This window comes from Scylla paramamosain, unplaced genomic scaffold (assembly GCF_035594125.1).
Source record: "Scylla paramamosain isolate STU-SP2022 unplaced genomic scaffold, ASM3559412v1 Contig42, whole genome shotgun sequence".
NCBI lineage: Eukaryota > Metazoa > Arthropoda > Malacostraca > Decapoda > Portunidae > Scylla > Scylla paramamosain.
The window spans coordinates 610,086-682,174 of NW_026973707.1; the positions used below are offsets into that span (position 1 = coordinate 610,086).

General features: G+C 42.1%; 1 protein-coding gene and 4 long non-coding RNA genes across 9 annotated transcripts; 3 read left to right on the forward strand and 2 right to left on the reverse strand.

Moving 5' to 3' along the window:
* Nucleotides 1–2,955: 2,955 nt before the first annotated feature.
* Nucleotides 2,956–8,698, forward strand: LOC135098052 (uncharacterized). The gene is made up of 4 exons (XR_010266516.1): nucleotides 2,956–3,367; nucleotides 3,914–4,024; nucleotides 6,068–6,521; nucleotides 6,761–8,698. It is a non-coding gene; the product is annotated as an uncharacterized LOC135098052 (long non-coding RNA).
* An 8,394-nt stretch (nucleotides 8,699–17,092) lies between these two features.
* LOC135098048 (uncharacterized) lies at nucleotides 17,093–37,788 on the forward strand. Its single transcript, XR_010266511.1, has 3 exons — nucleotides 17,093–18,190; nucleotides 36,532–36,745; nucleotides 37,667–37,788. It is a non-coding gene; the product is annotated as an uncharacterized LOC135098048 (long non-coding RNA).
* LOC135098046 (uncharacterized) lies at nucleotides 21,204–29,811 on the reverse strand. 5 transcript variants are annotated; one of them, XM_064000255.1, is made up of 12 exons: nucleotides 29,686–29,710; nucleotides 29,321–29,357; nucleotides 28,819–28,871; nucleotides 28,005–28,098; nucleotides 27,668–27,827; nucleotides 26,774–27,082; nucleotides 24,870–25,036; nucleotides 24,152–24,348; nucleotides 23,508–23,715; nucleotides 22,644–22,758; nucleotides 22,170–22,331; nucleotides 21,204–21,671 (listed from the first exon to the last, which is right to left on the reverse strand). In XM_064000255.1, the coding sequence occupies exons 5-11, from the start codon at nucleotides 27,753–27,755 to the stop codon at nucleotides 22,270–22,272; spliced, it is 1,146 nt and encodes a 381-aa protein (XP_063856325.1). In that variant the 5' UTR covers nucleotides 27,756–27,827; nucleotides 28,005–28,098; nucleotides 28,819–28,871; nucleotides 29,321–29,357; nucleotides 29,686–29,710; the 3' UTR covers nucleotides 21,204–21,671; nucleotides 22,170–22,269. The 5 variants fall into 5 exon arrangements, with proteins under 5 accessions (XP_063856325.1, XP_063856324.1, XP_063856327.1 ...); XM_064000254.1 differs by lacking the exon at nucleotides 28,005–28,098 and having other exon boundaries at nucleotides 29,686–29,811; XM_064000257.1 differs by lacking the exons at nucleotides 26,774–27,082; nucleotides 28,005–28,098 and having other exon boundaries at nucleotides 29,686–29,810.
* LOC135098047 (uncharacterized) lies at nucleotides 37,623–50,651 on the reverse strand. The gene is made up of 4 exons (XR_010266510.1): nucleotides 50,149–50,651; nucleotides 44,870–45,022; nucleotides 43,783–43,901; nucleotides 37,623–38,046 (listed from the first exon to the last, which is right to left on the reverse strand). It is a non-coding gene; the product is annotated as an uncharacterized LOC135098047 (long non-coding RNA).
* LOC135098049 (uncharacterized) lies at nucleotides 45,700–46,336 on the forward strand. The gene is made up of 2 exons (XR_010266512.1): nucleotides 45,700–45,836; nucleotides 46,119–46,336. It is a non-coding gene; the product is annotated as an uncharacterized LOC135098049 (long non-coding RNA).
* Nucleotides 50,652–72,089: the final 21,438 nt, after the last annotated feature.

Below are 72,089 nucleotides of genomic sequence, written 5' to 3' on the forward strand. Positions count from 1 at the left end.
TTACATGTTGATGATTTGGAAAATATGCCATATATACCAATTTTAGACGATCCTTTTTCTATGACTGAACTTGACGATGCACTGAATGTTACGAAGAACAAAAGTTATATAGGATTATGCCCGGCCATGATTAAGGTGTTTGATGTAACATGGAAGTTATTTATCTTGAATGTGTTTAATGTAGTGTTCACTCAAATATGTTACCCCCTGTTATGGTGTTACAACAAGCTAATTGTATTATTTAAGTCAGGTAATCGTATGATTTGTGGTAATTATAGAGGAATCACTATAATGGATACTCTAGCTAAAGTTTATGACACTATGATATTGAATAGATTGAAATTATGGTGGAACATCGACAAGTGTCAAGCGGGAGCACAAAAACAGAGAGGCTGTGTTGAACAGATTACTGCTTTGAGGTTACTCTGTGACTATGTTATGTACAAGAAGAGAAAACTGTATGTCCTGTTTATAGATTTTAGTAAGGCATACGATCGGGTCCCCAGAGGAAAACTTATAGATGCTTTAAAGGAGCGTGGATGTGGTAAGGTAATGATTAGAGCCATTAAAGCTATGTATACCTGTACTAGAAATATTATGAAATCTGCAATCATTGAATCATCTGTTGGTGTTCGTCAAGGGGCCCCGACCAGTTGTCTGCTTTTTACTTTGTATATTGACCATATGGTAAAGATGCTGAAAAACGAAATAGCAGCAGACGATTTCTTAGGAAGTTTACATACAATGCTGTTAATGGATGACGCAGTGATCGTTGCAACAAGTAGAGAAATGTGTGAAAAGAAAATGAACATCGTGTTACGTTATTGTAGTGAATACGGAATGATTATCAATGAGAAGAAAACAAAATTTTTTGTGGTAAACGGTGATGATAGAGACAAACATGACTTAAAGGTGGGTGAGGTGGTAGTGAACTATGCTGCCAGGTACTTGTACCTCGGTGCCTGGTTCACAGACACTGCCGGAATGGACGATGTACTTAACATGCACCAAACAATGAGTGAAGCGACACTAAACAAATTTTCTATTTTTTGTGCAGCAAATACATTAATGCCATTTATATTGAAGAAAAAGGTTTTTGATGCTGCCGTGACGTCAGCCTTACTGTACAGTTGTGAGTCGTGGCTGACAAACAAGACTAAGAACTTAGAAAGACAATACAACAGTTTAGTAAAGTGTTTATTAGGTGTGAGAAAAAATACCAGCATAAATTTATGTATGGTTGAAAGCGGCATTTTACCTGTAATAGAATTAGTAAAGCGAAGGAGGAAAAACTTCTTAAAATCTAAGTTGGAGGTCATAGATATGGAACAACCTTTTTATATTGTGTATGACCTTTGCAGGAGAGAAAACACACCTGGATATAGATTCCTTAATAGAGAAATATCCCTGATATCAGATAATGACCCCATGGAAAAATTGAGAAATATTTTGAGGAACACACCGAACAGTGCCACTAAGATCCGGACATATGTGAATGACTTTAATCCGACACTGACAGTTCACAATATTTATAAGACTGATAAGTATGTGCCCGATTACCAGCGAGAGGCATTCACAAGACTGAGATTAATGTCACACAATCTAAGAATTGAAACAGGCAGGTGGAGTCGAACGCCAACTGAGCAGAGAGTATGTTTATGCGACGGTGTTCATGTTCAAACCGAAAAACATGTGTTGTTAGAGTGCACAATGACTGCTGATCTACGTAATAGTTATCAAATGCTCAGATTTGGCGAGATAAATGACATAATGGAAGAGAATATCTATATACAGGAAGTGTGTAGCTATATTTTTGAAGTACTGAGTACATACGTATAATATGTAAGAATCACCTCTACATCAAATGCATGTTTGTTACTTTTCATGGACAAAAGTACTTGTACAATTATTTGTTCTTCGTTTATTTTGTAAAAGGATTCTTTTGTCAATAAACAACTAACTAACTAACTATGCTCAGGGAGATCAGTAACTTCTCGCTCATTAATTAATTTTCACTGCAACATGCAACAATTCACAGCACTAGAAACAATGTATGAAATATCTGTGAGCGTGTACAAGAAACGAGAGAATTAAAGAGTATGTTCTGTAATTTCTACCCAGTATAATGTTTGGAGGCGGCTGTCAAACAAGAAGAGATGTCTCAGTGTGCCAAATAGCAGTGAAAAAGTTAAGAATCCTTGGCATCGGAGTGCAAAGCGAAAATTGGCTTGTCAGGCGATAGCTAGGGACGATACCTCACATACTACTTCCTCATTCTTTTTCTTTTACTACTTCATCATTCCTTTCTCTTTTGTCTTGGTGGTCCTTGTCCTGCTCCTCGTCACTCGCTGCCACCTCTCCCCGTCAGCTTTACTCGTATTTATTGGTGAGTTTCAAGACATGCATTCCAAATTTTTTTTCTCTCTCTCTCTCTCTCTCTCTCTCTCTCTCTCTCTCTCTCTCTCTCTCTCTCTCTCTCTCTCTCTCTCTCTCTCTCTCTCTCTCTCTCTCTCTCTCTCTCTCTCTCTCTCTCTCTCTCTCTCATTCATCGTTGCATGGACGTCTTCAGTTCCTTTTCCGCTCCAGCCATGTTCGTCCCGTTGTCTGTACTAACAAGTCAATGGTAAATAATGGCAAATCTAGTCGAGCTCCGTTCGCGTAGCCATGCGCTTGGAGGCATCCCCAACACTTCACTCTGCTTCTTTCCACTTTGACCAAGAACGGTCTGAAGTAATCCACTCCAGTTGACGAGAATGGTGCCAGCAGGGGGGTTACTCGGTCCTTAGGCAGGTGTGTTTGTCGGTGTAGTTGAGGAGTCCTGTTGTTGCGACAGTTTGGAGGAATCCAATAATTGTGACGTAACATGCTCCCATCCTATTGTGTCAACTGTCAAGTTCTCATGCACTCTTGTAGAATGTTTTGTAATATGATCTCTCCGTAAGTTTTTTTTTTTGTTTTTTTTGTTTTTTTGTGAATCAGATTCTGATGAAACTTTTCTCTCACATTCTTTCTCTCCATTTTTTTTCTCCATTTTCTTTCTCGGTTTTCGTTTTTGCTGATTAATCTTTTAAAGGTTTGAAGCGAGAGAGCAGGATACCGAGAGAACAATATTTAATTAAGAAAGGATAGTTAGTGTACATGCGTGCCTGTGGGTGGTATAGTCCTGTAGCAGTCTGAAGGTCATCCTGTCATCCACATCCTCCTTTTTACTGTCCTCCTTTAGGGATTCTTGCTTCTTGCACGTAAACGTATTGTCTTCACTTACTTCCTCATTCTTTCTTCGTCTTGACGGTACTTGTCTTGCTCTCCGTCACACGCCGCCTCCTCGCCACCACGGCTGCTGTTGGTGCTGCCGGCAACTTCATTGGTGAGTTTCAAGGCAAAGCTTTCTCTTTTTCCCGTATTCTTCACCGCTCTTTTAGGCTGCCATCTTCCCCCCCCCCCCTCTCTCTCTCTCTCTCTCTCTCTCTCTCTCTCTCTCTCTCTCTCTCTCTCTCTCTCTCTCTCTCTCTCTCTCTCTCTCTCTCCTCTCTCTCACTTTTCTTTTGAGTTACTGTAACTTTACAAAGATTTAAAAGCCTTCATATTTATGCATTTTATGATTGTGTAAATTTCTTGTACATTTTTTGTTCGGTTTCAGATTCCAACCAGATTTTCATGTTTTTTTTTCAACCTTTTTCTCCATTTTCCCTTCTCTTTTCACTCCAGGTTGTTTTAATTTTTAAGGCTTTGAAGAGAGAACAAGATGCTGATAGAATAATGTGTGTGTGTGTGTGTGTGTGTGTGTGTGTGTGTGTGTGTGTTTGTGTGTGTTTGACGAGTATTGTGTGTTTGACGAGTATTGTGTATTTGCTTATTGTTTTCTACTATTTTTGGTTTTCTCTTTTGACGTTCCATTTTTTTTTTTTTTCAGTTACCTGTCGAACTTCATTGCAGTCCTCGCCGTTGCATTCCCACATGCATCGCTGTCATGGCACCCTGGCACCTACAGCCACAACTGCTGCTGTCTTTTATCCTGTAACAGGTGATGTGTACCAGTTCATTCGTTATTCCGCAAGCGATGTTTTTTTTTTAAATAATCGCAATTTTCCGAAAGAATGACTATTTTCAGCAAAACCGTGGACATTATATATAATCTTTCCCTATTCCTGTGCCTAGATTTATTATTCTCTCCCCTTGCAAGTCTACCACCCCCCATCTCCATCCTTGCCGTGGTATCTTTCAGTTAACTTTCACCTGTGTACTGTGTTTTACTTTTTTTTTTTACCTTTTTCATTGACTTATTGCTGTCTTCTTTTTCTCTCCGTTTTTTTTTTTTTTTTCGCTCCGATAATCATGTTAATTTCCTCACACACTACGGCTCTTTTCTAGCAGCTGTCATTTAGGATTAGGAATATCTACTGGATGGTGTTCTGTCCCTTGGTAGTAAGGAGAGCTGAGTATTATTAACCTACAGTTTTAGCCACAAATATTGCTGATCATTAGTTATATTATGGTGTGGTGTGGTAGTGATGTCAGGCTGCAGTGGTGAAATGTTTTCTTGATGTGGTGGTGGTTACACAAAGGTAGTGAGAGATAATGAATGGTACAGTGATACACACAAGGTACAGTCGGCTTTAAAATGAAACGCACTTTCTTTACCTCTATTTCCACCAATATTTCTAGCCTCTTACCATGTCAACTCCAAGTTTATTAGGAGGCGTAAATATGATTGGTTGGAAGTCTGAAGCTTCCTGTACATGCGGTAAAGGTAATAATGTGAATGACTGGTGATGATGAGTGGAGAAAGGTGGCGATAGATGAGGATGGTGGTGATATTATTCAGTGAGTGAAGAAAAGGTTGACGCATGGTGCTGGAGGTGGCGGGGGGTGTGAGAGTGACAGTGGTGGAGGAGCAGAGGTGATGTGATTGTCAATGATGGGTGCTGGAGTGATGGAGGTCACGGGAGGTTGGATAATGGCGTGATGATTAGTGATGGGAGTAATGGATATGACGTGTTGTGAGGGAATGATGATTAATGATGGGAAGTGATGTGTACTGACAGCCTATTTTTCTTTAGGGCAATATGGGCTTCGGTTCCCTCCCATTGCTTCCTTGCAACCCTGTCTCCTTTCTCATTTACTGAGTTTCACATATTACCGTTACTGGTAATTTAAATTTTCTTTACTCTGAGTTGTGACCTTCGTTCTTTCACTCAATTCAGAGTATCGAATGATAATTTTTACGTAATGAAAAAACAAATTTTCAAGATTCTTATCACTGCAGTCTCTCTCTCTCTCTCTCTCTCTCTCTCTCTCTCTCTCTTCTCTCTCTCTCTCTCTCTCTCTCTCTCGGTATTGTCGATTAAATAAGTCATTGGTAAGCGGCTGTGGTTCGTAAACACTGTTTGAGAGGACAGACTAGGTCCCAGGGGAGGAGAAGAGGGAGAGAGAAAAGAAGGACGGTGTAAGTGCTCTGTACAGAGGATGGAAGGTGAAGCAGAGAATCGACAATACTGAGAGAGAGAGAGAGAGAGAGAGGAGAGAGAGAGAGAGAGAGAGAGAGAGAGAGAGAGAGAGAGAGAGAGAGAGAGAGAACACGTTTCCTGCTTTTCGTTCTTCCTTTGTGTTCCCAGCCAGTCATTACTAGCATCACAGCAACACAACCGGCGGCGTGGTCGTGCTGCTTTTAAATTCCACCGAAAATGCACCGAGGAGACGCGGGAATGTAGGGAAATTGTTTATTTTTGTTAATATTCTCTCTCTCTCTCTCTCTCTCTCTCTCTCTCTCTCTCTCTCTCTCTCTCTCTCTCTCTCTCTCTCTCTCTCTCTCTCTCTCTCTCTCTCTCTCTCTCAGTATTGTCGATTCTCTGCTTCACCTTCCATCCTCTGTACAGAGCACTTACACCGTCATTCTTTTCTCTCTCCCTCTTCTCCTCCCCCGGGACCTAGTCTGTCCTCTCAAACAGTGTTTACGAACCACAGCCACTTGCTTACCAAAGACTTATTTAAAATCGAATTTCTTTCCCCACCTCTTTCCCTATCATTGCTAGTTTTCTTAGCCTAACATGACTTGTTACCCAGCCAGGCGTGTGAGCGGTGTTGTGATCGTCGCCTGGAGGTGTCCATGTTCCGGGAGTCGCTGCCCTTCCAGTCCCCCTCCGCTGTCTGTCTGAGCAACCTGGGTGAAGAGCGGCGGACGCCGCGTTCCATGTTAATGTTTGCTGACCAGCCGTCCTCTCTTATTTTCTCGGTCCTAGCGAGGTGAAGGAGAGACGCTTGCTTCTGCGGCAAACAGAAGCAATCCGCGAGGACGACAGGAAGGTGCGAACGTTTGAGGTGGATGAAAATAATTAATTAATTGCTCAATATGTTGCTGACGAGCAGTCTTCAACGTTCGCACCGTGTCGTCCTCGTGGGTTGCCATCTTAAACGTTTAACCTTCACCACTTTATCAGAAGCCGCCTCCTTTACTAACTAGTAGGGACTGGAGAGGCAAAGAGGACGGGGCTGATCAGCAAACGGATGGAGAAACCAAGAGTGTATGTATGGATAAGTAGTATGGGTTTGTTAGTTCAGCTTGAAAACTTTGTAGTATGCAACGTAATATAGCAGGGTAATAGGCAGGGGGAACAGGTTAAGTTCAAGTTGCCTTTAATGTGAAAACCATAATATGAAGTGAGGTGGAGTTTTATTTCCTGCGTAATTTACAGTAGTAATTAATTATTCACAAAATTCTCCTCGCGAATTCTCAGTTATTCGCTGCTCTCTCGCTTCCCAGATGCCATCTCGTGTCTCCAACCCTACGGGGTAGTTGTAAGCACCGAGCAGAATCAGGGAGCCAAGACGCAAGTATGGGGATAGCCCGCGAATGCCCGGCGATGTCTTTAGTACGAAAACTCTGGGAGGGTGAAGAGGCACGTGGCATTCAGCGGGTGAGAACTCGCATGTTGCTGGAAGACAAGTAAGTGTTGCAACTATGGACATCTACCACCAGAGCGGTAGCCGGCCATTACGAATTACCCACACCATTTTGAGATGAAGAACCGGATCTGCCAAACAACAACAACGAGATGGCGCAGAAACGCTTAAAGGGACAGACGACGCCTCGCTAGGGATTCGGACTTCAGACGACGATATGCAGGAGAGAGAGAACAATTGCTGTTAAAGAGCGATGCCAGCGTCTGAACGTGAAGGACCACGAGGAGTAACCTGGTGCCTGCCTCACCATCCACTCATGAACCCAAACAAACCTGAGAAAGTGAAGGCTTTGTTTGCGCAGCGAAGTACAACAACGTTTCCCTCAAAGACTGAGTGATGCAGGTTCCTGACCTAAAGAGCAAACTGGTGGGTGCCCTTCTGCGTTTCCGAAGTGAACGGATTGCCGAGATGGCTGATGTGAAGGCAATGTTTCTCATCAAGCTGGCGTGACCCCTCTTCACCGAGACTCCTTAAGAGATTCCTTTGGTGGAAAGATGGGAACCTAAGGAGGGTACGGCCTACCGAATGACGGGTAGGTCTTTTTGGGTGTGTATGGAATCCCTCCTGTGCTGCTTACTCATTGCAACGAACTTTGACCGACTGTGAGGAAGAATATGGCATAGCTAGTAGTTACTGAACATGGAGGGGCTTGTACGTGGACAACTTACTTCTTTCAGTACCCTCCACCGAAAAGGCATCCAGATTTACTCGCGATCTTTGGCTCACAAAGAGAGGATTTCTGCTAAGTGGGTTAGTAGTAACCTTAAGGAGACATAGTACAGTACTGTGTCCTACAGAGAGAGACAGGAATAAGAATAGATCTGAGTAAGGACGCACTGGCTACAAAACGGGATCTGGAAAGGGATCAATCAATCAACTAGCTGTGAGGGGAGTACTGAGGGTGAGCAGCTCCGTTCATGACCCTCTTGGACTGGTCAGTCCTGTAATGATTAAGGCGAAGGCGATGATCAATTAAGGCGAAGGCGAAGATCTTTCAGGACGAGTGCAGCCGATAAGGAAGGATGGATGACCCCCTCCTAAATCACCACAGGTCCTAGTTGGTTGGCTTGGCTGGAGGAGTTACCAGGACTGACGGTCTTTCAAGTTCCCTGTTGCTACAGGCGGGAGGACATGGGAGATGTTTTATCACTTACCAACTGCATCATTTCAGATCAAACAGGCTGAGATGGTGATATTAAGAGTTGTTCAAACCACAACGTCCAAAGAGGAGATGAACATCCTAAAGTCAAAGTCAAAGAAAAAAAACTACAGAGGAAACATTCGATCTGTCGAGTGGAACCCTTCATGGGTGAGGGTGGATTTTATACTCCATGTGGACGGCTGGACCATGCACCAATGCCTGCTACAAGTCGGTATCCCATTTCCATGCTCATACGGAGAGAGATCATCATATCACAAAATTGATTCTACAAGAGTGCATGAGGACTTACTTGACAGTTCACGCAGGATGGGAGCATGTTACGTCACACTTACTGGATTCCACACACACCACCTGCCTGAGGACCGAGAGTAACCCCCATGCTGGCACCATTCTCGTCAGCTGGAGTGGATTGCTTCAGACCGTTCTTGGTCAAAGTGGAAAGAAGCAGAGTGAGTGAGTGGGGATGCCTCCACGTGCATGACTACACACATAAGAACATAAGAAATAAGGGAAGCTGCAAGAAGCGACCAGGCTTACACGTGGCAGTCCCTATATGAAATATACCTACCTATTTTCTATTTATTATCCCTATCCATCCATAAACCTGTCTAATCTTCTCTTAAAGCTCTCTAGTGTCCTAGCACTAACGTTGTTAAACTTGATTTACCGAGTCCGTTCCACTCATCTACCACTCTGAGAACCAAACCTAAACCTAAATTTTTCAAGCTTGAACCCATTATTTCTTGTTCTCTACCCTGGTTGCTGATCCTAACAATTTTGCTTATACCACTTAAAAAGACTTACTTTTTAATAAAAGTATCAGGTCCCCTCTTAAAATAAAATCTTTCTAAAGAATGTAAATTTAACAGCTTCAATCTCGCCCCGTAAGGAATACTCCTCATCCCCTGTATCCTTTTAGTCATTCTCCTCTGCACTGATCTATATAAAATACATCTTTCTAAAGAATGTAAATTTAACACAGCTTCAATCTCGCCCCGTAAGGAATACTCCTCATCCCCTGTATCCTTTTAGTCATTCTCCTCTGTACTGATCTATATATATCTAATAGAGACCTATATCACAGTGTAGTCTACATGAGGTCTGACCAGCGAGCGCCAAGTATAAAACTTTAATATCACTTCCGGCCTTCTACTTTTAACACTCCTAAAAATGAATCCTAGTACCCTATTTCACCTGTTTCTCAAGACGGAGTTCAGAGCTATATAACTCCTAAATCTTATCTAAATCTGCCTGCAAGGCGATGGCATCCGATTCTGACCTAATCTTACCTATCTGTGTCAACCGCAAATTTACTAACATCACTACTAATTCCACTATCCAAGTCGTTGATGTATACTATATTAAAAACAACAATGTCCCTAATACTGATGATCCCTGTGGCACCCCACTCGGATTTAGAGCCGTTTATTACAAACAGCTCTCTGTCGCCTGTCGCTTAGCCATGACCTTATCCAGCCTATCACCCTCCCATCTATCCCGTGTGCACTAACCTTTCTCAGGAGCCTCTGATGGGGTACCTTGTCAAAGGCTTTACTAAAGACCAGATATAAGATGTCATAACTATTACCATTATCTGCTGCCTCCTATACTTTACTGTAAAAACTTGACAAGTTTGTCAGGTAAGACTTCCCCCTTCGTGAAGCCATGCTGTGACTGATTTATCAAGTCATGTTTGTCTAAATGTTCCCTAATGTTCCTTGCTATTATTGACTCTAATATTGTACCTACAACTGAAGTTAAGGTTTTATCTCCTTCCTTAGAGATGGGTACTACATTAGCCTGCCTTCACATTACTGGTACCTCACCCGACTCAAGTGATTTCCTAAAGGCAGAAACTAACGGCTCACTAATAAAGTAATCTCTTTGCATTCCTTAAGTACTCTGGGATATATTTCATCAGGTCCTGGTGACTTGAACTTTTTTAGCCTATCTATCTCCTGTTCCACTATCTCCTCAGTTATGGAAATATGTCAGCTTCTCATTCTCGTCTGCTCTAAACACCTGTTCACTATCTGGCATATCCTGCATGTTTTCCTGCGTGAAGACAGTTAAAAAATACTCATTCAGAATCTTACTAATCTCCTCCCCAGAACTAACCAGCTCCCCATCTGCTGCCTTTAATGGACCTATAGTATCCTTATTCTTCGTCCTGGTCCGTCTTCGCCTGGCTACCTTTAATTCATAATTGCCCTTTGCTTTCCTCGTTAACTTCCTGACTGTTCTAACTAATCCATTATATTGTGACCTTAAAACTTCATCACCTGACCTTAATTTCTTATATATATATATATATATATATATATATACTTCTCTTCCGCCCTATATAATGTTTTACCCAGCAGTCATCCATTTAGGGTAATTTTTCTGTGATCTTACTGCTCAATACGAGATATTTGCTAACTGACCTGTATGAACTTTACGAAATGTTTATACAATTCATCTACATTTACTTCACCTAATCCCCTCATCTCGGCCCCTACCATCCTCTCCACTCCCTCCTCTACTCGCCTTGACCTCACCTCTCTCATTTCAGCATGACCTGACATTCCAACACACTCACACTCCCCCCTTCCTCTTTGCTCCGCCCCTTCCGGACACATCTTCCCTCCTCTTGTCCTACACCCTCACGCCTCACCTCACCTCTCTCATCCTGCCTTATCTCTCTGAACTCCGTCCCTGACCTGACCTCACCCTGCATCCTTTGCCAGTCCACTCCTTGGAGGTACCTTTTTAATTCTTCAAAATCTGCTCTCCTAAAGTCAGGTATTTTACTAGTGTTTTTGCTTCTAAAAGTTTCTTCCCATTCTAAATTGTACCTAATTTCCCTATGGTCACTGTTACCTAGCTGTCCTCCAACCTCTACCTGCGTGACTGCTTCCTCCCTGTTAGTAAGAATTAAATCTTGAATATTATTCCCCCTTGTGTGTTCTACGACTACCTTTTTTAAAAAATTATACTGAATTACCTTAACTTAGTAGTATTATTAATTATTATTAATATTATTATTATTATTATTATTATTATCATTATTATTGTTATTATTATTATTATTATTATCGTTATTATTGTTGTCATTTCGTTAGTAATTGGTATGTAATTATATAATTGTGTTTTGGTCTTTAGGTTTTCCTCTATTCTCTCTCTCTCTCTCTCTCTCTCTCTCTCTCTCTCTCTCTCTCTCTCTCTCTCTCTCTCTCTCTCTCTCTCTCTCTCTCTCTGTTTTTTCGTAATTAATGATATTTTTCAGCTACCATATTTTAACGAACACCCAGAATATAAAAAGATTACTGAACTCAGTAATAATAATGAAAACTCCAGAAAACTTCCACGAAATTTTACAAACGGGGCCAAAAAAAAAATCATTATATCGAAATGGAAAACACAGCCAGACTAGATTATATTACATATTCTGAATACAAAAGTTTATTTTACTTTACAGATAAGTAAAGAAAACACACATTCCTCACCCTATAAAAGAAATATTTTTTTTTAAATCCGCCAGCTGATCCACATCAAATTTGAAAATACGAGCTGTTAGACAAGGTTTTATTGGATATCATTACTGGTGATATATTTCTTATATTTTTTTAAGTCTTAAATTAGATACTAAATCAATCCTAGGCGTGCCAAAAAGAAAAATGAAAAATAATACAATACCGAGTGTTATGTTTATCCACAAACAACAACAACGGCTACTGCAGATTTTGTTGCAAATTGTAACTTGTTATAGTATTATAATACTAAATCAAATATCAAAACAATGCCAACTCTATTAATAAAAAAGAAAAGGATGTCGATTTTGGGCCGAATTTTTTTTTTTTTTTTTTTCTTTCGTCTCTCCTCCGTACCTCTCCACCTCTTTCCTCCCTCTCGCACTCTTCCTCTTCCCCCTCCATCTCCTCCTCCTCTCATACTCCTGTACACCCGAGTCTAAATATCACCTGGAAACATCTGTAAAACCCTGCAGATTATGCTTAATGTTGATGGGGAGAGACGGGAAATTCTTACCTTGTCAGCGGCGAGGTGGGGCAGGGCTTCGCGTGGCACGGCAGGGCGAAACACTGAGCCAAGGATATCATGGTGTGGTATTATGATAGTGTAGTGTGGTGGTGATAACAATGCACTCCCACTCACTTCACTGCCCTGTGTGTGTGTGTGTGTGTGTGTGTGGCGCCGATGAGAGACGAGTAATGTAAATTGTATAACAGGTGTTTAGGCCTTTGACTGCCACTTGGTACAATTTTCCCGAATTATCAATCAAACTGAGACATCTTTACTTGATCTCCAGCAACATCTAAACTTTAAACTGGGTAGAAATGGGATGATGAGTGGATGAGTGTGGGTAAGTGTCAAGTGGGTTAGTGGGTACCAGACGGATAGGTAGATGGGTGGGTGAGCCTGTAGGTAGTGTGTGGGGGGTAATAAAAAGATTATAATGATAAACGGCTTATTGGTATGGCAGTTGTTACACTGAAAACATGCAGTGGGTTTGGGGAGGCTTAAACCTAAACGTAAGAGAGAGGAACTAACTGTTAGTGACTCACAGCGTGGTGGGCATCGCGCTGAGGCGGTATCGCTCTTTGTGCGGCGCCTTCAGGTGCGTCTTCTGGTTGTGGTTTCGTGTGGCACGGACCTGGCGAGGCGCGTCGGGCGGCAGCATCTGGCGTAGGCGTGGGTGGGGCAGCAGGCCCTTCCCAAACTTCTCCGGGTCTCTCGGTGTCTGGCCGACAAGCTGGGCAGACTCAGGGTGGTCAGGGCGTCCTGGATATGGTTGAGTGGGTGGCTGGATGGTGAGGTAATGGAAGTGGATGTGTGTGTGTGTGTGAGCGTCAGTCGGTGGATAGATGGAGTTACGCCTGTGGGTATGTGGATGTGAGTTGGTGGATATGGGTGAATGACTGAGTGGATGGGTGGATGTGATTGAGTAAGTAGTGGATGGGTTAGTGGGTAGGAGACGGGTGGGCCTGTAGGTGGTGTGCGGTGGGTGATAAACAAAATAGTAAAGCACAGTTTAATGATATGGTAGTTGTTACTCTGAAAATATACAGAGGGATTGGGGGAGGCTTAAACCTAAGCGTAAGGTTAATCTTAAGAGGGGAGCTAACTGTTAGTCCCTCGCACCACGCTGGGAATCCTGCTGAGGTTGTATCGCTCTGTGTGCCGCGCTTTCAGGTGCGTCATCTTTGTGGTGTCCTTGTTATAGTTTTATAATACTAAATCAAATATCAAAACAATGCCAACTCTATTAATAAAAAAGAAAAGGATGTCGATTTTGGGCCGAAATGTTTTTTTCTTTCGTCTCTCCTCCGTACCTCTCCACCTCTTCCCTCCCTCTCACACTGTTCCTCTCTGCCCTCCATCTCCTCCTCCTCCATTACTCCTGTACACCCTAGTCCAAATATCACCTGGAAACATCTGTAAAACCATGGAAATTATGGTTAATGTTGACGGTGATAGACGGGAAATTCTTACCTTAGCAGCGGCGGGGCGGGGCAGGGCTTGGCGGGGCTCGGCAGGGCGACACGGGGAGCCAAGGATATAATGGTGTGGTATTATGGTAGTGTGGTGTGGTGGTGATAACAATGCACTCCCACTCACTTCACTGCCCTGTGTGTGTGTGTGTGTGTCTGTGGCGCCGATCAGAGACGAGTCACAAAGCTGTATAACTAACTGGTGTTTAGGCCTTTGATTGCCACTTGGTACACCTTTCCCTAATTACTGACCACTTTGACATCTTTACTTGATCTTCATCCACACCCAATCTTTTAACTGGGTAGAAGTGGGATGAGGAGTGGGTGAGTGTGGGTGGGTGCCGGGTCAGTTAGTGGGTAGGGGACTGGTGGATGGCTGGGCGGGTGTGCCTGTAGGTGGTGTGCGGTGGGTAATAAAAATGTTACAGTAATAAACGGGTTATTGATATTGCAGTTGTTACACTGAAAATATACAGTGGGATTTGGGAGGCTTAAACCTAAACGTAAGGTTAATGTAGAGAGAGGAACTCACTGTTAGTGGCTCGCACCACTGTGGAAATCGCGCTGAGGCGGTATCGCTCCGTGCGCAGCGCCTTCAGGGGTGTCATCTGCTTGTGATGTCCTATGGCACGGATCTGGCGAAGCGCGTCCTGCGGCAGCGTGTGGCGTAGGCGTGGGTGACGCAGCAGGCCCTTCCCAACCTTCTACAGGCTCTTTTGCTATCTGGCCGACAGACTGGGCAGACTCGGGGTGGTCAGGGCGTCCTGGATGAGTGGACATGGTTAAGTGGGTGGCTGGATGGGTGAGGTAATAGAAGTGGATGGGTGTGTGAGTGTCAGTCGGTAGATAGATGGTTGGAGTTAGGGCTGTGGGTAGGTGGATGTGAGTTGGTGAATATTGCTGAATGACTGAGTGGATGGGTGGATGTGTTTGAGTAAGTAGTGGATGGATGGATTAGTGGGTAGGAGACGGGTGGATGGATGGGCGGGCGGGCCTGTAGGTGGTGTGCGGTGGGTAACAAACAAGTGGAGAGCCAAGGGTATCGTGGTGTGGTATTATGGTGGTGGTGTGTGGTGGTGACAACAATGCACTGCCACTCACTTCACTGCCCCGTGTGTGTGTGTGTGTGTGTGTGCCGATCAGAGACAAGTCACAAAATTCTATAACTGGTATATGTGTGTGTGTGTGTGTGTGTGTGTGTGTGTGTGTACATTACTTACTCGTGACTCATTAAGCTTCAGTATAGATGCTGTAATCTAAAACGCTTTGCTCTCATCACGATTATTTTCCAAGGCCACAAAGATGATTAGCTGGGTTCTCAAGAGTGTTTCTCCGGTAAAAATGTAGAAATCTTGCTAATCTATCATTAGAACCGTAAAAAAGAACCCTCAAAGACCAGTAGTTTCAACTAAAGCCTTTGAAAGCAGTCGGAGTGCAGCGCAAAGGCATTTCAGGGTTAGAGAAACATTAGTGTCCTTATAATTCACGTTGGACTGTAGTACGTTCACTAATATATACACAAGGAAAGTAATGTTTGCGCAGGTGTTTCCCCGTAGGCACACAGTTGATAGGAGGTCAGGTGAGGTGAGGTTGAGGTCGCTTGACAGTAGTAGTAGTAGTAGTAGTAGTAGTAGTAGTGATGGTAACGTATAATTCAGTAGTAATATTAATACACAGTAGTGATAATATGCATGTACAGGCAGTGAGTTTGGAAGTGCCGCCGCCATTACCATTGCCATGTAAGGAGATACAAGCTCAAGGACCAACAGCGCTTTCTTTCATAATCATATCAAGCACCTCATAACTTCCGTTTTTGTGACGCCTTAACCCAATAAATTCTGTAACAGCTCAAAATTTGATACTAGCTCATCTCAGCGGGAGAAGTAGCACTCATCCCCGTAACCTTAGCCTGTGACATGTGACCTCAATGTTGCGACGCCTTGACTCACTAAAAATAAAATAAGTAAAAATGAATTGAGCCAAACTCTCTCTCTCTCTCTCTCTCTCTCTCTCTCTCTCTCTCTCTCTCTCTCTCTCTCTCTCTCTCTCTCTCTCTCTCCCGTGACTAAGATTAATGTAGCAGCAATCCACCAGCCTCCAGTCAGCTTTCAGAAAGGCTTGGGTGTAGAGGCAGGCAGGCAGGCGGGTAGGCAGGGTGAGTGGAGTGGACAATGATGTGGAATGATAAGACTGTGGAGAGAAATGAGACGAGGCGGGGCGGGGCGGGGCGGGGCGGCAGTTGCATGGCGTTGGGCAGTCACCGCTTCATCCTCCTCATCACTGTTGGGGTCTGTTGTCTGATAGTGTTCTTATCCTTATCAGTCCGTAATCACGTGGGATGGCGGCCCTGTCTCTCCCTCTGCTGTCCCCCTTAACGCTTTCCACGTCCCAATTACTCATATATTCAACTCTATTTCCTCCCTCGTTACCAAAATAAGAAACAGGGCAGGAAAATCGTAAATTGATAACTCCAGGCTTAGTTCAGAAGGTAGGAGGGTCAGAGGGCGGCCGGGCGATGCGCTAGTGTCAAGGGTGTAGGTAATGAGGATGTCATCGGCGCTCTCTCCTTCCGGCACGTCAGTCTCGCCCCTGCTTCACTGCACCGCCAGATTCTCTCCAGGTATCGGGCGTTCTGTTAGTGTGTGTGTGTGTGTGTGTGTGTGTGTGGGGCGTTGTGTTGACTGATGGCTTCTGTTAGCCACCAATCATTACTGCTGCTACTACTATTACAACAATAATAAAGCTGATACTATTACTATTATTATTATTATTATTATTACTTTTTTATTACTTATTATGATTACTTCTATTCCCCCTACTGTTACAATCATAACCACGACCACAACAACATAACTACTACAAGTATTATTACCACTACTATTACAACAAAGATACTACTACTACTACTACTACTACTACTACCACAACAACTGCCACCACCACCACAACCACAATTACTACCCACCACCACCACCGCCGCCGCCGCCACCACCACTACCTCAAAGGCCGTCACGATGTAAGAAAGACGTAGCATAACAAGACGACTCCTCCGCTTGTTCTCTCCACTTAATACTAAGACGAACACACACATGAATTGAAAACCACACAGGCGTTCCCACTACCTTCAATATATACGTGGCAGGTGTTTTTATTTCTTTTCTTAGATAGATAGATAGATAGTAATGAAGGGAAAAAGAAGGTGTTGACTTAAAACACGTTGTAGAAGGAGACATTTGTTCTTCTCGATAAGCTTCAGTTGAGATCTAGGAGAAAAGAGGAGAAAGAAAAATAGAGAAAGAAAAAAAATATTGCAATGATTCGAAGCTTGAAGCGAAGCATTTGAAGATGTATTCTTTCTAACTCTCTCTCTCTCTCTCTCTCTCTCTCTGAACAATTTAATCTAAGCGGGTTTCGAACTGATAACTTTAAAGCAATGAGACAAGCACTTTACCACGGAGCATTTAATTGTTCTGACTTTCGCAGACGTGAATATTTTGTTTATTTATTTATTCATTTATTTTTGTCATCGTTGTTGAAGTGTTCCCAGTCGCCTTTGAAAAGTTCCCTGCACTCTCCAGCAGCCGCCACTCCTGCACGTTGCGTAGTCACACCATTGCCGCACAGAGACGCCCACCACCTCCTTCTGATTTATTTCCACCTAAATATTTTCACGCGCCTCTGCACCTCAGCCTGGTGTGTGTGTGTGTGTGTGTGTGTGACTAGTACTATAAAAGGACTAGTGACAGCGGTGTTTGGAAGCAGCAACGTGGCGGCGGTGGCGGAGATAATTATAATTGTTGGCGCGGGACAGGAGGCCAGTGTGGAGGGCGTGTACAGAAGCAGACGGCACTAGTGGTTAAGCTGTGCGTGTTCAGAGTGTTGGCGAGTCGATGAGGATAGTATGGAGGCCTTCAGTGTCGTTAGAGAGAAGGTGCTTCGCCTCGTGTCTCGTGTTCACGGAGTGGGTCGGTGGTGGCGAGGGTGGCGGGTGGTGGGCATGCGCGATCACGGCTGTGAGCTGAGAGCCTCTCAGAGTATAGGCGACTGGAATCCCTAAGCCAGTGAGGGAGAGAAGGTTCATGGTATAGGATTTATTAATATTGATGTTGTTTTGTTTGGTTCTGTCATGATTTGCCTGCTACTTATTTACTTATTTTCCTTGTGGTGCAGTGAAGTGAATGGCGTGTGGCAGTGTGGTGAAGCGTGGCGTGTCCCTTGATCTGGTGCTGAGCGCGGTACTTGGTTTTGACTTACTGCCTAAACACGGGCTTACTGATGGCTGTGACACGCACCAAGGGCGATAATGGCGATGCGAGGAAGGAAAACCTGTGCTAAGTTCAGAGGTGCGGTGACAAAATTGCTGTGTTGTGAGTGAATAAAATTCGTTCCGTAAGCCGCGGCCGCCTGTCACTGATGTTCTGCTGTTACGTTGTTGTTGCCGTGATCCAATTACACAGTGAAAGAGATCGTCGTGATCCCAGTGCAGCACTGTATTGCCGTGCTGCCGGGAGTGTTGCCGTGCTGCCTTGCTGCCAGGAAGTGCTGTCGTGTGCTGGGAAGTGTTGCCGCGCTGCCGGTAAGTGTTGCCGTGTGCCGGGAAGGCTCATTAGGCCGCTAATGACACGCCGATATTGAGAGGGAGGGGTGGGAGATGGTGCGGGAGATCGGGAGGGAGGGGGAAGGAGGGAGGCAGGAAGGGAGAGTGATGAGAGGAGTGAGGGCGGGGGAGTGACGCAGGAGGGTCACTCATTACGCTCTCCACACGGCCATTAAGAGTTTTATTTGCAATAGTCAGGATAAAGAAAATAACCTTGTACTGGTTATAACAAATCACGGAGGCCGAGGTGGGGCTGTGTGGTGCAGGTGGGCGGCGGAGTGAGTCGGGGCGGGATTGTGTGGGTGGAGATGTGTGGCGGGGTGAAGCGGGGCTGTGTGGGTGCAGGTGGGCAGCGAGAGAGAGAGAGAGAGAGAGAGGCTGGCTATAACTGAGGTGCAGAAATGCTTTTAAATGAAAAACAAGTTCTGTCCCCTTTACTAATAAGAATGTGTCCGTCTCTCTCTCTCTCTCTCTCTCTCTCTCTCTCTCTCTCTCTCTCTCTCTCTCTCTCTCTCTCTCTCTCTCTCTCTCTCCCCGTGACGGTAAGAGAGGATTGGCTGTTAGTACAATAGGATCTGGTTGAAATGTTCCAGTTATGCTCTCTAACTACACTTAACTAACTTTTCCAATATGGCAACACGTGATTGTCCAGAACACTCCCTCCACCTCCCCCCCTTGCCTCCTCGAGTGACTGCAGGCGGGGGCGCGGGCGGTGGGACGTGGTGAGAGGGGATGAGAGGGGCAGTGGCAGTGATGGGCAGCCTGGTGATGTACGGAACAGTGTTAAGAAAGAATGGGATGAGTGAGTGAGTGAGTGAGGGTGGTGAATACGCTTCTAACTCAAGGACAAAACAAACACACCACCAGACAAACAGGAAATGCAATCAAGCCTCGGGTCTCCTTTATCAGCGAACAGTTGCTGTATTCCACGAGGCAACACAACAAGGAAGCATTTCACAAGCACTCAGGAATAACGAGTCACATGCAGCCTCTTGCTTGATAACCTGCCTATTTACTTTTTCGTACTATTCTTCCTTCACTTTTATATTCCCTCTCAGCCTCGTGTGAATGTCGCTCACACACTTTCCTGTCCTCGCCGCCTATACTCTGCTCTCCTCCACTATAATATTGTTTTCCTCTTCCTCTTTCACAGCTTCCTCTCTGGCCATGTTCTTTTACCTTCCTTTTTTTACTTCATCCCAGTCATCTCAAATTCTTTCTTTTCCTGTCTTCTTTCTTCCTTCGCGGCTGAGTTTTACGCTACACACATTTCTTTCCTCCCTGCTCGCTACAAACCTACTGACACTTTTACTCTTGTCACAGCACGGCGGTCTTTCCTTCTTGCTTTCCTGCGTGACTCCTTTTACGTTCTCTTTTATTCCTACTTTTCCCACTCCCGTCTCTCCTTCCCTCCTTTCCTTCCCTCGCCGCGGCCGCCACCAACGTCCTCAGTCAACCCGCCTCTCTCACTTGTGCATGTCACCTTCGCTCATCACCGCCACTCCCTCACTCACTGTCTTCCTCACCTCACGCTAGTCCCTCTCCTCCTCTTCCTGCTCTTCCTCTTCTTCCTTCCCTCTGCTCACACCCACCTGCTGCACACACCTGGCACTCGCGGCGACAGAGAGCACGTGTGGCTACAGCGATCCGTGAGGAAAGCGACACCACAGGACTCAAAGGTCAATCTTTTTCCCTCGTTTGTGACCACCGAGCAAACAGCGACAAAAAGCGACAAAAAATATCACGAGATTCATGAATGTGATCACATCTGCTGCACGATAAACTCTCCCCAGCACCAGGCAGCGTGACGCCAGACTTTGGGGGGGGGGGGGGTAGAATTTTGTAGAATGTAGAATTTTGCACCAATTTTTATTTATTTATTTATTTATTTATTTATTTTTTTTATTTATTTATTTTTATTTTTATTTTTATTTTTATTTATTTTTTTTTATTTCGTGTGTATGTCGCGTTACGTGCAGGTAATTGATGAGCGAGTGAGTGCGTGGCAGTGGGCCAATTTGACACAACGTTTTCATCTCAGTATCTGATGAATGACCGCCAGGAGTCAGGTGAAGGAAACAATGGGTTATTCAAGAGGGGAGTGCACTTCGCGAGGAACACACAAGTTGATATGATGTTATGAATTAGTGATGAAGTGGATGTGTTTCAACTTTACCAAATAATAGTGGTAAATCTGACAGTCTTCTACAAATGGGCGCCAGGAATCAGGTCAAGGAAATACCTGGTCATTTCAAGGAGGGAATGCAGCTAATACGATGTCATGAATTAGTGATGAAGTGGATACGTTCAAACTTCACAAAACAGTATTGGCAAAACTGATAATATTATCCTTACATTGCTAACGTTCAGTGACCTAAGAAGAGCAGAACACTCTCCTAATTATGTGCAGTTTTAATTCCTTTGATATTTCTGCTTAATTAAGTCTGCATGGTCAGTCACTGATTCAGAGTAACTAAATCTAATTATCACGAAAACAAACGCTCACTACAGTGTGTCCAATTTTAATTTTACCTGCAATCAAATACTGAAGTTATGATTGACATCCTTTTGAATGATGGTGTTAAACATCATACTTGCCGTGCATTCCCGTTCAGTGAAGTAGGCGGAGGACCTTTGCTGCCACGTCTTGGATCAGTGTTCCTCAGTCTACCACTCTAATTGGGAATTGGTTCTTAGATAGTGGTAGGTGAATGGAGTAGACTTACTAGTCAAGTTGTTGGTGTTGAGTCATTATTGAGCTTCAAAAGTAGATCAGATTAATTACTGTGTGAGGATGATAGGTGCAAATAGATATGTTTCATGATGCCACTATTACGTGTTGGCCTGGTGGCTTCTTGCAGCTTCCCTCATGTTCTTGTGTTCTCAAGTGATGCCCATGGCTTGAAATACAACACACCTCTCTTATCGTTTTGAAGACACCACACCTGTTGTGTATTGAGCCCAGGGGAAGGTGAGGAATGTAGACACGGCGTGGCAGTTACCAGGTTTATTGTTGCCCATCACCAGTACAGACTCGAATCAATACAAAAGACTCGGTTTCGTAGTAACAAAATCCATCGAGCAAAGAATCACTACAGCATCGTTTGCTACGACGGACAACAGAGAATATAGCTTGCTGAGCATTTTATTCATTATTTCAAGAATAAGGAAACAGAGATATCAATACAGAGCAAAATTATTGAGTATACTAGCTATCTAATACAGAAGGTCTATTCCCTAAACCATTATATAGTACCTGGCAGGTAGATTTCCTACTTGTCTTAACATATCGTAGTCTTCTTTGACAGCACCTCAGTCGCTGTGGTGAGAGAACAAAGGGTCTCTGAATGCTGGCCTTAGTTATGGTCCGCATGATCCTGTCTTCATGCCTTACCTTCCTTGTTGACTGGGTTACAACGACTCTTTTCCGGAAGCTGCTTCCTGTGTCAGAACAAGAGACCTTTCCAAATGGAAAGAAAAAAAAATGATTAGCGAAAACAGACAAGTATATTACGTTACGTAAAAAATAAATAAAATAAAATAAAAAAGTCGAGATGAAAAAAAAATTACTTTCAGTTTCTAAAATCATGAATGAATTTTGTCACTTTGTTTACCTTATCTACATCACTACCTTGTTATTTATGATTTTTTGTTTACTCGTCTTTCTTTCTTTAATTTCTTAGGGCGCTGCATTATGCGGTGGGAAAAAGCCAAGCCTGTGAGTGGAGACAGAGAGAGAGAGAGAGAGAGAGAGAGAGAGAGAGAGAGAGAGAGAGAGAGAGAGAGAGAGAGAGAGAGAGAGAGAGACGCACGCACGCACGTACGTACGCGCGCGCGCGCACGCACACCACACACACACACACACACACACACACACACACACACACACACACACACACACACACACACACACACCACACACACACACACACACACACACACACACACACACACACACCTTGATTTCTTAAGTTTCACCACCAGTGGTGCAATGAAGCAAATGAGGAAGAGCGCAGCAGAACACAGGGCCACGGTCCATTCCCAGAAAAGCGGGCTCTTTAGGCCGTTTCGCTGTCCTCATAATCCTTGGCTTGCACGAGAAGTATTCCACTGTAGGGACCTGGTATGGGAGGAAGTGGGAAGAGTAGTGAAACATCACCATAACACAGGAACGCATGAACACCGTGGAAGCGAAACACGACTAGAAGAGAGGAGCGTAAGAACACTGAATGATTAAGAGAAGTGAAGTGATTAAAAAAAAAATTGATTGGTGCCGCAACAACTACGGTCATGAGGCACAGAAATACTAGTAATGTTAAAATAAGTGATAAAACTAACAAGTAAGGTATAATTCGAATTTCCAGAGAGAGAGAGAGAGAGAGAGAGAGAGAGAGAGAGAGAGAGAGAGAGAGAGAGAGACTCACTCACTCACCTGCCCTGGTCTCCGTCACTATGAACACAATGTACTCAGTGTCGCTTTCCAGACCCTTCCCTCCATGCCAGTCGCCTCCCACCACCACTAACTCCTCGGGGTCCTTTTCCTCCACCTGCGGAAGCCACGGCCATTAGTTTCATTCTCGGATTCACTCAACGGGGACAAGCCTGCAACAGTAGCTCATAATCTTGCCTCATAAGAACAACAAATCCCTGCATACTCGCAAAACACACCTACGTACTTACGCATGTATATCTGTCTATGTATTCTTTATCCATTAATTGATTTAGTATTCTTTTAAAGGTCCTTGTTGACGCGGCACTAACAACCTGATTACTTGAGCCTAACCCAGTCGTTCACTCCTCTCTCTGATTACCATTTTCTTCCTTTCTTTCTGAAATGTGACTGATTCAAGGACTGGACCGTTACTTCTCGTGCTTTCCAGTTTACTAGCCTTAGAAAATTTGTCAACGTCACCTTGTTATATTTTTTATACCACTTAAATACCTCTACCAGATCACCTCTATACTCTACGTCTATCTAACGAACGTAGATTTAGAAGCTTTAATCTCTAACTGACCTGTGTACATTCTGTTCGCCTTAGTCCGAGTCATATTCCTACTTAGTAGTTAGTAATGCTTAGTGTACTAATACCAATAAAAATAGGAAAATATGTATAACTTTCCTTTTGTGGTCCTAGTCTCCGTTCTCCAGTTTCCCCCTTCAGTAAATAGTGAAAAGTGTCAACTACACACACACACACACACACACACACACACACACACACACACACACACACACACACACACACACACACACACACACACACACACACACACACACACACACACACACACTTACCACCTCGATCTTAGCCACAATTCGCAACGAGTGATCGTTTTCTCCTGGATCAGCGGAACGACTATTCCTCCTCCTTGCCTGCGCCTCCTTCCTTTCCTTCTCCCTTTCCGTGCGAACCATTACCAGTGCTTTCTCCTCAGTGTCTTGCTTCCTTGTGTGATGTTCGTCGCCGCCGCCGCTGTATTTCCTCAGCAATATCCAGTGCATTCTGCCACCAGTAACCAGTCACTGAGTGGGTTAGGGTACGAGCAGAGCACGACCGGCGGGATAAACACATGAACTTTGGCCTTTTTCGCAGCACGCGCGAGCGCGCGCACACACACCCTCACACACACCCACACACACACACGCATACACACACACACACACACACACACACACACACACACACACACACACACACACAGTCAAGTAAATACATATAGTACAAATAGAACTTCATATGAGCAAAATATAAGACATATTCTCTCTCTCTCTCTCTCTCTCTCTCCCTCTCTCTCTCTCTCTCTCTCTCTCTCTCTCTCTCTCTCTCACTCTCTCTCTCTCTCTCTCTCTCTCTCTCTCTCTCTCTCTCTCTCTCTGTGAGACACACACACACACACACACACACACACACACACACACACACACACAGTCACACGGACCCTGGAGGGTTCTGCAGGACGGGCAGCTGGATGGTGATGGTGGTGTCTGTTGTTGTCTGGAGTTCTGTCTTTTCCAGCACTCGTGGCTTCTCTGGTTCCGTCCATTCTTCAAGTGTCGTCAGTATGTCACAGTGCACTGTTGTAAAGCACTCCTTCCCTTCTAACGTGTACTTTTTGCCTGGAGTCAGGTGAGCAAACTGCGGCGGGAGAAGAGGTGAAGTTAAGGGCAATATTATGAAACACTTCTGCGCCACACCTCCGCTACATTCAAAAGGCTGTATATAGGTGAAGTTACGTGAGTTTTTAAGGCCGATTTTTATCTATTTATTTCTTCTCTCGCTTTTGAATCAAGCAAATCATCTCTATGGCTTTTGAGAATAGTCGTGGTGAGAGAGCAAGGCGTTTCTGAACACAGATCTTTAGCTTGTAGATCTTGCACCGCCAGGCATGTCAAGATCCCTTTTCTGAAATGCGTTTGGTTTCTCATAAAGACTGTTTTTAAAAGCCATAGAGATAATGCGCCGGGTTCTCATGGGTGTTTTGTTCATCAGTAGTACAAAATTCTTGTTAGACTATCATTAGAATCAAAATCACTTTAGCAATCGCCAGTGATGCCTAGTAAGAGTCGAGCTGAGACGCCGAAACGTTTCACAATGTGATTCTGTAATCACGCGTGGAGTTTGTGTTTGTGCGTCAGTGGGTAAGACCTTTGACATACTTTGATTTCAGTATCGGTGACATTTTTCACAGTGCTCTTGTCTCCTCCATCCAAGAATGTGAGTGTGTAGTAACCAGGGTTGCCATTGTTACTCCGAAGTCCGTTCCAAGTGAAGCGCAGGGTTGTTTTTGCGTCGATCTCTGCCCTAGTCCTTGGATTCCAATAGCCTGCGTGGGGAAAAATTAAAGCTCACTTGAGGTCAGGAAACTAACCTGATCATAGTGACGCAGAGTGTTTGAAACACACACACACACACACACACACACACACACACACACACACACACACACACACACACCTTTTTGTATTTATTTTTTATTTATTTATTCATTTACTTATTTAATTATTTATTATTATTTGTTATTACGTCAGCAGAAGCCTCCCCCTGGGGGTTCTAATTTTGTTAGCGCACATCTCTACAACCCACCGGTCCACCTGGCCTCTGGAGGGCACGACGATGATTTGGTGGGAGCACCTTTTGGCGTCCATCGCATATAAAAATAGCGTTTTCAGTCTGGGAAACACCTTCATGGAGGTAACTTTTGACGGCGCGTCTTTCTTGTTTTATGACATTCCTTCATGAGAGCCACCGCTTTGCCGTATTCTGCATATTTTGATTGATCTGCATGTGAGGGAAAGTTTCTGTCTGGCAACTCACGCAACTCTCGCCTCATCACTGCAGCTCGAGCTGGAGAGCGAAAAATGCGCGAATTATTTGCCATAACACACTTCATATACGGGATAGCCAGTTTTGTTGACCCCATCAGACTCACCAGTGACTGTACAATCAACATGTATTGTAAAAGCTTGACAAAAAAAAAAAAAAAAACAGTATTACGACGAGTTGAACTGTGAAGATGTTAAAAAAAAAGTGTAAAACATGTTTTACTTATGCTGGCTATTTTTTTTTAACAGTTAATCATTGAATAATGAAATAAATTATTACATCAATTAGGAAAAACTCTCGTGAACACGAAAGTGTGATCAAAATGCAGATGAAGCTCCACGCATTGAAAACACAGCGTCACTTATTGCAACATGTCGTTCGCCGCAACCATCACAGTGGCGCGCTCTTGGCGTGATGGTTGGTGGTAGGGGAGGGTCCCGGGAAGGGAGGCGTGGGCAGCAGCGACACAGCATTTTCGTGCAGGTGTGGTGCAATATTGCGCAATGCCAAGAACAACCTCAATAAGAACGGCGGGTCTGAGCCGGTCTGAGACGAGTCTAAAAAATTGGAACCCTCCAGTCGCTGGAGACTGTCATTGAAGTTGCTCCGCAGCTTAAAGCACCTGTTACCTGACTACTTTTTTTAATTTCCTCAAATGACACATAACCTGGGAAAGAAAAACAATGATTGAGGAGAGGAGATCATAATTACGGAGAGAGAGAGAGAGAGAGAGAGAGAGAGAGAGAGAGAGAGAGAGAGAGAGAGAGAGAGAGAGAGAGAGAGAGAGAGAGAGACGATGAGGAAAGGTGTGTGTGTGTGTGTGTGTGTGTGTGTGTGTGTGTGTGTGTGTGTGTGTGTGTGTGTGTGTGTGTGTGTGTGTGTGTGTGTGTGTGTGTGTGTGTGTGTGTGTGTGTGTGTGTGTGTGTGTGTGTGTGTGTGTGTGTGTGTGTGTGTGTTACGTGGTTTGTTTTACCACCCCCTATTCGTGAGGATTTCTTTTACTATTAGTATTATTTTTTAATGTATTAAAGAGAGGGACCAAGTACAAACGAATGGTAAAAAAAAGTTTATAGATGTTGTCCTAAAGAAGAACAAAGGATTATGTTGTTGTTGTTGTTGTTGTTGTTGTGGGGGTGATGGTGGAGGTGGCGCACCACACTACCTAGTCTGCCAGAAGCGTCTCACGTGCCACCTTCACCACCGTAAGTCTCACACAGGCACAAGTACGGAGTCTCACATTGGGAAATTGCGATGAAGGAGGTTTCTTTGGTGAGGGAGGGGTCGGTGGCGGCGCCCACGTCGTTGGCAGGGTTGGCGGTTACGGTGTAGTTCGTAAAGGGCAGCAGATCTTTTAATGCTATCGTTGCTCTTCCCTCAGAATTGACGGCACCGTATTTAACGAGGGGATTCTTGACTTTCTTACTCGATGGCTTCAGAATGAATTGCACTTTCATACTGTAACCATTATATTTAACGCAATTGTTATCCACGGTAGCTGTGCATCTTCTGGAATCACATTGAAGACTTCTCACCCTAGCTTCAGGTTCTATTAGGGTGAGAACACACGACTAAGGTAGTTATAAGGGACTTGCATCAACATTACATACGTTGTTGCATTTATCCACGTACTTCTCTTAGACTGCCTGCAGAAGAAAGAAAAAAAGAGAAAAAAATAATATCATTATTTTCTTTTGCGTTTTTACCTTTACTAAACAAATCAAAGGCAAACGACATTGAAGAGAATGACCTTGGTTTTTCTTTTAAATTTTATCTATTAATCTATTATCTTATTTCATTTATTTACTTATTTTATTTTTGTTGATGCTACACTGAAAGATGTTCAGAGACCACACGTAAAGCGTAAAGAGAGAGAGAGAGAGAGAGAGAGAGAGAGAGAGAGAGAGAGAGAGAGAGAGAGAGAGAGAGAGAGAGAGAGAGAGAGAGAGAGAGAGAGAGAATGTGTGTGTGTGTGTGTGTGTGTGTGTGTGTGTGTGTGTGTGTGTGTGTGTGTGTGTGTGTGTGTGTGTGTGTTAGTCTTTCAGTAAGAGTGAAAAGAAATACAAAGAATATATATAACTTTCAGCCATAATGAAATGAGGAGAGAACAGAAAAGCGAAAGTGCGCGACTCACCTGTAGAATTTGTTGCTATTATTTTGCCAGTGGTCTTTTCTCGTATTTGGAAAGTCGTATTGGTGTAAGGGTGTGCCGAAATTTTCATGGCTAGCCTGTTTAACTTTGCGTCTTGCCAGTTACTGAATTTTGTGTCATAATCACACGCCAGGAAGTCTAACTGTTGATGTAATGAAGTGGAGAGAAGAGAGGCGAAATGCTAGAATGTTGTTGAAAGCTGCAGTAAAGTGGCTAATATTACTCGGCTGTGAACACACACACACACACACACACACACACACACACACACACACACACACACACACACACACCATTCAGACTTATTAGCAATCCCCACCTTGTATCTAAACTGGTCCTTACTGGGATCAAGGTGACTCGAGTTGAAGGTTACATGGGTTTAGCATAGATATCGATCCTTACTTTTCTCTGTCCTGTGGGTGAAGGAGCAAAGAGGAAGAACTGTCATTGGCCTCTCATTGTCAGGGAAACTTTGATGAAAATAATGAAATGGAAAAGGAGAGTTGGAGGGCCTCGGATTGTGTACACCCCACGCAGGGACTGAACAAAGAACATTTATTTTTAGTGTCTTCGTGTTTTACTCTCTTAGGAAAGACAATCAGTTTGGAATGCGTCGAGCATGATGGAGGAAAGAGCGGTGCACGTTTCCCTCTCCTCTGGGATGGTTTGGAAGGTGGGAAGGGAGAGGGAGAGGCTATAGGAGAGAGTAGGAAGGTGTGGGTTGAGGGTGGGGAAGAGACGTGCCATGAACCGGGAAAGGCTGGGCTGGAAGAGAATGAGAGAGTTCTGGAAAAGGTCGCTGGCTATGAGAGACTGGGCTACACTGGGAAAGTTTAGGGAAGGTTCCATGCCAGATCGCAGGCAGGTGGACATTAGGGGAAGGAACAGAGCAAGTATGATGATATTGAACCGTATTGTTAAACGGTTTTGCTTCTCACAAAGACTTTTTCACAAGTCACAAAAAATCATTGGTGCCGTATCTTTAAATATCTTTTTTTTTCTTCCATTGATGATACAGATTAGTTGTTAAACTCCAACTGCAATCATAAAAACATCCTTGAAATTACTCAGTAAGTTTTACAATCTGTCAGAAGTAGTGGAGATAACACATGGAAAAGTTTCAGGATACAGACCTTGGTTAATATTTCCGTTATCTTCATGGTTGTCTCTTCTACTTGTTGTGCTCCTGTCAACAAAGCGTTACAAGAGCCTTAGCCTCACTTATACAAATTATATTTGAGTTTTTCTTTTTTTCTTTTTCCCGAAAACTGTGTTGCATTTCCTGATTTAATGCAATGAAAGGAAGCATGTACGAACTTCGTCAGAGAGAGAGAGAGAGAGAGAGAGAGAGAGAGAGAGAGAGAGAGAGAGAGAGAGAGAGAGAGAGAGAGAGAGAGAGAGAGAGAGAGAGAGAGAGAGAGAGAGAGAGAGAGAGAGAGATAGATATATAGAGAGAGAGTTAACAATATCATAAATACAAACTTGTAATCCAAGAGAAGAAATGATGATGATGTTGATGCTGCTGCTGCTGCTGATGATGATGATTATGATGATTGAGTGTGTGTGTGTGTGTGTGTGTGTGTGTGTGTGTGTGTGTGTGTGTGTGTGTGCGTGCGATATCCTTTTCATACTCACTCGATTTCAGAAGCATGGCTGGTCAGGAAGACGCAGGCTGTACACGGGGGGGGGGGAGAGAGAGAGAGAGAGAGAGAGAGAGAGAGAGAGAGAGAGAGAGAGAGAGAGAGAGAGAGAGAGAGAGAGAGAGAGAGAGAGAATTCAAATTAATACAGCAACAGAAAAAATCGAGACTAAATACTTATGCGCGCGCGCGCGCGCGCACACACACACACACACACACACACACACACACACACACACACACACACACACACACACACACACACACACACACACACACACACACTTGAATACACCACAAAAAAATATTAATATTTGTATTGTTTATATTAAGTAAACATGTGCATAAGAATATGACTTACTGAAAACAGTGACGAATACCACGCGTGTCTTCCACATTGCTCCTCCTGTCACCTCCTGAAACACACAGAGACAGAGAGAGAGAGAGAGAGAGAGAGAGAGAGAGAGAGAGAGAGAGAGAGAGAGAGAGAGAGAGAGAGAGAGAGAGATCGTATCACTTACATAACCATGTGAATTTATATTATATACACATGTTTAGAGAGAGAGAGAGAGAGAGAGAGAGAGAGAGAGAGAGAGAGAGAGAGAGAGAGAGAGAGAGAGAGAGAGAGAGAGAGAGAGAACTAACGATTTTAATTTGTGTCAGTTACGAAGAAATGGGACAATTAAGTGTTAAAACGCTTTAAGCATTCTCAAGAACATTTTTCACAGGCCACATAGTTTATTATTATCATTATTATTATTATTATTATTATTATTATTATTATTATTATTATTATTATTATCCAGTTCCTAGATGTGTTTCTCGCACTGATGATGCAGAATCCTTGTTGATTAAACGATCACTAGAATCATGACAGTAGAGATGAAAACCTCTTTACCTTCCACCACAGTCTCTTCAAAGTACCTTCCACCACAGTCTCTTCAAAGGAGTCGACATGAAAGGCTTTTTAATGTTGGAGAATTTGGTCTTTGCTTCGTGTGTATGTGTGTGTGTGTGTGTGTGTGTGTGTGTGCTGCCAATGAGGATTTCCTGTCTAATTTAAGATAAGATAACTTGAGAGAGAGAGAGAGAGAGAGAGAGAGAGAGAGAGAGAGAGAGAGAGAGAGAGAGAGAGAGAGAGAGAGAGAGTGTAAAATAACTGTTTGATTACTAAAGAAAACCGATCTCTCTCTCTCTCTCTCTCTCTCTCTCTCTCTCTCTCTCTCTCTCTCTCTCTCTCTCTCTCTCTCTCTCTCTCTCTCTCTCTCTCTCTCTCTCATATGTTAGCTTATTATTGACTCTCCACTAACAACCTTATTCACTTCTTTATTAATTTTCAGGATCAATTTGTTCTGATCTCTTTCCTGAACCAAACCTTTATCAAACCTGAAAGCGTTACTTCATGCCTTATCTTTATTATTAACCCCAATGTTTGTGTTTCAGTCAGCCCTGTTTTATCCTTCGCGTCACTTAGATTCCTCCTTTAAGTCCCCTCTTAGCTGCATTATTTTTAACACTCGTGCTTGAAGGTGGAAACGGTAGAGCTTATAATAATAATTTCCTAAAGACTTACAGTACCTGCTCATGTTTGCTGTGCGATTTCTGCTATATTAGAGTGTGTGTGCCAGATGCAATGCGGAAAACTAACTGTAAGAGGTGGAAATTGGGATCTCTCTAACCGTGGTTTCTTCTACGACAAGAATTCCCATCATCAACTATTAAAGAGTTAACAGATTAACACTTCTCAGCCTGTCATCTGATGCTCGTGCAGGGAGAAGGAGGTTAATAAGCGTCGATCAAATAAATTGCTCGTGGTTCATTATAATGTTCTTTTTTTTTTTTCTGGCCATAAAGGAAACCATGCTTGGAACGATCTCAAAGTTCACCTCTTTACGTTTTCTGTGGAGTACGGATAGAGGACGGAAGGTTATCATGATACACTTTCCAAGAGTCAGGCAGTACGTACTGTCGCAAGCTGCTGCACTGTAAAGGAAGCCTGATGGCTTCCTGCAGCTTCCTACATTTTATGTTTTTATGTTCTACGTATCACGCGATGACGTCTCGCGTTTCTAAACACTGAGAATCTTACCTGCAGCCTGCCGTAAAAGGTAACATATATAGATCTTTACAGAGGCTTGCCAAGGATCGAACCCATGACACAATGGACCGTATTCTGAAACATTTCTGCGCCGCACCTCACTAATTTCAAAAGGCTCTAGATGAAGTTATACAGGTTTTTTCAGCATGTTTTTTTCTTTTTAATATTGTTATATTGTTCTAGTGACAGATTAACAAGATCTCTACATAATTAACAAGAAAAAACATTCTTGAGAACCCAGCTAATAGTTTCTGTGGCCTTTGAAAACAGTGGTGGTGAGAGAGAAGAGCGCCTCTGAATGCGTGCCTTATATGCGCTGTACACACCGAGCCGCAGCCAGTCCCGTGAATGTTATCAGCCATCACTGGTGCGTATTCTCAAATGTTTGGGAGTGTTACCTCAGGTGTATCTGACAGTCTTTACTGGACGTCATCGCGCCTTTCCAGCGTTTTCATGGTTCTAGTGAGGAGGAAATTTCATGAGAACCCGATTCATCCTCTTAGTGGCCTTTGAAAATAATCCTGACGAGAATCCAAAACTAACCTAACCGAACCTATCCGAACAGAATGGACCCCATCTAATATAGCCGAACAGAACCCATCTTAACCGAACCTAACCGAAGGGAGCCCAGCCTAAGCTAACCTTACCAAATCTAACCTATCCGAACCTAACCAAACTTAACCTATTATTCTACTGTTGCTACATTTTTAGTGTGACCAGCCAGCTAGTCATAACGCGGACGACAGGCATGGTTAATTGGGTTCTCATGGGTGCTTCTATTGGCGGTGCAGAATCCTTTGTTCAACTATCGCATAAATCATGATAAGCACTGTGGAAAGGCCGGTCAGCTCCACTACGGCAGGACAGTAATGGTCACCGAAAGGATGTAAAGTTAAAATGTCAAAGATTCAAGTCTTAGATTCTATTGACAGATTAACATTTCTACATTATTGAAAGGTGAAACTCTTTGAGAACCCGGCTAGTCATCTCTATGGCGTTGAAAAATAATTGTGTGGGAGAGCAGAGCGCTTCTGAATACGGAACAGTGACTCATGGCTTGCCAGAGGACGCCAAACAAAGGCCCTCAAACAGGAGAAAGACGAGAAGGGTATTAATGAGTAAATAAACAAGTGATAAACAATAATAAGGAAGGAAAATGAACTTACATACATACTATCAGAGAGAGAGAGAGAGAGAGAGAGAGAGAGAGAGAGAGAGAGAGAGAGAGAGAGAGAGAGAAGGAACTGCGGCAGAACTGCAAAGGAAGGGAGTCACAGAGAAAGATGCAAGGGACAGAAACAACTGGAGGAGACTCGTACATGGCACATTTAGGGAAACGGCGGAGGAAGAAGTACGTCATGTTATTTGATTAGTGAATATGACTATACCTTCCAGGGGGGAAGACCTCAGCGTGATGCACGAGGGCAGTGGGTCTGCTGAGTGTGAAGAGGTGCGTCCGGCGTGGTGGTGGTTGGCGTGGACACTAGACGAGTTGTAATAATCCGCCGCGAGCTGCCAGGATGCGTGCGTGATACCAAGTACTTATATTTCTGAAGTTCTGAAATATTCCCGATTTTGTTACATTCAAGAAAACGCAGACTTTACGGTGCCCGGACTCTCACCTGAATTATTTTAAAAAACTCATATTAGATTATTAGTCCTGTTTCCATTGGTGTTTCTCTGATTGGTCCTCGTTAAATTATCGCTTTAATCATGGAAACTCTCTCGATAATCCCAATCATTTCCACTACAGCTTGTAAGTAGTCACGATAAGGCGCTGAATTGTTTGAGAACACGGTCCCTTGCAATAATTGTTGCCGAGAGAGAGAGAGAGAGAGAGAGAGAGAGAGAGAGAGAGAGAGAGAGAGAGAGAGAGAGAGAGAGAGAGAGAGAGAGAGAGAGATGAAACGAAAGATTAAATAAGCAAACAGACAAGGCGGTCATGACAGAATTTGGTTGGGAGCGTATAGTGGTGTGTTGCGTGCGTGACTTGGTGAATATTGTGAAACAGACTGATAGAAGTGGCACTGGGGAGGCGGCGCATGAAGACTGTGGCTACTTTCAGCACCATCCTTGCTGCACTGGTGACACCTGTGGGCGGTGCTGTGTACGAGATGCAGAGCCAATCAACACCAGGGCAAGGTCATTCTGTTGACCTCACAGATGGCATATGCACATGCACTGTGGGGGAAAATGGAGTACCTTGAAAGCACCAAGCTGCAGCTGCAGAGCACAGCATGTCAGCTGTGCCGCAGGTGTTGCCACTCTGCAGGAAATAGAACGTGGCTGGCAGGAGTGGCACTAGGACAAGAAAATCTCCCCGATGGGAGCTTTTTGCAGGGCTGTAACAGGGAATTCCTGCAATCGAAAAAGAAGATACGAGGGGAGTAATACCCACGATGTGCGAAGAGCAGAGAGTGTCACCCTCCAGCGCAGGCTCCTTCTCCTTGACAGGCTTCTCCACAAACATCTGACTCTTCCCACGTGGCAGAAAGTTTAGTCATTCTTGTGAAAAGATTTGGGAATGAAGACACCAAGGAAGCACTTGAAGAAGTGCAGAAGACTTTGTCTTCAATAAAGTTCCCAGGCTTATACGTAAAGGAAAGCCAGAATCAACCACGAAAATAAGATGAATAACCTCCAAAATGTCTTAAGTAAATTGAAGGATACAGGCCCGTTCACAGCACCCACCTTGAACACATGACGTCATCAAAGCCAGACGGAGACCTTCCCTCCTGCTTCCCCGTGTCTCCTTGTCAATATTTCCCTCAGTTTCCAGGGTTTTCCAGGTATTTACATGTGTTTTCAGACTGAAATGCGTAGATTGTACTAGTACGAAGAGGAAGAAATGAGGAATGGAAGTGTGTAAGGAAGTGCAACAGTAGTAGTAGTAGTGGTAGTAGTAGTTGCTGTCGTTGGTATAGCACTGTTATTATCTAGGCTGAAGGACGGCTGTGGGAGTAGGTGGGTGTATGGAAGGGTGGACTAGGTAGGTAGCCAGTTGGGAGGATTAATTGCTCTGTGTATGGGTAAATTGTTGTTCTGATGGATAGGTGGATGGGTGAATGAATAGTTAGGTGGAAGGGTGAGTGGGTGGATGGATGCGGTGATCGCCGGCTGTGTTAATGCAGGGGCTGGTCAACGCTATCTGGAGAAGCACACTCTAAAACCGCCTGTCGTGATACATCTTGATGCACTGCACTTAAATGCTACAAAACATTGATCCTAAGCGTTTGTGCTGACAGTTTCCACGGGATCTGGTGATGCACATTCTACACAACAGTTATTATGAGCTAAATACTCGCAACAAGGCTCTCAGTGTTTTCACATCTATTTCTTGTCTTCTGCTACATAATTAGTTTGGAATATTTTCCACTGGTTTCTACAGGGACTTGTGTCTTATCTGGCAAATCCCTAAAAAGTATTATTGCAGTTTCAACCAATACACTGTACGTAACCATAGCCCCTGGCAGGGTCTACATCTCACTGTTTGGAGCATTTCTAGCCTTATTTTACCCTGTTGGAAATTAATAACAACTTCAGATGAGAATGTCAAAGATTCAAGTCAATTCTAGCTCAGATCCACCAGTAGTCGTCTCTCGTAGGATGCTGTGTGTGTTCATATGTTTGTCATCAACAGTGCGCGTGCGCGATGGTGACGTGACGTTGACACACGTGTTAAGACTTGTGATGTCGTGGAGTTACTTGCTGCGAATCAGGTCACACGGAAATCTGACAGCCAATCACTTGTAGGCACGTGTGTTTAGAGGAGGAAGGAGCACCCGGGACTGTCGTCTGTCTGTGGTGCGTCAGTTTCACCATGGACACGGAAGAGAGACGCGTGCTGGCTGTCAATATATGAAGTGGCAGTTTATCGTCAGTTCCCTCAATTTCTTAAGGTATTTTTCGTTAAGTAATTACTGCTGGTATGTAGTGATGACTGACAATGTAGGTGACAAAATGTTACGTTACCTTAGTTTACCTTGTGTGTGGGTTAGGAGGTTAGGTTAGTGACCTTAAGGGAGAGTCCAAGAGGGACGAAGCTCCTCTCCCCCCACGGTTAGATTAGGTTGGTTACGTTGGGTTAAGATGATATAGAAAAATCCCGTTTTCGAAATATGCTGTTTGTCATCCTTAAACTTTTTCTGGAATGTCAAAAATGTCTCGTTTCGGCTTTCCCCACACACAAAAAAAAAAAAAAAAAAAAATCCCACCAGGTTCCTATGCTTCCTGGTTTTAGTGAAAGAGATAAAGAGGATGGGAGTATTGGTTGAAACTGCAAATTTATCCCCTAAGAGAATCGACCAAGTATTATTTGTACTGACAGGATATTGTGACAGCCTAAACCGCGTGGAGACGAAACACTGGGCGATATCAGACACGCCGGCTTCTCCAAAACACCCAACAAACCTGAGGCGACAGATACGAGTTTGTAGTGGTGCTGTAAAACCCTAGTCTGTACATGTGTTGTGGTTGTTGTACAAACATAGCAGGGAAGAAGAACCAAGGTGTGAAAGGACGGGTTGTATTTCCAGAGAAGAAAGCGACAACTCAGGGAAGACATTGGGAGACAGGGTGTAAACAGACCAGCGGCACCTTAGGGAAAACGTTGACACACACATTATCAACAGTCTTTACCAGTGCCCCCGCTAACATTTGGCATCAAAACATGGTTGTTGCTTTCATGTGTACCAGAATTTATATACGGATATGTTAACTGTATATTCGTCCCAGGGTGGTGATACATCCCTGACCCGAGATGATGTACACAGTATTTACCTAATTTTGCCATTTTTCTTGGTCTCTGCTTGGTGATGGTGGCTAAAAATGTTCCTAATATTTTATTAGTTGGTTTGATAGTACACAAATAACATTTTTTTTTTTTCAGCCGACCAACTTTTGTGTGTAAAATTCAGTCGGCAAGCGTTACCCAGTATTTTCAACATTTATCCATGTCTCAGACGAACCCTGGAACTTCCTGCCTGCTTTGTATTCCCTCTTTCCTATGACTTGAACTCTTGCAGGAGGGAGCTTTCAACACACCCTTCAAATTAAATGCCCCCTTTTTGTATCTAGGAACTGGCATCTGATTGGGTCTCTCTTCTACAGGCAGGAGTAAGTGGACCTGCTGGTGGACTACAGACTGAACACAAGCATTGACAAGCAGTACAGGGCATTTCATGATGGCTTCTGCAGGGTGTGGGACGGTATTGTGCTCAAACTTTTCCAGCCAATGGAACTTATGGACTTGGTCACCGGCAATGAAAATTATTTCTGGACTGAGTTGGAAAAGAATGCTGAATATAAGATTAAGTTAGTTAAGGTGGGACTGGGATGTGTTTGGGTGTGTGTGTTTTTGATATATGAAGGTGGATGTGTGTTTTTAGGTGTGTTTTTGGGTGTTTGGCAGTGTTTTCGGGGTGGTTGTGTGTGTTTTAGGGTCGTTTGTATGTGTTTTCACCTGTATATCATTGATTTTACTTATTTTTTCCTTATTAATGTACACTCTTTGCCTCTGTCACCTCCTCTAATATTTATCCAGTCCTTCTCTGTGTCTATATTAGGTCTATTAGAATCAGTACAAAGGAGAATAACTAAAAGGATACAGGGGATGAGGAGTATCCCTTACGAGGCGAGGTTGAAGCGGTTAAATTTACATTCATTAGAGAGACGTAGGTTAAGAGGGGACCTGATAGAAGTCTTTAAGTGGTATAAGGGTTATAACAAGGGAGATGTAAGCAAAATTCTTAGGATCAGCAACCAGGGTAGAACAAGAAATAACGGGTTCAAGCTTGAAAAATTTAGGTTTAGGAAGGAGATAGGAAAAAATTGGTTCTCAAATAGAGTGGTAGATGAGTGGAACAGACTCAGTAATCATGTAGTTAGTGCTAGGACACTAGAAAGCTTTAAGAGAAGATTAGACAAGTTTATGGATGGGGATAGCAGATGGAAATAGGTAGGTGTGTTTCATACAGGGACTACCACCACGTGTAAGCCTGGTCGCTTCTTGCAGCTTCCCTTATTTCTTATGTTCTTATGTTCTATATATCTAGTCCTTTTTTTGCCTCTATCACTCTTCTATCTAATATCCAGTCTTTCACTTCCTGCCTTCAGTTCACATACACTCCTCACCTCTTCTGCTGCCTATATTTACCCAGTCCTTCCCTGCACACACCACAGCAATATGAATTAACACACAATTGCCAATGTCCTTCCTTTTATTAATCCCTCACTGTGTTTCCAGGGTGAGTACTTCCCAGACCATCCAGTCACTCACACGTGCTTGGAAGTCTTTCATGAGCTCTCGCTGGAACAGAAAATGTTTTCAAGTTTCTGACGGGGACTCACCAGGTTCTTCTACTAGGCATGAGAGAGAGAGAGAGAGAGAGAGAGAGAGAGAGAGAGAGAGAGAGAGAGAGAGAGAGAGAGAGAGAGAGAGAGAGAGAATCTATTACTCTCATTTCTTTTCTTTCCATCCTATTCTCCTTTATTTCTTCTTTATCTTTCTCTCTCCTCTATCTTCTTTCTCATTTCTTTTTTTCTTCCTCTTCTCCTATTGTCTTCGTTCTCCTCTTGTGTCCTCTTCCTTCTTTGTCTTCTCTCTCTTTCTTCCTTCCATCACTTCTGAAAATATAAAAAATATTAAATACATATTTTGAACATAATAATAATAATAATAATAATAATAATAATAATAATAATAATAATAATAATAATAATAATAATAATAATAATAATAATAATAATAATACTTCCAAAGTGGAGCACATTCTGACCCTCTTCCCTTTTGCAGAGATCTCCATTCTTGGAGACTTCAATGTTCACCACCAGCTTTGGCTTTCCTCTCCCTTCACTAACCATCCTGGTGAACTAGCCTACAACTTTGCTATCCTCCATGACCTAGAGCAATTGGTGCAACACCCTATTCGTATTCCTGACTGTCTTGGAGATACGCCCAACATTCTTGATCTTTTCCTGATCTCTAATCCTTCTGCTTATGCTGTCACCCTTTCTTCTCTGTTGGGCTCCTCCAATCACAATCTCATATCTTTATCTTGTCCTATCGCTCCAATCCCTCCTCAGGATCCCCCTAAGCGAAGGTGCCTCCGGCGTTTTGCCTCTGCTATTTGGGAGGACCTGAGAAGGTATTTTGCTGATTTTCCTTGGAATGACTACTGCTTCCGTGTCAGAGACCCGTCTTTGTGTGCTGAGCGCATAACAGAGGTGATAGTGTCTGGCATGGAGGCGTACATTCCTCACTCTTGTTCTCATCCTAAACCTTTTAAACCTTGGTTTAACACAGCTTGTTCTCGTGCTATACATGATAGAGGTGGCCCACAAAAGGTACTTAATCCTTCCATCACCAGAATCTCATGCAGTTTATATTTTTGTCCGGAACCATGCCAAGTCTGTTCTCCAACTAGCCAAAAACTCCTTCATTAACAGAAAATGTCAAAAGCTTTCAAGATCTAACTCCCCTCGTGATTTCTGGCATCTAGCCAAAAATATCTCCAATAACTTTGCTTCTTCTTCTTTCCCTCCTCTATTTCAACCAGATGGCACCACTGCTATCACATCTATTTCTAAAGCTGAACTCTTCGCTCAAACCTTTGCTAAAAACTCTACCTTGGACGATTCTGGGCTTGTTCCTCCCTCTCCTCCACCCTCTCTGACTACTTCATGCCACCTATTAAAATTCTTCGCAATGGTGTTTTCCATGCCCTCGCTGGCCTAAACCCTCGGAAGGCTTATGGACCTGATGGGGTCCTACCTATTGTTCTCCGAAACTGTGCCTCCGTGCTTGCATCTTGCCTAGTCAAACTCTTTCAGCCTTGTCTGTCAACATCTACCTTTCCTTCTTGCTGGAAGTTTGCCTACATTTAACCTGTTCCTAAAAAGGGTGACTGTTCTAATCCCTCAAACTACTGTCCTATTGCTTTAATTTCCTGCCTATCTAAAGTTTTTTAATCTATCCTCAACAGGAAGATTCTTAAACATCTATCACTTCACAACCTTCTATCTGATCGCCAGTATAGGTTCCGTCAAGGCCGCTCTACTGGTGATCTTCTGGCTTTCCTTACTGAGTCTTGGTCATCCTCTTTTAGAGATTTTAGTGAAACTTTTGCTGTTGCCTTGGACATATCAAAAGCTTTTGATAGAGTCTGGCAGAAAGCTTTGATTTCCAAACTACCCTCCTATGGTTTCTATCCTCCTCTCTGTAACTTCATCTCAAGTTTCCTTTCTGACCATTCTATTGCTGCTGTGGTAGACGGTCACTGTTCTTCTCCTAAATCTATTAACAGTGGTGTTCCTCAGAGTTCTGTCCTGTCACCCATTCTCTTCTTATTATTCATTAATGATCTTCTAAACCAAACTTCTTGTCCTATCCACTCCTACGCTGATGATACCACCCCTGCACTTTTCCACGTCTTTTCATAGACGTCCAACCCTTCAGGAGGTAAACATATCATGCAGGGAAGCCACAGAACGCTTGACTTCTGATCTTTCTAAAATTTCTAATTGGGGCAGAGCAAACTTGGTATTGTTCAATGCCTCAAAAACTCAATTCCTCCATCTATCAACTCAACACAGCCTCAAAAACTCAATTCCTCCATCTGTCAACTCGACACAACCTTCCAGACAACTATCCCCTCTTCTTCAATGACACTCAACTGTCCTCCTCTTCTACACTGAACATCCTCAGTCTGTCCTTTACTTATAATCTGAACTGGAAACTTCACATCTCATCTCTAGTTAAAACAGCTTCTATGAAGTTAGGTGTTCTGAGACGTCTCCACCAATTTTTCTCACCCACCCAGCTGCTAACTCTGTACAAGGGCCTTATCCGTCCATATATGGAGTATGCTTCATATGTCTGGGGGGGGTTCCACTCATACTGCTCTTCTAGACAGGGGGGAATCATAAGCTTTTCGTCTTATCAACTCCTCTCCTCTAACTGACTGTCTTCAGCCTCTCTCTCTCACCGCCGCAATGTTGCATATATAAGCTGTCTTCTACCGCTATTTTCATGCTAACTGCTCTTCTGATCTTGCTAACTGCATGCCTCCACTCCTCCCGCGGCCTCGCTGCACAAGACTTTCTTCTTTCTTTCACCCCTATTCTGTCCACCTCTCTAACGCAAGAGTTAACCAGTATTCTCAATCATTCATCCCTTTCTCTGGTAAACTCTGAAACTCCCTGCCTGCTTCTGTATTTCCACCTTCCTATGACTTGAATTCCTTCAAGAGGGAGGTTTCAAGACACTTATTCATCAATTTTTGACCAATGCTTTGACCCTTTTGTGGGACTGCCATTTTTTTTTGTTGCCCTTGGCCAGTGTCCTTCCTACATAAAAAAAAACACTAACTCTCTCTCTCTCTCTCTCTCTCTCTCTCTCTCTCTCTCTCTCTCTCTCTCTCTCTCTCTCTCTCTCTCTCTCATGTGAGAGACTGTGGGGAGTGACTGTGGGTTTGTCAACATACTCTAAGGGACGTACTATGGATCTGTGGATGGGTGACAAAGAGACACGGGCACATTCTTACTGGTGAAGGGGACAGAACTTTTCATTATAAAAAGCATTTTTGCATCTCAGTTATAGCCTCTCTCTCTCTCTCTCTCTCTCTCTCTCTCTCTCTCTCTCTCTCTCTCTCCTCTCTCTCTCTCTCTCTCTCTCTCTCATGTTAGCTTATCTTACTTAAACTAGACAGGAAATCCTCATCCTTATCAACCGCAAAACAGCACAAAACACACTAACTTTTCTCTCTCTCTCTCTCTCTCTCTCTCTCTCTCTCTCTCTCTCTCTCTCTCTCTCTCTCTCTCTCTCTCTCTCTCTCTCTCTCTCTCTCTCTCTCTCTCTCTCTCTCTCTCCTTATCAACCGCAAAACAGCACAAAACACACTAACTTTTCTCTCTCTCTCTCTCTCTCTCTCTCTCTCTCTCTCTCTCTCTCTCTCTCTCTCTCTCTCTCTCTCTCTATGTTAAGCTTATCTTAAACTAGACAGGAAATCCTCATCTTTAGCACACACAAAACAGCGCAAAACGCGCGCACACACACACCCACACACTCCCAGGCTCTGAAATTGATAATCCAAAGCACAGCAAACGACAGCTTCCTTTCAATTGCGCACACCTGCAGGTCATCGCCCAACTTGACCTGCCAAAATACAACACACGGGAGGCGGAAGTTAAAATACAAGCTTATAAAGGCCATACAGCAGAGGTGAAGGGCTCGGCCTGGTGTGAGGGTGTCTTGTGAGGTGTTGGTGTGGGGGTAGGGGTGGGGGGGGTCAGGGGAGGGGCTCTGGGAGGATTAAGAGTGATGATCTATTGTGTTGTTTGTTTGGTTCTTCTGTGTGAGAGTGAGAGAGAAATCCGGTGAAAGTCAGGGGGAGAGGCTGTGAAGGGGCTGGAAGGGCTAACCTTGTTGTATATTAAATTTGGGGTCTGTGTCCAAGGTAGTTCTGCCAGTGAAGGGGCTGGAAGAGTTACCTTGTTGTATATTAAATTTGGGGTCTGTGTTTAATGTGGTTCTGTGTGTGTCTGGAGAGAGAGAGAGAGAGAGAGAGAGAGAGAGAGAGAGAGAGAGAGAGAGAGAGAGAGAAGAGGAGAGAGAGAGAGAGAGAGAGAGAGAGAGAGAGGGGAAATGTGTGTGTGTGTGTGTGTTGCAAGGATAAAAACTTAGAATGTTCCTATTAAGTGTTATTACTACTACTACTACTATTGTTGCTGCTACTTACAACTGCTACCTACTACTACTACCTCCACCACCACAACCACTATATATATACTATTATTACTGCCACCACCACCACCACTTCTACTACTACTACTGTGAACAGCCAGGAGGAGGAAGTCCCTGTAAAAAAATAAATAATATACAAATGAATAGAAAATATTCATAATAATTTTCCCTTATTATTATTATTATTATTAATTATTATTATTATTATTATTATTATTATTATTAAATTTGCGTATATTTTTAGTCTTGTAACAAGGAAAATGAAAAATAATAAATAAATTAACCTGTATTATCATCACTATCAAAATATATACACTATTATTAATATATTATTATTATATTTATGGACCAATTTCTAGATTCTATTTTTAGCTTATATATAATAGCTTATATATAATATTAATGTAATGCAATGAAAAAAAAAAAAAAACTTAATACCTCCACAATGAATCATATTATTATTCCTGTTGATTTTTGGGGTCATTCAGGAGTGGATGGCAGAAGTTGGTGAATACTACTACCTAGCTAAGCGTACGTTTGACCAGTATGCTTGAACACCGTTTGCACTAGACAGTATTCAGAAACCCTCCACTCTTTCACTCCACTCTTTCTATTTTCTAGGACCACAGAGATGATTAGCCCGGTTCTCAAGAGAGTTTCTCCTGTTGATAATGTAGAAATCCTAGTAGTAATCTGCCACTACAACCATAAAAAGGAAATACACCCATACAGGCCCGTAGAACTTCAATTACACCCTTCTGAATGTAGTGGAAGTGCGGCCAGAAATGTTTCAGAGCATAGACGTAGTAAAGCTTCATTGTGGTTGTGTGCTGTGTCACCTGAGAGCTTATGCCCGCCCTCCCCCTCTCTCTCTCTCTCTCTCTCTCTCTCTCTCTCTCTCTCTCTCTCTCTCTGTGTGTGTGTGTGTGTGTGTGTGTGTGTGTGTAAGAACAAACCTGAGAATTGCTAAATAGAATGAGATAGACTGATAGATGCTGACTGAATGCTAAATAGACTGATAGAGAATGGATATGGAATTATACGAGAGTGAGAGAGTGGGAAAGGACGAAGCGAAAATAGCATAGAACGAAGGAAAGAGAGAGAGAGAGAGAGAGAGAGAGAGAGAGAGAGAGAGAGAGAGAGAGAGAGAGAGAGAGAGAGAGAGAGAGAGAGAGAGAGAGAGAGAAAGTTCGACTCCTTTGTGCCTTATCTCTGACAAATAAGGGGGAGAGGAGGTGACAGGGAGGGAGGCTTGAGACCAGACGAAAGAGGAAGGAAAGAAGAAAGGGGCAATGGCAATGGCAGGAGGGGACATACGGAGAAGGAGAGTACAGGGGGGAAGTGGAGAGAGAGAGAGAGAGAGAGAGAGAGAGAGGAGAGAGAGAGAGAGAGAGAGAGGAGAGAGAGAGAGAGAGAGAGAGAGAGAGAGAGAGAGAGAGACCAACACACACAGTGTGTGGTTCAGCCACCTGCGTCGCCCACCAGGTCAGTGAACGACCTTGGTTCAGTAATGAGTCACCACTGCAGACGATAGTGTACATTTGGTATTTATCGTATCATAAGCCTCACCCACAGCACACCAGTAAATCAAACGAGTAGTAAGTAATACATTCACTTACTTGGATGACAGTAGTTGCCTGACTGACGGCGTGAGTGGCGTCACTTGAACCTCAACCAATGTTTGTGTTCCAGTTGGAGGACCGCGGTCGAATTGGACCACAAGATTTGTTCGCCAATCCTGGTCAAATTATTAAAATTGAAGGACGATCGAATCACAAGGCATGAAAGTGTGTGTGTGTGTGTGTGTGTGTGTGTGTGTGTGTGTGTGTGTGTGTGTGTGTGTGTGTGTGTGTGTGTGTGTGTGTGTGTGTGTGATATAATAATAATAATAATAATAATATATTATATATATATATATATATATATATATATATATATATATATATATATATATATATATATATATATATATATATATATATATATATATATATATATATATATATATATATATACGAGTATATATATATATATATAACAGCAGTATTGGTCGTATAGCGGTATTACTCCTTGTGAACAGTGTTGATTATCAACAAATACATGATAATGAGTCCTTTGTCATCATTGATAATGAGTCCTTTGTTATCATTTATCAGATTTTGATCATCTTCAGATCAGAGAGTGAATGCTGCTGCTTTCTAATGAAGGACTGTATTTCTAACAAGGGATGGTGCTAAGAAGTTACAACACATTTACCAGAAAGGAGGACATTGTGTGGCTTACGATATAGTTACACATTCATTGAAGAAAACATGTAAATCTAAAAAAAATATAAATAAAACATTTTGCAAGACACGCTGGTCTGCAGACTTCAGTTTGCATATCCCAAGTGACCAATACATGATTTTATTTAGCCTCTTGATTAAATGGTAAACTTCAACTTCTTGATATAATCAAGATTGACTATCCATTCAAACTTGCATAGCATTTTTTCATAATGATGTATGTATGTACTGGAAAACCTTCAGAGGTGAAATATTTCTTGTATTAATTACTGTCTATCAACTAGCTTTATTAAGTCACCAGTGTTCTATGAACAATCTCAACTTTATGGGCCAGAATTCTAGACCTATTCATCAATACTTTAACTATCGAAATGTAACACCTCATTTGTTTCATCAATTTGACTACATTATTCCATCTTACCTTTAATGAGGCTCTTCGCTTGTCCTTCATCCTTCTCCAGGCCTGCACCACACCTTGCCAGAGAAGGATGTCCCAAGGCTGCCTCCCAATGTCACCTTTTCCTGTCTCCGTCACTCCATCTTAGCATACCTCACTTGCTCATCCAACTGCTGCCTGCAAGGTGGAGAATGTTTACACCTGGAAACGTTGCAATAAATGAAGAAGGAAGTCTGGTGTATCCTTGCTTACCTCATATATATATATATATATATATATATATATATATATATATATATATATATATATATATATATATATATATATATATATATATATATATATATATATATATATATATATATATATATATATATATATATATATTATTTATTTATTACTAGCATTATTGGCAAACTGGTGAAAATAAGACGTTGTTATTGGTGTGATTCCAGTACAAGCATAATCAAAGGTGTGTGTGGCAGGTACCTGCGAAGTGTAGTGGTTGGTGACTACTTGAGTGGCTTGTAGCAGCAGTGATGTCTGCACGGCTCAAATGTTTGCCAGGCACTCAGATAAGTGACCCAGCAAAGTTGTTACAGAGTTCAGCCAAACATGATACAGATCAGCTTAGCTCACATACATGTGTGTAATACTGAGCCCTGAGTCTTCAGGGGAAATGAAAGGTATGTATGGTTGGTGTGTGCTTCAACTCACCACAACGTGATGCTTTGAGGAGTCGTCTGTAATTTAGTATAATTGGAGCTTGAGGTGTGCGTCGATGATTTGGTACTGAGGAAGTGAAGACGTGACAAGGCTTAGGTCAGAGCACTGAGAGGACTGCGGTCAGTCATGCAGTAACTTAGTTGTGAGACAGCGTGGCTCACTGGACACTGCCCTGTGTCGACCCAAGGACGGGCTATTGGAGAATATGGTTTATTCTCTCGTTCAAATCTTGCTGTTGGCCGTGTGTTAAAGGATGCACGGAAATGTATGTTGGGTGTTTGTTTCTATAGTAATCTTCGTGGCACTTAAGTATATGGATAAGGTGTTATTCGGAGGCATTGATAACTACACTTAAGTGTTAAGTATTCATTGTGTGTTTAACGGGTTCTATAAATAATGTTCCTTATCGAGGAGAACAAAGTGAATTGGGATTGTTGGGCTAGGTAACAACTGTTCATTATCGGGCGATGCATTGTGAGGGTTGTGTAAGAATAATCAGGGGCATTATGACGGTATATTAAGGGGTTATGTTGATGTATGGTTGCAGGAGTTAGCAGCCAAGTGGTCGAGTAGGGCCGAGTGGTGTCAACGTGAGGGCAGTGTAGCTGATCGTGTGGAAAGTGGGGTGCCAACTCCACTGGTTCTAATTACAAGTCTGACTGTAGTGCCGGACTGGAGCAACAAATATGCCCATTGGATCAAGAATGTGTAGTGCACTGATGTGGGTAATGTAAACTGGAAATATAAATAAGGATTGAGACAAAATGGTATATTATGTTCCTTGTTACGTGGCACGGCTTCCTACAATCTCCGGCTACTCCTAGTTACGAGTAGATGCCTGCCTTTCAGTGTGGTCACCGCCAGGACACACCAAGTTTCCTTTAACATTCTCTCTCTCTCTCTCTCTCTCTCTATCTCTCTCTCTCTCTCTCTCTCTCTCTCTCTCTCTGTAAAACAATATAAAAATCGATAACAGCAACAAAACAACAACAGCAACAACAACAACCCCAGCTCCACACCATCTGGTTCACCACCACCACAGCCCCAACACAACAACAGCAACACAACCACAGCCGTTAACACCTATAACAACAACACACCACCACCACCACCACCACCACACAAAGTACAAAACAAGCTCGTGCAGGAAATTAAATCTGAATTGTGATCAGGTTTATATAGTTTCCCTTTGTACTTTATTTCCTCTTTCGCATTTCGTCTTTCGTAACAAATCGCTACTGTGCTTTTTTTTTTTCGCTACTGTGCTTTTTTTTTATCTCTTCTTTTTCCTACTACTTCCTCTTCTTCCATTTTCCACTTACTCCTTCCTCCTTCCCATTTTTTTTCACGTGGATTCTCCCCCTTTTTTTTTTTTTCTTTTTCATTCACTATCATTCATTTCCTCCTTCCTTTTCGTAATCAACACGTTTTCGCTTCCATTCAATGCCTCTTCCCCTTTTACACATCCATTGTTATTTATTTATTTTCCTTTTTCTCATCGATTCTCTCCTTCCCTCTTCTTCTTTCATACTCTTCCTTTCTTCACTGCAACTCATTCCTTCTTTTTTTACATTCATTCTTTCTTGTTTTCCTCGCCACATTCGTGCCTTCCTTCCTTCCTTCGCACTCCTTCCCTTTCCTTCCTTTCTCCTGCACCTTTCTCTCTCTTGCACCCTTTCCTTCTTTTCTCTTGCCCAGTCTCACACAACATATTCCCTCTTTTTCACCTTATTCCTTCCTTCCTTTCTTCTTTCCTCTACATTCTTTTACTCCTTTCCTTGCTTTACACTTCTTCCTCCTATTACCCTCTACCACTCTCACTCTTCCCTTCTTTCCCCTCTTCTTCCCCCCTCGTTCTTTCCTCTTGTGCACTCATATCTTGCATTCTGTTCTCTCTGCACCCACTACACCTCTTCCACCTCCTCCTCCACTTCCCTCCTTCAGCTCTGCATTATTTCGGTTCTCACCTTTATTCTTCCCTTCAGTAATTGCTCCACAAAGACGCCATGTGGGTTAGGCGTGGAGGAGGAAGAGAAGGAGGTGGTGGTGGTGGTGGAGCCCTTTGTAAGGCTTCTAGACACCTGTTTAGGCTATTGATGTATGTGCGTGGCTGGTGACACAAGAGAGATCAAATCAGATAATGAGGGATAGACAGTGGGGTTGAAAGTAGCAGTAGTAGAGGTTGGGTGAAGAACAGTGACAAGTATGAGAATAAAATATGACAGAAATGCCGTCTTGTCTGCGTCACAGGTGTTTAAGTTCATTTAGTTTTCTAAAATAATAGTACAACAGTTGTATTATTCGTATATTGGTTCAGGTAAGGCTTTTCGAAATGTGTGTATTTGTTTCCTGAAGAGGCGATGTTCATTTTCTTCTGCTTGAGTTGTGTTTATGTACGTGGCGTCCTTGAGTATGTGCGTCAGTTTGTGATGTACTTGTTTTCCTCTCCTATAAAATATTGTATTAATTGGTTCCATCTTTGCTTGTGTGTGCAGTTCCTCCGTGTTCTCGGTGTGTGGGGATTTGTCGTTGTAGGCGAAGCGGAGTGGAAAAGTGTGTGTGTGTGTGTGTGTGTGTGTGTGTGTGTGTGTGTGTGTGTGTGTGTGTGTGTGTGTGTGTGTGTGTGTGTGTGTGTGTGTGTGTGTGTGTGTGTGTGTGTGTGAGAGAGAGAGAGAGAGAGAGAGAGAGAGAGAGAGAGAGAGAGAGAGAGAGAGAGAGAGAGAGAGAGAGAGAGAGAGAGAGAGAGAGAGAGAGAGAGAGAGAGAGAGACTACCACTGCCAGTAATAAGAGTAATCGAGTTCTTGAAGTATTTAAGTGCCTGAAGTTGTATGATTTTACTGCTTCTAGCCACGACTGATGGCTGTGGAGTAAGTGAAGAGAACAACTTGGAGCAGCACCGCAAACACTAAAAGCAGCAGACGAATAGTTCAAAGCTCTCAGTGGCTCTTGTTTTCATATTTGCTCAGTGAGGGTGGCTGGAGTAAACTGATAGCTGGAACATTCGAGCACCTGATCAATTCGTAATACTGAAAAAATTAACAAGAATATGAGTGAACCAATTCCACCACTCCTGATGCACAAAAGAAACCGAAAAATGATGTAGTTGGTGAAAGATTTACCCAACTAAACGATTCCTGGCATAGAAAGATGAAAAATTAAGACACTAACAATTTCTGGGGTTTCTGATAAATTCTCTTATTTTCTTATGGTCTCTCTCTCTCTCTCTCTCTCTCTCTCTCTCTCTATATATATATATATATATATATATATATATATATATATATATATATATATATATATATATATATATATATATATATATATATATATATATATATATATATATATATATATATATATATATATATATATATATATATATATATATATATATATATATATATATATATATATATATATATATATATATATATATATATATATATATATATATATATATATATATATATATATATATATATATATATATATATATATATATATATATATATATATATATATATATATATATATATATATATATATATATATATATATATATATATATATATATATATATATATATATATATATATATATATATATATATATATATATATATATATATATATATATATATATATATATATATATATATATATATATATATATATATATATATATATATATATATATATATATATATATATATATATATATATATATATATATATACATACATATATATATATATATATATATATATATATATATATATATATATATATATATATATATATATATATATATATATATATATATATATATATATATATATATATATATATATATATATATATATATATATATATATATATATATATATATATATATATATATATATATATATATATATATATATATATATATATATATATATATATATATATATATATATATATATATATATATATATATATATATATATATATATATATATATATATATATATATATATATATATATATATATATATATATATATATATATATATATATATATATATATATATATATATATATATATATATATATATATATATATATATATATATATATATATATATAATCAGCTTAAAATAAAGACTAGTGTGAACCGAAGCAGCGTGGCGAGGCGGGCACATTCCTCTGTCAGTCGGCGGCTCCTCTGAGAAGGGAAATTTCGTATCATGTTTCTCCTCTTTGATCTCGCGTAAAACTTTTAATAGGGCTTATGAGAGCCATTATCTTTCACTTCCCGCATCCTGAGAAAACTGCTCGTAGCCTTGTGTTCCCAGAGGCTGGTTTTGGGTGAGGCAGGGTTCTGGGTGAGGCAGGTTTTTGATAAAGCGTGTTCTAAAATTGTTAGTCAGAAAAGACCACATATCGAATTGTAGCAGATCGACTACAAATTATTTTTAACATAAATATATCATTCTCAATTTAATAAAATCCACAGTAAAATTCCACAGTACACGGGGAAAATGGAGATATTTCTCTCCTAACATTATTGACGTGAACAACAATCATGTACTTACTCTTAGCAGCGGCGGTGGTGGTCGTGGCGGCGGCGGCGGTGTTAGTGAAGCTCAAGCACCGAATCACTATCACACCTATAGTGTTTTTAACGATCAATAACCATTCGCTATATTTTCATCACAACAACACGCTTAGTGGTCCGAGTGTGTGCACTGCCCCAATACTCGCTGCCTTGATAACACAACATTGCAGTGTAGTGGAGATGTTCAGCACAAGACTTCCTGGGCCACGGTCACAATTACCACGGCGCCGCTCGCTCCACCTCGAGTGTTGAGAGCACTCGCCAATCTCCACCATACATCTCCCGTTAAAGGGACTGCATAACCGCTACAATCCTGCACCACACAGTTCACTGCCGAGACTCAGCGGCTTCTTCTCAGTCCTGGCTGATCATCCATCCTCCCAAACACCAGCCGTACGCAGTTCCGTGGCCAGGGCAAGACATATGCGTCCTTCCCCTTGACGGCAGTTTCACTGTCCAGGAGAGCAGAGCCTACTGCGCCACGGCGTCTTTTCGTCCCAACTCGTATACTTGTCTCTGGCTTAGTCTGTAAATATACAGAGGAGCGGCGTCATATATGTCCAAGAAACTGTGTTCACAAGAACATATTACAACTTTCCATACTAACATAACTTTTCATAAAGGAATAAGAGTTAGGCTGTAAATAAATTACACGTGGGACGCTGATAGAGATGAGCACGAACAATCGAACAGTGAGTGACGCAATGAGGCAGCTCGAGCCTTACACGTGTCACTACCAAGCTGTGACCAGTTAACAGGACTCACAGACCAAAAGATAAGGTGACACGTATCATTGCTGTTTACAGTGAGACAGAGGGTGAAAGGGAGGGATGAAACTGCGAAAGAAGAGCAAAGGGTGGGAATCACAAAGGAAGATGCAAGGGACAGAAACAGCTGGAGGAGACTCGTACATGGCGCCAACCCATCACTCTAGGAAACAGCGATAGAAGTAATATTGCCATTGATGCGCGGGACTCATCACTCTAAAGGAAGAATAAACAACAGAAGACGCGTGTAGATCCATAAAACTATCTGTGGTGGGCTACATACAAACATCTACGCCACACTTGATCACATCAGCCTCGTCCCCTTGAGTCCCGCGCTGCCAAGATGCCTCGTCTCAGGATTCAGTTTGCGACATCACGGAGGTTGGGGAAGGCCAGGCGAGCGAGGGATGGGTAGGTAGGGTAGGCTGGCAGTGAGATGGCTAGGATGGATTAGGTGAAGAATACGTAGATAGGGAGTAAGGAAGGATGACTAGGTGAGAGGACGACAGGTTGGGTGCTGGGTAGCTAAGTGGCGATGAGAAACAGTGAAAAAGGTCAGTACGAGAATGTGGAAGAATTATTGTACGGCTTGTGTGTGTGTGTGTGTGTGTGTGTGTGTGTGTGTGTGTTAAAATGATCAAATCTAACGGTTTTTACACTACTCTATGTTTTACTACGCTTTATATCACCACCAGAGACTTTTGCCTGTTAATATCTCATAATTGTGTGTTGGAGACGCACTACAGGAGGCGTGAAATGCTTAACCTCCTCTAAGTACTTCACTCCACTACTCCAAGTAATTGAATATAACATGACTGTTTATGCCACTTTGTGTTACTTAATTACACAGCTGTTTTCCTCCTCTTGATACTTTGTTACGTAAGTGTGCGGTAGATTCATCAGTGGAGGCGTAGAAGGGTTAAGCTCCACACCACTCCAAGTATTCAGATTTAACCTGACCTGTTGCACTTCTTTCTATGTTTTAATACGTTTATATGATCTTTAAACTTTACTTTTCGTCTTAATACTTCATGTTAGGTAAGTGTGTGGCGGGACTAACTAGTGGAGGCGTAAAATGTTTAAAATTTCATGTTCCTCCTCCTCCTTGTCCTGCTCTGCTCTCATTTCACCTTTGCACGATAAGAAAAGTTTTTGTGTGTGTCTTTTGTTTTAGATGTCTTTGTTTATTCCTTTGAAAAGAAAACCTGCTATTTTACTGTGCGTGCGTGTGTGGGTGAGTTGATAGTGGGAGGGTGAGTGTGTGTGTTTGTGTGTAAGGCCGTGCAGGATTCGATACGTGGCAATGTACCTTTTATCCCTTTGTTTTCTGTTATGTCTTTAGACAGTATCCTCTAATTCTGCACCAGACCACTGTAGTCAGCTTGAAAAGAAAGCATGAAAGTCACTCAAGCGTATGAATGTCACAATGTTGTCACAAGCCACTATCAACACTAATACTGAACCAAAATGAACCAAATATACATTTTGCCGCCTAAGTGAAGTCCACATTCTGCATTTCTTCAATTTTTTTTTTTTTTTGCATCTTATGTTGACTACTCTTGACACGATCTTTTCTCAGTCGTAAGTCCTCTGATCTAATGAAAACTTGTCAACTGTCAGGGTCTGTAAGGAGACTGTCAGCAGATCAGAGGTCTTTAGGCTTAAAGAAACGCTAAGCACAGTTGAGATGAGTGAGGAAGGTTGCTTGCTGAGTTCTGGCCACGACTGTTCTCGTACACGCTTCTTGCCATTCCTTCATTGTATTTTAGGTTCAGTTTTCTATTCACCGCTTTTCTTGCACCTCAAGACGCTTCCTTCCCTGCCTGTATTCAGCCAGGGGCCCAGGTGGTGCAGCCAGGCGGCGCGCTGCCCGAGGCGCTGCAGGAGGCGAAGCAGTGGGAGCCTAGTCCGCCGCCCCACAGGAGGCTGGCGATCAGAGGGCGGCAAGTAATCAGCGAAAAAAGCAATTTGTCAAGATTGGAGATTTCTGCCTAAAACACGTCTTGATTTGCGCGCCTTAAATTTAAACTTGCATTTACGCGCGCGCATGCGTGTGTGTGTGTGTGTGTGTGTGTGTGTGTGTGTGTGTGTGTGTGTGTGTGTACTTGCGTGCGTGTGCGTGTAAGGCTTCATTCTAAGTAAGGCAGGGCATCACATCTAAGATTTTCAATTTTCTCGTGTGAGTGGAGTCCAAGTACAAGCACTCCTGTACTGCTAATTCTGTACTGCCACTCCTGCCGCCACAGTGCCAGTACTTCAGAGCAGGCACCACCGCCACCACCGCCACCACCGCCACGTCTTCACACCAACACGATGAAATCTTATGTATTAAATTACAAAATACAAGATCAAATATCAACAAGAAAATAATTTTTAACGTAATGGCTTCTAAGTATTGGAATATAAAATCCTATTAGTCTCTCTCTCTCTCTCTCTCTCTCTCTCTAGTAACTCATTTGGAATGCGCAAGGAAAGGGACAAGACTAAGCTTGAGAAAGGAAAATGAGAGAGAGAGAGAGACTAGACGTGTGAGGAGGACCAGACCTGCCACACTTGTCACGCGCCCCACAAGCTATACTTTCACGGGGAGACTGACGCAACACAGCACGGAAGCTCTCCCTTCACTGTTGAGGAAAAGAATTTAAACAGGCACACACACACACACACACACACACACACACACACACACACACACACACACACACACACACACACCTACGCAAAAACGAGAAAATTCAGTGTTACTAGTCAGAATTAAAAGGAAAAAATGAAAACAAATAATCATTATTATTATCATTATTATTAAATGCCACGTACGGCCAATGGGGGAGACCGTCAAGCTGATACAGAGCCAAGCAAGGCCCCGCAACGAACACACACGGATGTGAAATTAAAGAACGGAAAGTGTTGTTGTTGGTGGTGGTGGTGGTGGTGGTGGAGGTGGTGGTGGTGGTGGACTGTGAGTGCATTACCTGAGTAGCTCGTGCCTCATTACCGCGGTTGACAAGTTTGTACGACCGCTCGCACCAGAACCTCATTTTGGGGATAAATGTTACGGAGAGAGAGAGAGAGAGAGAGAGAGAGAGAGAGAGAGAGAGAGAGAGAGAGAGAATTATAGTATTATAAATGAGATAAATTACCGCTCGCAGGAGAGAGAGAGAATGCTGATAAACCAACAATTCAGTATAATAGTAAAACACAACAGATAAAAAGACATGGGGAAATTAAATATAAAATAAAATTATTCATACCAAACCAGCAAGCATGAAAGAAGATAAAGGAGAGACAAGCAAGTGGGTTATAAAGAGAGAGAGAGATGATAGAAGATGATGAACAGAGCTGGCAATTGAAACAAACAAGGTGATGGCTGACGACGAGACAGTTGTTGTACGCATAATTTTATTTTATCATTTCGTTAAAACACACACACACAAAAAAAATCACTCCCTGGAAAGAGAAATTAGTTAAAAAAGTGAGAAAATTAGAAAATGTGACGTCCTTCCGTTTTCTGTCATGTCTTCCGGAGAAACTAAACTTATTTTTCTTTCATTTACGCCTTATTTTCTACTTGTTTTTCGCCTACACACACACACACACACACACACACACACACACACACACACCACCACCACCACCACCACCACCACCAATTTAACCTTCGCATTTCATTTCGATAAGTAGAAAACAAAAAAAGTGGAAAAGAAAAAAAAATCGAAGAAGAGTTTATAAAATCTTTCATGAACCTCCTTATTAACGTGGCCTGTTTTCCCTTTCCTCACGCTCTCTTTCCTCTCAGTGATCTCAATGTTTATTTCACTCACCCTATCTTACAACACACCGGAGATCTTTAAGCTGTTATTTCATCCTGCTTACAGGGAGATGCATTGTGTGTTAGCAATAAAAATAAGTCAAGGATTACCTGCTAGGCATAATAACTCGGTGTACGATACCATAGCCAACAGCCACTTCATCATTAAAGATTTCATTTCTTCTCATTTCAATTACCTACTTTTTTTTTTGTAGAGAGAGAGAGAGAGAGAGAGAGAGAGAGAGAGAGAGAGAGAGAGAGAGAGAGAGAGAGAGTAAAATAACCGCTTGATTACTAAGTCTTCCTCCACATTTTTGAAAGACAGGAAAAAACACCGAGCGAGAGGGAGCAGCGCTGGACAAGATAAGGGGTGACTGAAAAAATTGAGAAGAAAAGAAAAAGTTGAGGGAGCAAAGTGGTTAAATTTCTGGGCAATGTAATAAATGTATAGCCTCGAGACCATCGAATTAATATATGCCTAAATTTATTACATTCATAAAGACAAACTGGAAGACAAATATAGAGTCACAACGAAGAAAGGAACAGTGTCACACACACACACACAAACACACACACACACTTCTTCAGAGGGCTTTTTTGGGGGGGATTACATTCTCTCTCTCTCTCTCTCTCTCTCTCTCTCTCTCTCTCTCTCTCTCTCTCTCTCTCTCTCTCTCTCTCTCTCTCTCTCGTTACACACAGTCACTGGGGCAAAAAGAAGCTGGTGCAGAAACACTTGCGTTGGCAGGAGACAGGGGTCAGCGCGGGGCTCGCCTGATGGACACACACTGCGCATAACACAATTACAATAATGCTCATTATTCTACTGGCAGACACCGCATCCCCCTCCTCCTCCCCCTCCTCCTCCTCCTCAGATTTCTTCGACTCCTGAGACAGCGATTTTTTTTATTCTTTCCACTCGTCTTCCAAGTTTCCACTGAAGCTTGAATGATTGATTGCCTTTTCAAGTTTCAGTGAATCGCTATGCGAATAATTAACTGAACCAAAGCTTTCCATGTCAAAATGATGAATAAATACTATTATGAGATTATTAACATAATGATTTCCTGTAACCTCATTGTAAACCATTACATTGCATCATGGACCAATTTTATCATTACCTGAGAAATTCATAGTCATAATTTAGTATATTAATTACTGTGATTAGCTTCCAATTACACACACACACACACACACACACACACACACACACAGGGTATTGTTCTCCTTGATGAAGTAACAGCGTCATTACTGCCGCCCCTTCTACTGTGCCGGTGTGAGGCGACTCGGTAATGCGGGGAGAGAGGGCCACAACTCACTAGCAGGGAAGCTCCTGCCTGATTGACTCTCGACGCCAGGCAGTGGTGGTAGTGATGATGTTGGTGTAGTGTGCACGTATATTAAGGAATGATATATATTGATATGGAGTATCGTAATGGCAGTGGTCAAGTGGTGGTCTGTGTGTGTGTGTGTGTGTGTGCGTGTCTACGATGGTGCGGAGTGGAATATGTTGCATAATAATGTTGAGGTGTAGTGGTGTGTTATGCGTTGCTATGCATTGTTGATTTATAACCAGTAACACGGAGACAACAACATGCCTGATAACAACACGCACCATTCCCACGCCACTCCCTCCCCTCCCGTGCCTCCCTGTGAACCGCCGCCCCGCGCGCGAAATTTTTTTTCACAAACGATTTGGAGTGTGGGGGCGGGGCTTAAGTGATGCGTGTGTAGAGAAAACGAATTTTATGGTTAACTTAATGATAATATTTTATTAACAATCACACACGCTCTCTCTCTCTCTCTCTCTCTCTCTCTCTCTCTCTCTCTCTCTCTCTCTCTCTCTCTCTCTCTCTCTCTCTCTCTCTCTCTCTCACACACACACACACACACACACACACACACACACACACACACACACACACACCTCTCTCTCTCTCTCTCTCTCTCTCTCTCTCTCTCTCTCTCTCTCTCTCTCTCTCACACACACACACACACACACACACACACACACACACCTCTCTCTCTCTCTCTCTCTCTCTCTCTCTCTCTCTCTCTCTCTCTCTCTCTCTCTCTCTCTCTCTCTCTCTCTCTCTCTCTCTCTCTCTCTCTCTCTCTCTCTCTCTCTCTCTCTCTCTCTCTCTCTCTCTCTCTCTCTCTCTCTCTCTCTCTCTCTCTCTCTCTCTCTCTCTCTCTCTCTCTCTCTCTCTCTCTGCCACACACAAAAACACACAGTGGAGACAGGCGCACTGCTGTACGAGGAGCCAAGCTGTGGAACGCGCTCCCACCTCGCCTAACCCAGGCACCCTCTCTTAACACTTTTAAGGCTAGAATTGAGAAATTTCTGCTAACAGATAATGTTTAAGCCAGACTGAGGATTTTATCGTCATCTTTTCAAGAAAATTTTACTCGCTAATATATCTCTATTTTATACTTTTATCTTATTTTATTGTATTTTTATTTTATTTTTATTTTTATTTTATATGTATGTTTTTGTGCATGTGTAGTATGTGTATTTCTTTTATTGTGACTTTTTACCTTTGGGATTTAATGGTAAACAATTTATCAAATCTTTTACATTAATATATAATAGTTGTAAGAGACTTATGTATCTGAATGTATTGTGATTGATGTGTCTATCGTGATTACTAAATATCTATTGTAACCTGAGTAATAACCACTTTGGTGGATAATAAACAAATCTGAATCTGAATCTGAATCTCTCTCTCTCACACACACACACACACACACACCTCTCTCTCTCTCTCTCTCTCTCTCTCTCTCTCTCTCTCTCTCTCTCTCTCTCTCTCACTCTCTCTCACACACACACACACACACACACACACACACACACACACACACACACACACACAGCTCTCAGTGGGCCCTCACCCCCTCCAGGTGGTCCGATGTGCCAAGCTCCTCGGAGTCACGGTGGACGACCAGCTGACCTGGAAGCAGCATGTCGCCAGCACCATAAGATCAGCTACCTACAGGCTGTACATGCTGCGCAGACTCAGGTCGCTGGGGACGCCGACAGATGAGTTAAGGGGGGTGTATCTTACTTTCATCCTCCCCAAACTCATGTACGCCTCCCCAGCGTGGTCCTCCTCCCTCACACAAACTCAACAGCTACAGTTGGAGAGTGTGCAGAAAAGGGCGTGCAGGGTCATCCTTGGCCCTGCATACACCACCTATGAAGAAGCCCTGAACACCCTGAGGCTGTCCAGACTATCCACCAGGTACCGTGAGGCTCTGGAGAAGTTTGGAAGTGGACTTCTGAATCATCCACTTCTCAGAAACATGCTGCCGCCTGACGCGCCTCGCCCGACCCGTGCCACCAGACACCACAATAAGATAACGCCCCTAAAGGCGCCGCGTACGGACCGGTACAGACTCAGTGCGATTCCCACCATGGTGCGAGCCATCAATCAATAGTCCCTTCTAGATTTGACTTACCTTTAGGGTTAATGTCAAGTATTTCCCCATCCCCAATGTACATTTTCAGTTTGTTGACTGCCTAAAGAATAAACCGTTTATTATTATTATTATTATTATTACACACACACACACCTCTCTCTCTCTCTCTCTCTCTCTCTCTCTCTCTCTCTCTCTCTCTCTCTCTCTCTCTCTCTCTCACACACACACACACACACACACACCTCTCTCTCTCTCTCTCACACAAACACACACACACACACACACACAGACACACACACACACACACACACACAAACACACACACACACACACACACACACACACACACACACACACACACACACACACACACACACACACACACACACACACCTCTCTCTCTCTCTCTCTCTCTCTCTCTGTCTCTCTCACACACACACACACACACACACTGAATAAGTAGTGTTTTTGTTCAGTAGCATCATCACTCAATATTTTATTAACACAGGCAGTACATCATAATTGGTGTTACATGAGTACAGACACCTAATTTTATGGGTAACTGAACATTATTTTATTAACACAGCTAGCTAGAGTACATCATTCGTGATCCACGAATGCATAAAACCAATTTTCCGGGTACCTGAACATTATCTATTTTATGAAAACAAACAATATAATATTATCTATATAATTCAGCCATGCATATTCAATACACTATCTATAAGATGAACATCAGTATTATCACCGTTACTTTTACCACCACAATCACACCCACCACCACCACCCACAACACTCCACCACCTAAACCACCACTCACTACGCTGCACCACCACCACGACACCACCACCACCACCACCACTACACCACCACCACTCGCCATACTGCACCACCATACCACCATCTCCTACTACAGGCACCAACACACCACTAAACCACCACCACCACCACCACCCACCACAATGTACCACCATCACACACACACACACACACACACACACACCGTCTCATCCATGATTACCATTATGTTTACCACTTGGAATATTTATTTTGACCACTTCCTTCATTGTTTGTAACATACTGACTTAGAGAGTGAGGAGCTTTTCTTGGTTTCTTTTTCGGCATCAGCTGACTACTGTCTGCCACCTTACGCTTTTTTAATTCACTGTCACAGGTACCTTTGACTTTACGACCAGTGTGCAAACATCTCCTGCCCCCAAGTACAGTTGATATAGCAAGCCTGTACCCGAACTATTTGGCCCACTGTAAGAAGTTGTATGATCGTCGTCAGGCATGGGCTGAATTATATGGATAATATTATATTGTTTGTTTTCATAAAATAGGTAATGTTCAGATACCCGGAAAATTGGTTTTATGCATTCGTGGATCACGAATGATGTACTCTAGCTAGCTGTGTTAATAAAATAATGTTCAGTTACCCATAAAATTAGGTGTCTGTACTCATGTAACACCAATTATGATGTACTGCCTGTGTTAATAAAATATTGAGTGATGATGCTACTGAACAAAAACACTACTTATTCAGTGTGTGTGTGTGTGTGTGTGTGTGAGAGAGAGAGAGAGAGAGAGAGAGAGAGAGAGAGAGAGAGAGAGAGAGAGAGAGAGAGAGAGAGAGAGAGAGAGAGAGAGAGAGAGAGAGAGAGAGAGAGAGAGAGAATGTGTGATTGTTAATAAAATATTATCATTAAGTTAACCATAAAATTCGTTTTCTCTACACACGCATCACTTAAGCCCCGCCCCCCACACTCCAAATCTTTTTGGAAAAAAAATTTCGCGCCCGGGGCGGACCGCCACCCGCCCCCCACCTTAGCTACGCCACTGTATCCAACCAATATAGCTAAATAAATTAATTAATAGGTGGATATGTGCAGATGGACAAATATGTACGCAGGCGTTCTTTGAGGCTATACAACTGTCTTGCAGTTATTTCTATCAGTTGCACGATTCACACGGTAGTTAAGGGAAAATCCCTCAACTATGAAGGCGAGGAATGCAGTAATAACATGGCCGAGGAATATCAACATCATTCTCAGACATTCGGGTAACACGTGATTGGGAGGCAGGGAGGAAACATCCAACCATCGGTCCTGTCTCTCTTCTTCATCCATTGAGCAAGACTTGTAGAGCCCTTGTTACTTCCCTTTTCACACACACACACACACATACACACATACACACACATATACACACGCGCGCGCGCAAAAATTATCAAATATTCACTTCCTCATTCCCTGTACTGGAAAGCTACGGTGTGACTTTAACCAGTTCTGCTCCACATACGAGTATAGCTTGCATTTCTTATAAGGGAGAGGAAGTTAGGATTGTAACAGTGCCGGCTACATTTTTTTTTAATCCTTGATTTTTTTTTCTCAGTGAAAAAAAAAAAAAGTAAGTGGGTCTTAACAATGTCATTTTTTTTTTCTTTGTGTGAAAATTTACAAAGCTTTCTTAGACACACAGATACCCACATTATCTTTGTCCGTGAGGAAATATTCGTGTCATGCTGCCACTCGTCGTGGTTAAGAGGTTAACGTAGGTTAAGAGAGGACCTGATAGAAATCTTTGTATAAAGGTTATAACAAGGGGATGTAAGCAAAATTCTTAGGATCAGCAACCAGGAGAGAACAAGAAATAAAGGATTCAAGCTTGAATATTTTAGATTTAAGAAAGAGATAGGAAGAAATTGGTTCTCAAATAGAGTGGTAGATGAGTGGAACGGACTCAGTAATCATGTTGTTAGTGCTAAAACATTAGGGAGCTTTAAGAGAAGTTTAGATGGTTTTATGGATGGGGATGATAGTGAAAAAAGGTAGGTATATTTCATACAGGGACTGCCACGTGTAAGCCTGGTCGCTTCTTGCAGCTTCCATTATTTCTTATGTTCTTTATGTTCTTATGGTTGTTTACCATGAATTCACTGGTCACTTTATATCCTCACAGAAGAGTCCCGGAATTTCCTTCTGTATGATTGTGTGCATGTTAACGTGTGATAAATATATATATATATATATATATATATATATATATATATATATATATATATATATATATATATATATATATATATATATATATATATATATATATATATATATATATATATATATATATATATATATATATATATATATATATATATATATATATATATATATATATATATATATATATATATATATATATATTGAAGAGTGTGTGTGTGTGTGTGTGTGTGTGTGTGTTGTATATAAAACAACACACAAAAAAAACACTGGTATTAGTAAAGATTGTTTTTTTTTTTTTTATGTAGGAAGGATACTGGCCAAGGGCAACAAAAATCTAATAAAAAAAAATGCCCACTGAAATGCCAGTCCCATAAAAGGGTCAAAGCAGTGGTCAAAAATTGGTGGATAAGTGTCTTGAAACCTCCCTCTTGAAGGAATTCAAGTCATAGGAAGGTGGAAATACAGAAACAGGCAGGGAGTTCAAGAGTTTACCAGAGAAAGGGATGAATGATTGAGAATACTGGTTAACTCTTGCGTTAGAGAGGTGGACAGAATAGGGGTGAGAGAAAGAAGAAAGTCTTGTGCAGCGACGCCGCGGAAGAAGGGGAGGCATGCAGTTAGCAAGATCAAAAGAGCAGTTAGCATGAAAATAGCGGTAGAAGACAGCTAGATATGCAACATTGCGGCGGTGAGAGAGAGGCTGAAGACAGTCAGTTAGAGGAGAGGAGTTGATGAGACGGAAAGCTTTTGATTCCACCCTGTCTAGAAGAGCAGTATGAGTGGAACCCCCCCAGACATGTGAAGCATACTCCATACATGGACGGATAAAGCCCTTGTACAGAGTTAGCAGCTGGGGGGGTGAGAAAAACTGGCGGAGACGTCTCAGAACACCTAACTTCATAGAAGCTGTTTTAGCTAGAGATGAGATGTCAAGTTTCCAGTTCAGATTATAAGTAAAGGACAGACCGAGGATGTTCAGTGTAGAAGAGGGGGACAGCTGAGTGTCATTGAAGAAGAGGGGATAGTTGTCTGGAAGGTTGTGTCGAGTTGATAGATGGAGGAATTGAGTTTTTGAGGCATTGAACAATACCAAGTTTGCTCTGCCCCAATCAGAAATTTTAGAAAGATCAGAAGTCAGGCGTTCTGTGGCTTCCCTGCGTGATATGTTTACCTCCTGAAGGGTTGGACGTCTATGAAAAGACGTGGAAAAGTGCAGGGTGGTATCATCAGCGTAGGAGTGGATAGGACAAGAAGTTTGGTTTAGAAGATCATTAATGAATAATAAGAAGAGAGTTGGTGACGGGACAGAACCCTGAGGAACACCACTGTTAATAGATTTAGGAGAAGAACAGTGACCATCTACCACAGCAGCAATAGAACGGTCAGAAAGGAAACTTGAGATGAAGTTACAGAGAGAAGGATAGAAACCGTAGGAGGGTAGTTTGGAAATCAAAGCTTTGTGCCAGACTCTATCAAAAGCTTTTGATATGTCCAAGGCAACAGCAAAAGTTTCACCAAAATCTCTAAAAGTGGATGACCAAGACTCAGTAAGGAAAGCCAGAAGATCACCAATAGAGCGGCCTTGACGGAACCCATACTGGCGATCAGATAGAAGGTTGTGAAGTGATAGATGTTTAAGAATCTTCCTGTTGAGGATAGAGTCAAAAACTTTAGATAGGCAGGAAATTAAAGGAATAGGACGGTAGTTTGAGGGATTAGAACGGTCACCCTTTTTAGGAACAGGTTGAATGTAGGCAAACTTCCAGCAAGAAGGAAAGGTAGATGTTGACAGACAGAGCTGAAAGAGTTTGACTAGGCAAGGTGCATGCACGGAGGCACAGTTTCGGAGAACAATAGGAGGGACCCCATCAGGTCCATAAGCCTTCCGAGGGTTTAGGCCAGCGAGGGCATGGAAAACATCATTGCGAAGAATTTTAATACGTGGCATGAAGTAATCAGAGGGTGGAGGAGAGGGAGGAACAAGCCCAGAATCGTCCAAGGTACAGTTTTTAGCAAAGGTTTGAGCAAAGAGTTCAGCTTTAGAAATAGATGTGATAGCAGTGGTGCCATCTGGTTGAAGTAGAGGAGGGAAAGAAGAACAAGCAAAGTTATTGGAAATATTTTTGGCTAGATGCCAGAAATCACGAGGGGAGTTAGATCTTGAAAGGTTTTGACATTTTCTGTTAATGAAGGAGTTTTTGGCTAGTTGGAGAACAGACTTGGCATGGTTCCGGGCAGAAATAGAAAGTGCATGAGATTCTGGTGATGGAAGGCTTAAGTACCTTTTGTGGGCCACCTCTCTATCATGTATAGCATGAGAACAAGCTGTGTTAAACCAAGGTTTAGAAGGTTTAGGACGAGAAAAAGAGTGAGGAATGTACGCCTCCATGCCAGACACTATCACCTCTGTTATACGCTCAACACACAAAGACGGGTCTCTGACACGGAAGCAGTAGTCATTCCAAGGAAAATCAGCAAAATACCTCCTCAGGTCCCCCCAACTGGCAGAGGCAAAACGCCAGAGGCACCTTCGCTCAGGGGGATCCTGAGGAGGGATTGGAGTGATAGGACAAGATAAAGATATGAGATTGTGATCGGAGGAGCCCAACGGAGAAGAAAGGGTGACAGCATAAGCAGAAGGATTAGAGGTCAGGAAAAGGTCAAGAATGTTGGGCGTATCTCCAAGACGGTCAGGAATGCGAGTAGGGTGTTGCACCAATTGCTCTAGGTCATGGAGGATAGCAAAGTTGTAGGCTAGTTCACCAGGATGGTCAGTGAAGGGAGAGGAAAGCCAAAGCTGGTGGTGAACATTGAAATCTCCAAGAATGGAGATCTCTGCAAAAGGGAAGAGGGTCAGAATGTGCTCCACTTTGGAAGTTAAGTAGTCAAAGAATTTCTTATAGTCAGAGGAGTTAGGAGAGAGGTATACAGCACAGATAAATTTAGTATGAGAGTGACTCTGTAGTCGTAGCCAGATGGTGGAAAACTCGGAAGATTCAAGAGCGTGGGCACGAGAGCAGATTAAGTCATTGCGCACATAAACGCAGCATCCAGCTTTGGATCGAAAATGAGGATAGAGAAAGTAGGAGGAAACAGAAAAGGGGCTACTGTCAGTTGCCTCAGACACCTGAGTTTCAGTGAGGAAAAGAAGATGAGGTTTAGAAGAGGAGAAGTGGTGTTCTACAGATTGAAAATTTGATCTTCGACCGCGAATGTTGCAGAAGTTAATGAAGAAAAAGTTGAGGGGGGTGTCAAGACACTTAGGGTCGTCGACAGAAAGGCAGTCCGACCTGGGGACATTTATGGTCCCCTCCCCAGATGGGGACTCCGAGGCTGGTGTAGGAGTCGCCATGATGATTTTCTAATTTTTGAGTGAAGGGTGTGTGTGTTATTAGGTGCTTGTAGTTTTGTGTGGAGGAAGAGAGTTGTCTTTAGAGGGCAGGCTGTGACTGCCCCCTTGTGTTGTGAGACACAAAGGGAAACGTTCAGTGAGGTCACAGCTGGGTTTAATGATAAGTTCACAGCACCCCCTGAACAGTGCTTTAGACCTCACTGGGAGTAATTATCGTTTCGGCAGGTGTCTACTGCCTCCTCCTCTGCTCACACTGGATCCTCTGGTGTCGGTGGTGGTAGTGGGTCCTGCCATGGCCGCCCCACACCCTCGGGTACTGGTGGTGGTGATGGGTCTCCAGATGCAGCCCCGACACAGCGACAGCAGCAGACTTCACGTACCAGAAATCGCAGGAAGTAAATAACCTGGTTCCTTCTTATAAGTTGATTGTCTCTGTATAATTACTGGTTATAATGATCTCTAACCAAAGTCTGTGGAGTGAATTGCCTTTCGCTACACTAAATGATGAGATGTTGAGGAATAATATTGTACTCTCTAATAACGTAGATTCACATTATGATTTTTTAAATTTAGTATTTGATCCATTACTTACTGAAGATGACAAATACAATAATGATATAAATGAATATAATTTTCTTAGCAATTTAGATATCCCTAAAACTGAGTACTCGTATGTATATTTAAGTAATATTTCCTCACCAAGTGCTAACACCTTATCAATTCTTAATCTAAATATTAGGTCTATCCCTGAAAATCTTCAGTATTTTATAATGTTATACAAGTCATAATATCGCTGTTAAACGTAGCATTATTGGCTTTACTGAAATTCGATTAAATCCTAGTCTTTCTTCACTGTATAATATGCCTGGCTATCATATGTTTGTCAATACGCGAAATGTGCATGGGGGTGGGGTGGCTACTTATGCTGATTCTGAGTGAGAGGCAACATTTATACAAAAATGTATTGTTTCTCATGACTACATAGAAACCTTGTGTATTGAAGTGATAAATTTGCCCAGAAAATGCTTATATATGTGTGTTAATAGACCGCCGAATGGTAATTTTAAAAATTTTTATGATGCAATGAGCAATATTCTTTCTGCAGTATTTGCAGAGAAATATTCAGCTATAAACATTTTCGGAGATTTCAATACTAATCTATTGAACCGAAATGACAATGTTAATGAATTTATAAACTTAATGTTCTCTTTTTCATTGTTCCCTATCATTACAAGGCCAACTAGAGTTACCAATACATCGGCATCTTTAATTGATCATATCTGGACCACTCAGTTAGATAAAAATATCGGTAATTATATAATTGACACGGATATAACTGACCATTTTCCTATACTTTCTCAATTTAGAATGGATGATATTAGACAGAAGCTCAAAATCATTAAGAAATGATTTATAACTTCCTTAACCCTTCGTGAATTTACTAACGAACTTGCTTTAGAAAATTGGAATGATGTAATTAATTCAACATGTCCCAAAGAGTCATTTAATATTTTTTATATCACTTATCTTAAATTATTTGAGAAACATTTTCCCATTAAAGAAGTAAAACCGAATTTAAAGAAAAATGTCAGTCCCCATATCACGCCAGCTCTAAAGGTTAGCATAAAAGAAAAAGATAGATTAGAACGACTTGCTAGGAAATGGCCCCTTACCTATCGAGAAAAATATAAAAAATACCGAAATAATTTAACACCAATATTACGAGCAGCAAAAAAAAAAAAAAAAAAAAAACTATATTACAAACAGCAATTAAGTAATAATCAGGGTGACCCAAAAAAACAATGGAAAGTACTTAACTCATTACTAGGAAAACCAAGTTCTGTCGATGCGAGTACTATTGAATTAAATCCTCCTTGTATGGACATTCCGAGTACATTCAATGAACATTTCTTGAAAAATAACAGATATTGATAATGCAAATCTTAATTACAGGAATTATCTTACAAATGCTCCAGAATTTTCATTGTACATGCTGCCCACTGATAAGGATGAAGTCAAACGTACTTTAAATCTTTTTCAAACTAATGCTCCAGGATATAATGATATACCTCCAACATTACTAAACGCCTCTTGTGATTTAATAAGTATTCCCTTGGCTCACACAATTAATCTTTCTCTAACCACAGGGTATTTTCCTGATCAGTTAAAACAAGCAAAGGTAGTGCCAGTATTTAAATCAGGTAACAAAACGGATATAAACAATTACCGACCAATTTCTATCCTCCCAGCATTTAGCAAAATATATGAAAAGATAATATGTTATCGGTTAATGTCATATCTTGAAGATAATAACCTTTTAGTTAAACAACAACACGGTTTTAGGAGTCACCATTCAACTGAAACGGCTATTTTACAATTCGTAAGCAATGTTTATAAATGCTTGGAGGAGAAACATTTTGTTATTGGCGTCTTTATTGACTTATCTAAAGCATTTGATATCATTGATCACAATATATTGCTTTACAAATTAAATTACATAGGAATCAGAGGAGTCACACACAGGCTATTTCAGAACTACTTGAATAATAGAAGACAAAGTGTGTACTGTAATAAAAAAATATTCAGCAATTAAACAAATAAGTAAAGGTGTACCACAAGGATCTATTTTAGGGCCTATACTTTTTCTAATATACATAAATGATATAATTAATGCTAGTTCTAAAATTGAATTTACTATTTATGCTGATGACACTACCTTATTAATGAAAGATGTGATTGTTCATACATTGCATGAAACTGTCGCTAGTGAGTTAAGTAATATCGATCTCTGTATTAAATCAAATAACTTGAAACTTAATGTTAACAAAACAAATTACATATTATTTCAAAACAGGTCTATAAAGCATGTTTTTCTTACTGTATTGTTAAATGGTGAAAAATTAGCCCAAGTCCATTTCTAGGTGATAAAGTTGATGAAAATTTAAGCTGGAAAATGCATATTAATGACGTTTGCTTAAAGCTTTCACAAATAGATGGTATCTTATATAGAATTCGTCATAATTTAACTGAGGAAGCTAAGATGAGTATATACTATACTCTTTTTTTATCCACATATTACATGTTGTGTTTTGTTATGGACGAGTACTTGGCCTTCATTCTTAAATGAATTATCTATTTCACAAAATAAGTTCCTCCGATGTATGTTCCATACAAAGAAATTTGATTCAACTGATGAAATATACCAATCTAGAAAAATTCTTAAAGTGTCTTCAATACATAAATACTTCACTTTGTTATTGATTTTTAAAACAATTGGTCCTAATTCAATGTTCAAATTTAGAGAGCATTCCTGTAATACCAGGAGTAACAATGTAAATTTATCCTGACCTGTATTTAGGACTAAACTATTTAAAAATAGTGTTATAAATTTTGGTCCAGAATTTTTCAATAGTCTCCCTCAGGATATAAAAATCCTGCTTAGAGGAAGTAATTTAATTAAATTAAAAAAAGAAATAAAAACTTACCAGCTTACCCCAGCGACACATCGACACTGGTGAAGCTCTGAACCCGTCAGTGTTTCCATGCGCAGAGACCACACCACCACCTCGGTGGTGGCCCAGGTGTTAATGTTTGATACGTCCTCTACTGTACATGTTTGCCTGGTGCTTTTAGTAATGTATGAGTGGTTGTAATGAGACTGTTTGCATTATGTTTTAAGTTGTATGGTTAAGGTTAGAGAAGAGGGAGGAACTGTGAGGGAGTGAAAAAGGTTAGGAAGTGTGGGTAGGAGAAGAGAGAGAGAGGCAGTGCATTGTGGGGGAGGAAAAGAAGGAAGGAGTGAAGAGGGCATGGGAGGGAGGGTGTAGGGAGACAGTTGGTTGGGGTAGGGAGGAAGAGTGAGAACGGGAAGGAAGAAAGTGATGGTAGAAATAAAGTGATATAAATAACATCACCGTCCATTCTCTCTCCTCAAACCAACTGACCTAACAACCCATTGCAAAACTATTCCTGCAGTGCTAAGACCCAGACCTGCATGGGGCCCTGTGTGGCTCAAACTATGAAGGGAATTAAAGGTAACTTGGCAACAGTGCTGACGTCACACTAGTCAGCTCTCAGGCAGGAGTGGGTGTGCTGTGTGTTGTGTAAGTGTGAAGACGTGTGTGCTGTGCTGCCTCGCGTGTACTGGTGTGTGTTGTTCTGTGTGGGTGTAGTGTGTGTGTGTGTGTGTGTGACTCTGGAAACACTGGCCATGCGCTGGAGTACAGAAGACGTGGGTAGTGTTGTGTTGTGTTAGCTAAGGCGGGAACACAGTAGGAGTCAAGGGACAGCCTGTGGGAGTGTTCACTTCCGTGCATCGACCAGGAGGAGTTAAAATCCCCGAACTTCCTGGATGTTCACAGTATTCCTTCAGTTCACAGTGGTGAGTACCGCAGGTGTGTGTTTTTCATAATGTGGAAAATACTCTGCCGCATCTAGCTAGTACTGTACCTACGCCATCTTGCCCCTTGTTTACCCGTTAATCTTGCACAGAAACGTGATCTAATGAGACTTAAGGTGGCGCAGCCAGTCACAATACTCATAATTTGCTAATTTAGTTAGGAACAAAAATGTTTTTTTTTTTATTCGTTTATATCCGTGGTGTGCAAGTCATGCAAGGACAAAGTAACATGTTTGAGAGAGAAAAAAAAAAAACGTCTTATTGTCGTGGCTCGTGTGTTTTAGCGAAGACAAAGAAAAGGGGAGCATTACGAAGTTGCCATCAATCAACACACGTGTTCCTCAGCAAGGGATGTGGTTAGTAATTCCGTAAGTTTCTGGTTAGGAAGGCCGCAGTAAGACTAGGTACGGCCTTCCTACGAGCGGTAGGATAGATTACGTTTGTTCTCATTAGTGTTCATTCAGTTAAGTTATAATATTTTCCAGTAAAATTTTCCTCGTGTCTGTTTTCCTTAGATATTTGTTTCGTTTACCCATTTATTGAATTGTTTATTTGCCATATCACAGACACAAGGCACTCATGCACTAGTGTTGCAATACTTTATAACAACACGATAAACAACCACCACACACTCAAACACCGTCCCCTGTCTTCCTGCGCCATGCTCGCCCATCCCTCCCTCTGCCCTGCCTCCCCCTGCCTCCCTCCACCCTGCTTCCTTCCTCCCCTCCCTCCCTCTGCCCTGCTACCTTCCCAGGCATGGTTTTCCCACCACACACATCCCAACTACTTCCCCCTCCCTCTCTATTGCTTGTTGAACACTCCCTATCTTCCCCCTCCATCCCCAAGAATATTGTTTTATTTATTTATTTATATTTATGGGGGAAGATTGGAGTTGTGTTATTTTTAAAGTGTGTGTGTGTGTGTGTGTGTGTGTGTGTGCAGCCGTAAAGAAATACAGTTACAGTAAATGTTTTGTTTTGGAGTTTTCCTCTTTCGATTTAAATCTTTACTATCCCTTTCATTTTACCTTCAAAACTGGTATTTAGTACTGAAAACGAGTAACGGTTTTTATGTAGTCCTTTCCGTGTGCGTGTGTGTGTGTGTGTGTGTTTGTGTGTGAGGTCAGGAACATTTTCTGTCCAAATGTAAGAAAAAAAAAAAAAAGCTCCTAAAGTGACTCTTTTCCCGCCGCAAGTTTCTTCTTCCGACCGCAGCTCATGTGGTGGAAAATTCGCGTAATTGCTTTGCTTCTTTGACATTCCTGTTTGTGTGTGTGTGTGTGTGTGTGTGTGTGTGTGTGTGTGTGTGTGTGTGTGGTAGGCAGAGAGAGAGAGAGAGAGAGAGAGAGAGAGAGAGAGAGAGAGAGAGAGAGAGATCCGTTCCAAACCTGTTAACCTAAGACTAACAAAACAACATTACCACCATCGTGAAGTGCTTGACACACAATCGGTGGCAAACATTTGCGAAGATCACGTGATCAGTGAGCGGCAATTACCGGCGCATAGCCAAAGTGACGCACATTATTCATGGCGACGCTTAGCAGCAGCTGAGGGATGGCGGGATGTCGACGGTCGGAGCTCCAGCAGTCATCTCATTAACGTTATTTTCACTCGTGTCTGTTCAAGGATATTATTTTAGGAATGATGTCAGTTTGTTGCATCAGTTTAACCGTTGCACTGTAATACCCAGCAATTCACAGTGCATGCCAAGAATTCACAACGTTAAAGGCACCATACAAAATCTTTACAATCACTTACATCAGCTCATTAACGTTATTTCCACACGAGTCTTTGCTCAGGAACTTTAATGTAGGGATAATCTCCATTTGCTCCATGAGTTTGGCTTTCAATGCGATAACCAACAGTTCTCAGCAGTAAAGACGTTACACAACATTTTTAGAAACACTTACGTCACCTTATTAACTTTATCTCCACAAGAATATTAATGTGTGATTAACCTCAATGACCTCCCTTTCATTGCGATAACCGACAATTTTCAGCACCAAACGCACTGTATGAGATCTATACAAACACTTACATCAACTCATCGACGCTATTTCCACACGAGTCTCTGCTCAAGAATATTATTGTGGGATTTTTTTTTTTTTTTTTTATGTAGGAAGGACACTGGCCAAGGGCAACAAAAATCTAATAAAAAAAATGCCCACTGAAATGGCAGTCCCATAAAAGGGTCATATAGCAGTAGTCAAAAATTGATGAATAAGTGTCTTGAAACCTCCCTCTTGAAGGAATTCAAGTCATAGGAAGGTGGAAATACAGAAGCAGGCAGGGAGTTCCAGAGTTTACCAGAGAAAGGGATGAATGATTGAGAATACTGGTTAACTCTTGCATTAGAGAGGTGGACAGAATTGGGGTGAGAGAAAGAAGAAAGTCTTGTGCAACGAGGCCGCGGGAGGAGGGGAGGGATGCAGTTAGCGAGATCAGAAGAGCAGTTAGCATGAAAATAGCGGTAGAAGACAGCTAGAGATGCAACATTTTGGCGGTGAGAGAGAGGCTGAAGACAGTCAGTTAGAGGAGAGGAGTTGATGAGACGAAAAGCTTTTGATTCCACCCTGTCTAGAAGACAGTTTCCTCCCTTTCATTCCTTTAACCAACAATTCACAGAACTTCAGCCACTGCAGATCATCACAAACACGTACAGGAAAGGAAAGAGGGAATACACGAGCTATCCAGAATTTAGCCTATATAATGTTTAGAGATGGCTGTAGAACAAAAGGGATCATCTGAGTGCTTTGCGATGAAGGGAAGGTGTACCAGATGGCAGTGAGAGGGTTACGTCAGCAAGCTTGTGTGACGGGAATATGAAGGCAGTTGATATTAACTAGTCATTGGTGTTGAGATATGAATAGGTTTGGCTAAATCTGCCCCGCCTATCAGTCACAGAGCTTTGGTGTGGCTGGAATGTAAAGACGGTAGATAATTACCACTCAGTGGTGTTGAAATATGTATAAGTGTGACTAAATGTGCTCCACCAATTAGTCACCAAGCTCTTGTGTGGCAGTGATGCGAGGACAGTGCCCACTCACAACTCATTACTGCTGAAATATGAACAGGTCTGGCAAAATCTGCCTGTCAGTCATGAGTCTTTCCTGTGGCAGGAATGTGAAGGCAGTGCACATTCATAATTGATGTTCAATCACAAAT

Bases quoted from the DNA above. Each gene is read 5' to 3' on its own strand.
- LOC135098046 (XM_064000254.1), bottom strand. The intron at 23,716-24,151 runs GTCCGTGTGACT...TACTGGTGGCAG, and splicing joins GTCCTGCAGAACCCTCCAGG to AATGCACTGGATATTGCTGA. The intron at 22,332-22,643 runs GTGAGTGAGTGA...CTCCCATACCAG, and splicing joins AGTGACGGAGACCAGGGCAG to GTCCCTACAGTGGAATACTT.